The sequence below is a fragment of the Bolinopsis microptera genome, chromosome 10 (assembly GCF_026151205.1).
Source record: "Bolinopsis microptera isolate Bmic1 chromosome 10, MBARI_Bmic_1.0, whole genome shotgun sequence".
NCBI classification, from domain to species: domain Eukaryota; kingdom Metazoa; phylum Ctenophora; class Tentaculata; order Lobata; family Bolinopsidae; genus Bolinopsis; species Bolinopsis microptera.
In genome coordinates this window covers 17947488-17998140 of record NC_087081.1, presented here as the reverse complement: position 1 = coordinate 17998140, position 50653 = coordinate 17947488, and the positions used below count along the sequence as shown (strand labels likewise).

The following is a 50653-nucleotide window of genomic DNA, read 5'->3' as shown; positions in this document are numbered from 1 at the left end:
GATGTTATCGACACCTGTGAAGATTGCTGCATCCTCCCGGACACATGACAACCAGTTTTTCCTAGGTCTACCTCTTGACCTTTTACCATGCTTTGGGATCCAGTGCAGAAGATAGTTTGGTATTCTTTCTTCTGGCATCCTCACCACATGGCCAAACCATCGGAGTCTAGCTGCTCGTACGAAAGTATCAACAGGGGCGATGTTAGCCCGCTTAAGTACATCAGCATTAGATACATGATAAAACCATTTGATTTTCAGGATTCTCCTCAGACATCTATGATGGAACACCTCAAATCTTTTCATCTGTGTCTGTGTGGTATTCCATACCTCACTTCCATAGAGCAGTATAGTGAGAACAGCTGCTTTGTAAATCCTGATTTTTGTTGGAGTCTTGATGCTGCGACTGTACCATATACTGCTAAGCTGATAGAATGCCCCAGAGGCCTTTTGAATTCGAGCTGATAGTTCTTTGTCAATTGTTCCATTTGCACTGATGATTGCACCCAAGTAAGTGAAATTGCTGACCTGCTGTATTGGGAGACCTTCCACATTGATGTCCATAGTGTCGTCTTTAGAATACGGCCTCTGCGATGCACTTTTGCTGACAACCATGCTCTGTGTTTTTCCAGCATTAATCTTCAGACCCGCATAGGCACTGTATTTGCAGAGAAGGTCAGTGGTTTCCTGCAGCCCCTCTTTTGAGTTATCTAACATGGCCATGTCATCAGCGTAATCAGTGTCCAAGAGATGTTTCTCTTCTACCCCGGGGGCTGGCAGCTGTAATAAAGCCCCCTTGCTAATGACCTTGTTTAGTTCCATAAGGTATGCCGAAAAATTCAAACAAAAGTTGAATACTGGTGGTCCCTGTATATCACCTTGCCCAGTACCCGAGTTGACATCAAACCAACCTGTAACCTCTCCATTGACCCTAACAGCACTAACTGTGTGAGTGAAGAACGCCTTCATAATTCTAATGTACTTGTCAGGTAAGCCGTAGTGCTGCATACTTCTCCAAATGAACTGCCTGTCAATCGAATCAAAAGCTGCTTTGAAATCAACAAAATTAATATACAGAGGGATATTATACTCAATGCATTGGTGTATAATACAGCAGAGTGAATAATCCTGGTCAATACATGAGCGATTCTGTCTAAAACCACTTTGATTCTCCCGGAGGAATTTTTCCATGCCATTGCTAAGTCTCCGCAGGAGTATCATTTGCAGGAGCTTCGAGGCTGTGGATCTTAATGTAATGCCTCTGTTGTTAGCGCAATGAGAGGTGTCACCTTTCTTTCCAACGATGATGATAACACCTTTGGACCAATCCTCAGGAATCTTCTCATCTTCCCACACTTTCTTGAACAACACAACTAGTTGATCGACCAACCCATCCTGTCCATACTTAAGTTGCTCGTTGGTGATACCATCCACTCCTGGACTTTTGTGATTCTTGAGTTTTTTTAGGGCATCAACAATCTCGTTTCTTGTAGGAGCTTCATCCGAATCGGAAAGGTCGTCAAAACTGGGTTGCGGAGGGATGTTGTCTAGGTCAGAAATATTGGCCTCTTGCGGGGGAGGGTTCAATAGCCTAGAGAAATGCTCTTTCCACCTTTCTTTCTGGGCATGTGGGTCGGCAATCAACTGGCCAGATACGTCTCTAACTGCAGTTGACTGCTTCTTCTTCTTTCCAGATATGACATTGATCTTCTGCCATACCTCACGTTGCTGACCTTTTCTCGCAGCTTCTTCCAAGTCATTGGCCATTCTACGTGCCCAGTTGTTATCGTCCACCTTGCTACTTTTTTAAAAGAGCTTATTCAATCTAGAATACTCTGACCTGTTAGCGTTCGAATTAGGGTCTTTACGCTTAAATTCCTTACGGTTCTTCAATAATTCTTTTGTCTTCTGAGATTGGTGCCTGTCCTTCTTTTTTCGAGGTCTTTGCCCAAGGATTTCCATGGAAACTTGTTGGACAGTTGTCTTGAAGTTGTCCCACATTGATTCCAGGTCAACCTCAGGTTCCAAACAGTCAAATTTGTTTCTCAGAACAATATTGTATTCGGAAACAAGTGAATGATCACGCAGATGCTCAATAGCAGGAATCTCAAGCTTACGTTCCTGCTTCTTTTTCACTGACATAAGCTTCATTCTCAGTCGTGCTCTTACCAAATAGTGATCAGACCCAATGTCAGCCCCCCTACAAACTTTTACATTTAGCAAAGAGCCTCCAAACTTCTTACTGATACAGATGTGGTCTATTTGGTTTACAGTACGACCATTAGACGATCTCCACGTACCTTTATGTATATCCTTTTGCTGAAACATAGTGCCACCGATGGTAAGTTGGTGGGCAATGCAAAAGTCCAACAATCGGGTACCATTGTCATTTGATGAGCTGTGAAGCGAGTGTCCACCAATGACACCTGACATAGAACTGCAGTCCGATGTGACCTTAGCATTAAGATCACCGAGCAGTAATTTTAAATCATGTCGGGGTAGCTCATCGAATGCACTTGACAACTGCTGGTAGAATTCATCCTTATCATTATCTGAAGCCCCCTCAGTTGGCGCATATGCCACAACAACAGAGATGTTCAGGTGTTGACTATGCAGCCTTGCACTCAACAAACGGTCAGATATTGGTAGATAGGAAATTAATGAATTTTTAGTCCTCTTTGAAAGGGTAAGACCGACACCTCGCCTTCTTATACCGTCCGTCCTCCCTGAATAAATAAGTAAGGAGCCATTATCCAGTAGCTCTGATCCTGTACCAGGCATATGGGTCTCAGTTATACCCAGCAAGTCCAACTTACCTTAGTTCCCAAAAATTTGTGTGCCATTATATTGAGCACAATTTATTTGAGCCCGAAAAATTTGGGCAGAAAATTTGAACTCATTTGGGCGACCGAAAATTTGGGCACAAATTCTTCGAAAAATGAATGATTTTCCACTAAAATTTCAGTTAGATATTTGCCTTAGTTCGTTATTATTCCTTATTATTCCAGTCATTTTGCTTTCAATTTTAAGCATGTAGGTGGTAGTCTGAGTTGTTTCACATTATGAAATTTACGATCTGCCCAGTAACTACTAAAAAATACAGTGATGATGGCACAGTGAAAAATGATAGATATACAATAGTGATATTTAGTCTCTCAATCAGATAGTTTAGTCTACTTACACTCAGCATATCTTATCATACCCCTTTCACATACAATTATCATTATGACGCCTCACCAGATGGTCGAAAGGTTTGACCAGTGTCCAGTTCTTTGAGAAAATCCTTCTTCCCCACATAGAATCAGTTCGAGCCTCCATCAACAACCCTGAGCAGAAAGCACTAATGATATCAGATGTGTTTCGGGCCCAACACACACAGACACTAAAAGATCTGATGACAGCCAACAACTGCATCCTACAGAAAGTTCCAGCTAATATGACCCATCATCTACGACTACAGCCCCTGGACATATCTATCAATGGACTAGCTAAGAAATTCATGCGCAATAAGTACGAAGATTGGTACGCGAAAAACATAGTGTGTCAGCTCAATGGAGGAGTTTCATCAGACAATGTGAAAATCGATACCCGCTTGACAGTGATCCGTGAAGTACACGCTCGTTGGATCAACGAACTTTTTGTATATTTAAAAGGGAGGCCAGATGACATAAGGAAAGGCTTTGAGAATTCGGGTATAACTGATGCTTGCAGATCAGACTTTACGGTGGATGATAATCTATTTGCAGATCTTGTTTAAATCTCTAGCTATCCGTACCTCTAGCCATTTGTTTTATTAGTAGCTGTTAGCTATTCCAGTTATTTCTATTCATTTAAAATGTAAGCCTTTTTACTTGGTCAAGCCATGAATGACAGATTAGAAAACTAAAATTTAAAATATTATTTCACTTGGATATGAAGAAAAAGCCATCTTTCTATAGATTTCAGGGCCACAGGCCAAATGCCAAAAGTTTGGTTAGCAAAAAATTTAGCAGACGGAAAAGATTTATGCAATTAATTTGGTCTGCAAAAAATTTGGGCGAGAGGCCCGCTCAAATTTTTTGTCGCCCAAATTTTTGGGAATTAAGGTACCTTAATTCCCAAAAATTTGGGCGACAAAAAATTTGAGCGGGCCTCTCGCCCAAATTTTTTGCAGACCAAATTAATTGCATAAATCTTTTCCGTCTGCTAAATTTTTTGCTAACCAAACTTTTGGCATTTGGCCTGTGGCCCTGAAATCTATAGAAAGATGGCTTTTTCTTCATATAATCCAAGTGAAATAATATTTGAAATTTTAGTTTTCTAATCTGTCATTCATGGCTTGACCAAGTAAAAAGGCTTATATTTTAAATGAATAGAAATAACTGGAATTAGACTTCAAGACCTTTGGTCCGGGTTTACAGTAGTTCGCTACACACAATTATGTACACCTTTGTTTCCCCCAAAGCTAAGCGTATGTGCCGCTTAGTTTGATAGATCATGATGTAAACCTTCTAATTTTCTTCCAAACCTTTCGACCATTTGGTGAGGCGTCATAATAATAATTGTATGTGAAAGGGGTATGATAAGATATGCTGAGTGTAAGTAGACTAAACTATCTGATTGAGAGACTAAATATCACTATTGTATATCTATCATTTTGTACTGTGCCATCATCACTGTATTTTTTAGTAGTTACTGGGCACTGGGCAGATCGTAAATTTCATAATGTGAAACAACTCAGACTACCACCTACATGCTTAAAATTGAAAGCAAAATGACTGGAATAATAAGGAATAATAATGAACTAAGGCAAATATCTAACTGAAATTTTAGTGGAAAATCGTTCATTTTTCGAAGAATTTGTGCCCAAATTTTCGGTCGCCCAAATGAGTTCAAATTTTCTGCCCAAATTTTTCGGGCTCAAATAAATTGTGCTCAATATAATGGCACACAAATTTTTGGGAACTAAGGTATACTCAGAGATATTCTCTGATAGCTGGAACAACTGACTTGAACTACTTGTCAGAGATAATACATTCCATGTCCCAAATGTAAGACCTGTTTTAGAATAATTCGCTGGCTGTTTCTTATTAGAGTCAGAGTCCACATGGGTGATCTGTGGAGAAATAAATCTGCTACAATGACGTGTTCTCCCAACACTCATCTGGCCACGGGGGTCCCTTAGGCTTTGCCCCGCCACCTTCATACTGGTATCATCCGTCCTTGCAGAGGGAGCCACACACCGTTTCTTGTTGTTACTTTGTGATATTTCTGCAGCAAATGTTTAGAGAGGAGAAGTTGCCAGCATCTCGCACCCGGTTTTTTATCGACCTTTGCCTGTCTAGATCCATAGTGTTTTGTTGCACGTCATCTGTTTAAACTGGAGTCACCCAGGACAGATTACAATGCTTAATAGTAGCACCTCGAAAAGGATGTGATTCTTCATCACGCACTATGGTCATTGAAATAGGAGAGGTTATCATGGTTACACGATCACTATTCCCTGAGATTAATAATAATCTCTTGCCAACATCTCTTTGGTCAAATGTATCAATACATTTTTTAAATTTACATATAAATAAAAAATGTTGTTCATTTCTCGGTCCCATTTTCAGTTTTTGAAGATGAAATTTATCGGACCGAAATTTCACTGTTTCGACTGAATTTGTTTCCAGCAACCAATTAGTCCGTGAGCTATGCCTATAGATGACATATGAAACAATTGAGGTGCTGGAAGTTTGATTCTAGTCAGAGGAAGGATGAAAGAGAAATTTTTTTAAATTTCATATTTTTTAACTACTGTCCCATTTTCGAAGATGATATTTCAATTTGCTGAACAGAAATTGATGGAATAGTTAGCCAGTGCAGTGACCAATAAGTAAATAAGTTGTGATAACCAAATAAAATTAATCTGAAAAACTATTGGTACATATTATTAAATACAATATTATATACAAATACTGAATAAATATATTGTCATGTATTTATTATTAAGTAAAATATCGTAAGTTTATAAATAATGAATATAACCTGCCGACCTGAAAGATTTACCATGAAGAAATTCACGATTAATCAGACACAGAACAATTTTAAGGTTTAAACATTTTATTTTTATTTTGCAGATACGGTAAATGAGGGAGGAAACAAGTTGCCCAAAAATCCACGTTACAGCTATAAGGCGTGTTATCCTGAGGTATTATATTTACCTTGTACAACGTTGGGTCCATTACTAGATAAAATTGTTAAAATGAAAAACTTCAATTAAGAATTGGTTCATTTCAACGTTTTCAAATGTGTATCTTACAAAACATTTCGTGGGGTTTGAGTCAGCCTACAGCCTACAGTACCCCTCACCCCAGACCCCAGTACATACTTTTAGTCTAAAAGTAAAACATTTGTGTTGTTGTGTCCTTCCGCAGTTGTGCAATATTTAGAGAGTTGATACGTGCTGCGTAGACAGGGTATCCGAGTGGTAACCAGGTAACCAGGTAACCAGGTAACCAGGAAACCAGGTAACCAGGTAACCAGGTAACCAGGTAACCAGGTAACCAGGTAACCAGGTAACCATGTAACCAGGTAACCAGGTAACCAGGTAACCAGGTATTTACAGAGTTGATACGTGCTGCAGTCCGGAGGAGTAGACAGGGTATCCGAGTGGTAACCAGGTAACCAGGTAACCAGGTAACCAGGTAACCAGGTAACCAGGTAACCAGGTAACCAGGTAACCAGGTAACCAGGTAACCTGGTAACCAGGTAACCAGGTAACCAGGTAACCAGGTAACCAGGTTACCTGGTATTTACAGAGTTGATACGTGCTGCAGTCCGGAAGAGTAAACAGGGTATCCGAGTGGTAACCAGGTAACCAGGTAACCAGGAAACCAGGTAACCAGGTAACCAGGAAACCAGGTAACCAGGTAACCAGGTAACCAGGTAACCAGGTAACCAGGAAACCAGGTAACCAGGTAACCAGGTAACCAGGTAACCAGGTAACCAGGTAACCAGGTAACCAGGTAACCAGGTAACCAGGAAACCAGGTAACCAGGTAACCAGGTAACCAGGTAACCAGGTAACCAGGTAACCAGGTAACCAGGTAACCAGGTAACCAGGTAACCAGGTAACCAGGTAACCAGGTAACCAGGTAACCAGGTTACCTGGTATTTACAGAGTTGATACGTGCTGCAGTCCGGAAGAGTAAACAGGGTATCCGAGTGGTAGGTCAGCAGATTGAGTGACAATGTTTCTTAGGATATTGGGGTGGGCCTGAATACTGTACCTTTCCTCGTCATCATTGGTCAAGTACAGCAGTTCTAACGAGAGAGCACTCCAGATAGATCTTACATTTTCCGAATTCAGCTGCCCCGTCAACATTGGCAGTTTAGTAAGACTGAGAGTCCGACTGGCATATACCCCTTCCTTGTTGAACCCCAAGGTAAAGACAAATTGTTTGCTTTCTTCTAAACTTTTCTGCCATGCTGGATCAGTTTCCAGCCCGATATACCAGTCTCTCTCCAGTGCCAACATACTGTCAAAATATTCCTCTAAAGTCTCGTTATCGCCAAATACGGTTTCATCAATAGAGAGTTTCACAGCGAATCTGAAAAGATAAACGAAATCAAACTTGGGGGGGGGGGGGGGGGGGGGGGGGGGGGGGAGGGGGGAGGTGGGGTCAGGACGGTTTTGGAAATTTCAGCGGATGCCTCGTCAATAAAATTATAAGGGTTAAGCGACCGCTGTAATCCTGAACCTGGCAAAAGTCCCGCTCACATTGGGATTTGGGACGTCTGCTAAGTTTCTCAATGTAATCCGACTTATATGGTCCTAAGTAACACAATTTCTCGGAATCACGCCCTTTTTGACCACACCCATATCGCGACCCCCAGTGTAAATTATTTCGGATTCAGCCATGAACAAAGACCTCAAGCCATGAACCAAAATGAATTTTTATATTAGTGCTATGAAAATACTTAAGGCCTAAGACTAAGAGACTTAGGCCTTAGTTAGGGAGGACAAAGAATAAAAGAGGTGAAGGAGGATAAGGAAGAGGGTTGTGAGGAGGAAGAATAAAAGAGGTGGTGGAGGACAAGGAAGAGAGTAGGGAGGAGGAAGAATAAAAGAGGTGGGGGAGGATAAGGAAGAGAGTAGGGAGGAGGAAGAATAAAAGAGGTGGGGGAGGATAGGGAAGAGAGTAGGGAGGAGGAAGAATAAAAGAGGTGGTGGAGGACAAGGAAGAGAGTAGGGAGGAGGAAGAATAAAAGAGGTGGGGGAGGACAAGGAAGAGAGTAGGGAGGAGGAAGAATAAAAGAGGTGGGGGAGGATAAGGAAGAGAGTAGGGAGGAGGAAGAATAAAAGAGGTGGGGGAGGATAAGGAAGAGAGTAGGTAAGAGGAAGAATAAAAGAGGTGGGGGAGGATAAGGAAGAGAGTAGGGAGGAGGAAGAATAAAAGAGGTGGGGGAGGATAAGGAATAGAGTAGGGAGGAGAAAGAATAAAAGAGGTGGTGGAGGACAAGGAAGAGAGTAGGGAGGAGGAAGAATAAAAGAGCTGGGGGAGGATAAGGAAGAGAGTAGGGAGGATGAAGAATAAAAGAGCTGGGGGAGGATAAGGAAGCGAGTAGGGAGGAGGAAGAATAAAAGAGGTGGGGGAGGATAAGGAAGAGAGTAGGGAGGAGGAAGAATAAAAGAGGTGGGGGATGATAAGTAAGAGAGTAGGGAGGAGGAAGAATAAAAGAGGTGGGGGAGGATAAGGAAGAGAGTAGGAAGAATAAAAGAGGTGGGGGAGGATAAGGAAGCGATTAGGGAGGAGGAAGAATAAAAGAGGTGGGGGAGGACAAGGAAGAGAGTAGTGAGGATGAAGAATAAAAGAGGTGGGGGAGGATAAGGAAGAGAGTAGGGAGGAGGAAGAATAAAAAAGGCGGGGGAGGATAAGGAAGAGAGTAGGGAGGAGGAAGAATAAAAGAGGTGGGGGAGGATAAGGAAGAGAGTAGGGAGGATGAAGAATAAAAGAGGTGGGGGAGGATAAGGAAGAGAGTAGGGAGGATGAAGAATAAAAGAGGTAGGGGAGGATAAGGAAGAGAGTAGGGAGGAGGAAGAATAAAAGAGGTGGGGGAGGATAAGTAAGAGAGTAGGGAGGAGGAAGAATAAAAGACGTGGGGGAGGATAAGGAAGAGAGTAGGAAGAATAAAAGAGGTGGGAGAGGATAAGGAAGCGATTAGGGAGGAGGAAGAATAAAAGAGGTGGGGGAGGACAAGGAAGAGAGTAGTGAGGAGGAAGAATAAAAGAGGTGGTAAAGGACAAGGAAGAGAGTAGGGAGGAGGAAAAATAAAAAAGGTGGGGGAGGATAAGGAAGAGAGTAGGGAGGAGGAAGAATAAAAGAGGTGGGGGAGGACAAGGAAGAGAGTAGGGAGGAGGAAGAATAAAAGAGGTGGGGGAGGATAAGGAAGAGAGTAGGGAGGAGGAAGAATAAAAGAGGTGGGGGAGGATAAGGAAGAGAGTAGGGAGGAGGAAGAATAAAAGAGGTGGGGGAGAATAAGGAAGAGAGTACGGAGGAGGAAGAATAAAAGAGGTGGGGGAGGATAAGGAAGAGAGTAGGGAGGAGGAAGAATAAAAGAGGTGGGGGAGGATAAGGAAGAGAGTAGGGAGGAGGAAGAATAAAAGAGGTGGGGGAGGATAATGAAGAGAGTAGGGAGGAGGAAGAATAAAAGAGGTGGGGGAGGACAAGGAAGAGAGTAGGGAGGAGGAAGAATAAAAGAGGTGGGGGAGGATAAGGAAGAGAGTAGGGAGGAGGAATAATAAAAGAGGTGGGGGAGGATAAGGAAGAGAGTAGGGAGGAGGAAGAATAAAAGAGGTGGGGGAGGATAAGGAAGAAAGTAGGGAGGAGGAAGAATAAAAGAGGTGGGGGAGGATAAGTAAGAGAGTAGGGAGGAGGAAGAATAAAAGAGGTGGGGGAGGATAAGGAAGAGAGTAGGGAGGAGGAAGAATAAAAGAGGTGGGGGAGGATAAGGAAGCGATTAGGGAGGAGGAAGAATAAAAGAGGTGGGGGAGGACAAGGTAGAGAGTAGGGAGGAGGAAGAATAAAAGAGGTGGTAAAGGACAAGGAAGAGAGTAGGGAGGAGGAAGAATAAAAAAGGTGGGGGAGGATAAGGAAGAGAGTAGGGAGGAGGAAGAATAAAACAGGTGGGGGAGGATAAGGAAGAGAGTAGGGAGGAGGAAGAATAAAAGAGGTGAAGGAGGATAAGGAAGAGAGTAGGGAGGAGGAAGAATAAAAGACGTGGGGGAGGATAAGGAAAAGAGTAGGGAGGAGGAAGAATAAAAGAAGTGGGGGAGGATAAGGAAGAGAGTAGGGAGGAGGAAGAATAAAAGAGGTGGGGGAGAATAAGGAAGAGAGTAGGGAGGAGGAAGAATAAAAGAGGTGGGGGAGGATAAGGAAGAGAGTAGGGAGGAGGAAGAATAAAAGAGGTGGGGGACGATAAGGAAGAGAGTAGGGAGGAAGAAGAATAAAAGAGGTGGGGGAGGATAAGGAAGAGAGTAGGGAGGAGGAAGAATAAAAGAGGTGGTGGAGGACAAGGAAGAGAGTAGGGAGGAGGAAGAATAAAAGAGGTGGTGGAGGACAAGGAAGAGAGTAGGGAGGAGGAAGAATAAAAGAAGTGGGGGAGGATAAGGAAGAGAGTAGGGAGGAGGAAGAATAAAAGAGGTGGGGGAGAATAAGGAAGAGAGTAGGGAGGAGGAAGAATAAAAGAGGTGGGGGAGGATAAGGAAGAGAGTAGGGAGGAGGAAGAATAAAAGAGGTGGGGGACGATAAGGAAGAGAGTAGGGAGGAAGAAGAATAAAAGAGGTGGGGGAGGATAAGGAAGAGAGTAGGGAGGAGGAAGAATAAAAGAGGTGGTGGAGGACAAGGAAGAGAGTAGGGAGGAGGAAGAATAAAAGAGGTGGTGGAGGACAAGGAAGAGAGTAGGGAGGAGGAAGAATAAAAGAGGTGGGGGAGGATAAGGAAGAGAGTAGGGAGGAGGAAGAATAAAAGAGGTGGGGGAGGATAGGGAAGAGAGTAGGGAGGAGGAAGAATAAAAGAGGTGGTGGAGGACAAGGAAGAGAGTAGGGAGGAGGAAGAATAAAAGAGGTGGGGGAGGACAAGGAAGAGAGTAGGAAGGAGGAAGAATAAAAGAGGTGGGGGAGGATAAGGAAGAGAGTAGGGAGGAGGAAGAATAAAAGAAGTGGGGGAGGATAAGGAAGAGAGTAGGTAAGAGGAAGAATAAAAGAGGTGGGGGAGGATAAGGAAGAGAGTAGGGAGGAGGAAGAATAAAAGAGGTGGGGGAGGATAAGGAATAGAGTAGGGAGGAGAAAGAATAAAAGAGGTGGTGGAGGACAAGGAAGAGAGTAGGGAGGAGGAAGAATAAAAGAGCTGGGGGAGGATAAGGAAGAGAGTAGGGAGGATGAAGAATAAAAGAGGTGGGGGAGGATAAGGAAGCGAGTAGGGAGGAGGAAGAATAAAAGAGGTGGGGGAGGATAAGGAAGAGAGTAGGGAGGAGGAAGAATAAAAGAGGTGGGGGATGATAAGTAAGAGAGTAGGGAGGAGGAAGAATAAAAGAGGTGGGGGAGGATAAGGAAGAGAGTAGGAAGAATAAAAGAGGTGGGGGAGGATAAGGAAGCGATTAGGGAGGAGGAAGAATAAAAGAGGTGGGGGAGGACAAGGAAGAGAGTAGTGAGGAGGAAGAATAAAAGAGGTGGTAAAGGAGAACCTCTAAGAAATAGAGAACCTTGGAGGAAGTGTGTGTCCCTAGGCTCTAAGCTATGTAGTAAAGAAGACATACAGCATCGTATAATCCTTGGAAATGTTGCATTCGAAAAATACAAGAAAGTTTGGATGCAAGGATCTAAGATTAATCTGAAGACCAAGATTAAGATATACGAAGCATACGTTACATCTGTTATGCTCTATAACTGCAATAGCTGGGCTACCCCTCAGAACCTATTTGACAAACTTGATGCATGTCATAGAAGACACCTGCGTCAAATATTGAAGATGACTTATCCCATTATTATCAGTAATAAAGCACTCTATGAACGCTGTGGTGTAACACCGTTGTCAGAGCGAGTGACATATGCTCGCTGGAAAATGCTTGGACATGTCCTTCGCAGTGACTGCTCATCACCAGCTCAGAGAGCTCTTCAATTTGCTGTTAATGCGTTATTTACCATGAAAGGACGTGTTGGTCGACACCAAAGTAATCTTTTAAAGTTTATTATACATGATTTGAATAAAAGAAACCTACCATTACGTGATATTAATGATCTTTATGATCTTAGGGCTACTGCCTCTAACAGAGTTTTGTGGAGAAAATTATTTACCTCATAATTAACCTTTCTTTTTCAGAGAACTGTTATGTTTTTTTGGGCACTTATCAGTCTCTTAAGATGTTTCTTTACTATTTCGAGATTGTTTTAAAAGTTAGATAATAATAATAATAAAGGACAAGGAAGAGAGTAGGGAGGAGGAAGAATAAAAGAGGTGGGGGAGGATAAGGAAGAGAGTAGGGAGGAGGAAGAATAAAAGAGGTGGGGGAGGATAAGGAAGAGAGTAGGGAGGAGGAAGAATAAAAGAGGTGGTGGAGGACAAGGAAGAGAGTAGGGAGGAGGAAGAATAAAAGAGGTGGGGGAGGATAAGGAAGAGAGTAGGGAGGAGGAAGAATAAAAGAGGTGGTGGAGGACAAGGAAGAGTGTAGGGAGGAGAAAGAATAAAAGAGGTGAGGGAGGATAAATAAGAGAGTAGGGAGGAGGAAGAATAAAAGAGGTGGGAGAGGATAAGGAAGAGAGTAGGGAGGAGGAAGAATAAAAAAGGTGGGGGAGGATAAGGAAGAGAGTAGGGAGGAGGACGAATAAAAGAGGTGGTGGAGGACAAGGAAGAGAGTTGGGAGGAGGAAGAATAAAAGAGGTGGGGGAGGATAAGGAAGAGAGTAGGGAGGAGGAAGAATAAAAGAGGTGGGGGAGGATAAGGAAGAGAGTAGGGAGGAGGAAGAATAAAAGAGGTGGTGGAGGACAAGGAAGAGAGTAGGGAGGAGGAAGAATAAAAGAGGTGGGGGAGGATAAGGAAGAGAGTAGGGAGGAGGAAGAATAAAAGAGGTGGGGGAGGATAAGGAAGAGAGTAGGGAGGAGGAAGAATAAAAGAGGTGGTGGAGGACAAGGAAGAGAGTAGGGAGGAGGAAGAATAAAAGAGATGGGGGAGGATAAGGAAGAGAGTAGGGAGGAGGAAGAATAAAAGAGGTGGGGGAGGATAAGGAAGAGAGTAGGGAGGACAAAGAATAAAAGAGGTGGTGGAAGACAAGGAAGAGAGTAGGGAGGAGGAAGAATAAAAGAGGTGGGGGAGGATAAGGAAGAGAGTAGGGAGGAGGAAGAATAAAAGAGGTGGGGGAGGATAAGGAAGAGAGTAGGTAAGAGGAAGAATAAAAAAGGTGGGGGAGGATAAGGAAGAGAGTAGGGAGGAGGAAGAATAAACGAGGTTTGGGAGGATAAGGAAGAGAGTAGGGAGGAGGAAGAATAAAAGAGGTGAAGGAGGATAAGGAAGAGAGTAGGGAGGAGGTAGAATAAAACAGGTGGGGGAGGATAAGGAAGAGAGTAGGGAGGAGGAAGAATAAAAGAGGTGGGGGAGGATAAGGAAGAGGGTAGGGAGGAGGAAGAATAAAAGAGGTGGTGGAGGACAAGGAAGAGAGTAGGGAGGAGGAAGAAAAGAAGAGGTGGGGGAGGATAAGGAAGAGAGTAGGGAGGAGGAAGAATAAAAGAGGTGGGGGAGGATAATGAAGAGAGTAGGTAAGAGGAAGAATAAAAAAGGTGGGGGAGGATAAGGAAGAGAGTAGGGAGGAGGAAGAATAAAAGAGGTGGGGGAGGATAAGGAAGAGAGTAGGGAGGAGGAAGAATAAAAAAGGTGGGGGAGGATAAGGAAGAGAGTAGGGAGGAGGAAGAATAAAAGAGGTGGGGGAGGATAAGGAAGAGAGTAGGGAGGAGGAAGAATAAAAGAGGTGGGGGAGGATAAGGAAGAGAGTAGGGAGGAGGAAGAATAAAAGAGGTGGGGGAGGATAAGGAGAGGGGTGACAAAAAGATTAACAACCTGTATGAAGTTATAAGTAGTCTTTTAAGTTCGCTGTTCTCTTCGATCCACTGTTTACATTTGCCGAAGTAAACGTTGCCACTGTAGGTTTTTACTACTTGATTGGCAGATTTGTTCACACCTGGAGTAATAATATTAAAATTTAACCGTATTTCCAAATTACACAAACAAAATCAGAATTGCAATTTTGAAGCGGCCTTAACATAACTGTCGCCAACATTGACTAATGTTGGCTAAAAGTTGGTCCCGCAGTTTAGAATGGTTAACCATAAATATAATAATTCAGTGGCGTTTAGGCGTCACCAGTAATCTACGCAATAATTGTTTTATTTGAAAACTGAGTCTCAAATTCATTTCTAAACGTTTTCATTATACACGGTCAGATTGATTTTGATTTGCAAAACATTTTAATTAAGATACGTTTTAATCTATAAACCAGTAGTAGCCAAAAGTTCAATCATGAATTTGGCCAGCGATGGTCAAGGAAGTGCATTCCATGGGAATAGGACACAAGGCGGTAGTTTCTTAAAAAGGTGGAAACTAGGGCCTGATCTGATGACACTCATTCAACACTCAATCACGGTTTCCTAATCATTCGGCTGATTTGACCGAGGATAAATGAAAAGAGTATGTATTGACGGGATATTGGCGAAAACTGTCTCGATCACGTGACATGACCGTATAAGGAAGTTAGTCCAATTTCTCGTCAGGGTTAGGGTTTCAGCATATGCTTTTGTTAAGGATAGGGTTAGGGTTAGGGTTGGGATCAGATTAGAGGGTTAGAGTTTCGAATAGTCGTTCAGGGCCAGCTAGAGAACGAGTTGAAAAAGTCACGTGACAGTCGAGTGTAGAGTGATTAATCATCATCCATGCATGATGCAGTTCACCGCAGACTTCGCACTATTTTGATTATAATATAAAGTACCCAGGAGTCATATCCAACAAAAACTTGAATAAACGCTGCAATGATGAACCATTGTCAGAAAAAATGGCCCGTAGTCGGTGCAGAGAATGTTAAAACATGTTTTGCGGGGTCCTATTGACGGACCAGTGTTTTCTTCCCTCATTTTTGCCATCAATACACTGAACTTACCAGTGAGAAGAGGAAGACCCCAAATCAATCTATTCTCGCTGATTGTGCATGATTTATGTAAAAGAAATCTTTATATTTCTTGATGTATTGATCTGTATTATCTCCGTAGTTTAGACGCCAAAGATTAGACTTGGGCGTTGTTTTTAACTATCCCTGGCCTTGTTTGATAGAATGATTTAATAATAATAACGAGCAGACTTTTGTCATCAATATAGCGCCGTCGGGCCACTTCATGTATCTAAACCTGATCATTTATTCCCTATTATATGATATTTTTTGCTGTCGGCAATTGTATAGTAGACATTTTTTCCCGATAATTGTTCAATGTTTGTTTCCAGAGCTACAAATATCATAACAACTTGCCGCACGGCGCGAAGACCGCGCGCGTTACACTCAGTGCTAGCTAATTTAGTTTTTACTTTTTTAAATGTTTTGTCGTTCGCGCTCTTGTTAGCCTTTTTAATATTTTACCACATAACAAGATTCGCCAGAAAACCATGCTCAATTTACTGTAAATAGCGCAGATTTTCTTCAAATTTCACAATTGGTTGAAGCTCAACGAGATGGAAAATTTTGAGAAATAGGGTGTTTTAGACGATATTTGGCATTAAAGAAATTTGTTGGATAGCAATAAACTGGGACTGAAAAAAATCAAGTACTCGCGTCAATTGCCTGCCGTTTAAACAGTACAGACTGCAGACATAAACACAGCCCAGTTACCAGGCGACCAGGGGACTAGGGGGCTGCAGCCCCCCTGGCTACGTGCCTGACACTACAAATCTATTACATCTATAGATCTATATGTATCTATACATCTATAAAATATGTATAGATACATTTATTGAGAATTATGAAACGTGATGGAAAATAAAAATTAAACGGGTCATACCCAGGATGTATAACATGAAGAATTTGTTGCAACTTTGTATGAAAAGCATTAATATGTAACAATAAAAAACTTGGCGAAAAAACGTCAGAAAAATCACAATCAAAACACCATTTCCGAAAAATGTATACTAACAAAATACCGGCACATACCTGAGCTACTGTTCTGTAAAGCAAGATAAGCACTGCTCACAAGTCCGGATACTGTCTCCAGACCGGCTGAAACAGACCGAGATATTAGAAATAAAGTTTACTTTTTAATTAAGTAACACGGAGTAATACATGACAATATATCACACTACGCCAGCATTCACTACGACAGAATATTGAGCACGGGAAAACCTAAGTTAACACGTTTTAACTCGTTTTAATTATTCATGCTGTACTGATGAAACTATAGAAATTAAATACTCTACAAAATTAACTGTGACACGTATAGTTTACTCCATCGTCTGATCAAATTCTGCTTTTCGGGCCAGATTTGGCTCCAAAGAACGTGTGATAAAATATTAATGATTATTCACATGCATTCTCAAATCTCATGCAATATCAACATTTTCAAAACTCGGGTTTGAAAATTTTGATATAAACTTTCGCTATAACTCGGCAAGCCTAGTGGGCGAAAGTTTTGATATCGCATGAGAAGGAATGTGATAAATGTATAATATTGGCTCAAATCGCTGGCCTGAGTCTCTCACATTGACTCGACACAGGTTTCACGATGTAATGCGAAACATTTCCACGATTTGAAAACTGTCGTTCCAATTTGATGATAGTTCCTAAGTTAATGATATAATTCCGGATCATCAACCTGTGGGCCATTGACAAGCATGTTAGTGCTTGGATTGATATAGTTATGATCGTATTTTTTAACGAAGATTGATAAATAATAATATTTCTTTTGTGCCCTTACCATGAACAGAAGACTTGCTGCGGAAGAGATCGAGGGGGAAATTTTCACACTCCTTCTCTACCTCCTCTCTACAGAAGGGTACTTTTAACCAATTTCCAGGAACACCACACTCTTCTCCTCCCTCTCCTCCCCCATTCTTCACCTCTAAAACTATTCTCTCTTCTTCGTCAATAAAGTTATTCGAGTCACTGTCTAGCTCATTACAGTTCTCTGCACGAATAGACTTAGGTTTGATTTCGTTATCTTCTGATTTTACCGAGGAGTGTGTGGTTTCATCGCCACGAATAGACTTAGGTTTGATTTCGTTATCTTCTGATTTTACCGGGGAGTGTGTGGTTTTATTGACCAACACCTGCTCGAACCAACTCTCTGAAGGGTTATCTGGTATAGAGTTAGAAATGCAACTAGGAGTGCAACATTACATTTTTAGGTGCTTGATAGTACAAAATATCATTGATTTTAAAACAAACGTGCATCTATCTTATGAGGGAAGTACAGTAAAACCTTGATTGATACCAGTTCCTTTTCACCCCCGAATTTGTATCTATATACATTGCTTGTCAACCATATCATTTAAGGGCCCATGTAAAATTCAAAACATTGAGTGCCCACCAATTTCTCAACGGATTATCGAAGGTATATTAATAACCATTAATAACTTTTTAAGTGTTAACATTGCTTCTAAACTTTAAAAACGATCAGTTTCCCATGGTTTAGAGCTTGGCCACCGACTTTCTTCACCACTCATTTACTAGACTCGCTGAACAATAGACAAATATCTTGTTGCTTATAGATTTTAGTAAATTTTCCGATATGGTGGATCACAGCATCATGTTACCGAACTCGTAACAGTAGATAGAACTGACTTAGAAACAAAGCCACTTAGATATGGAGTCCCACGAGATTTTCGTTATTTATATTTGAATGAACAGAGGCACATATAGGTGCACCTGACCGGGAAACTCACGTGATGCACGGTTTATCTTATTAGTACACTACACTTTTTTACACTATTTTACACTACACTTTTGCCTTTTTTTGTGTATGGTGTAGTAAAAAGTGTAATAAATAAGGTACCATTTTTTACACTATTTTACACTATTTTACACTATTTTACACTATTTTACACTATTTTACACTATTTTACACTAGTTTACACTTTTAATAACACTTAACAAAATTATCTTCTAAAAATCTTCTTCTTTCCTATTATTTTCCGATCAGTCTTCAGTCTTCACATAGTACATTTCCAAAGGTAAAACATACCTTAGGTGAGAAAAAAATGTCACTTTTTTACACTTTTAATAAGGCTTTTTAGGCCACCCAGCAATTTAATTGCAAACACTCACAGAAATCCTGGACCAAGACATCAGCTTGGAAGAACTGCTAGATTGCACTCGATCGCTCAAGAAAGGGGAGGCAGTGTCATAAGACCTAATCCCGAACAAATTTCTTTAAACTCTCTGGAAAGAAAATGCAGTGCGCCTTACTGTTTTGTAGACTATGCCAAGGCATTCGATACAGTCATACAGTTTGCCGGGAGGCACTCTTCTATAAACTCTGGAAGCTAGGCATCAATGGAAGATTCTTTGGTTGCATGGAGTTCATGCACACTAACTCCAAAGATCACGTCAACCTCACGTTAAATTCTAAAACATTACGTTTTTGCGTGACATCCCAAAAAATAACTGTGTCAAGTTTCATCTCTTGGTTGTGGCCAAGGATCGACCGGGACCGCTTTTTTGGCCGGTCCCAGGACTGGAAAAAAATGCCGTGACCGGGAAAAGGCCGGGTTCAGGAATAATATCGGGAATACGACCGGGACCGAGATTAAGCCGGGATTGGGACCGGGATCATAGCTAAGAAAAAACGATATGTTATGTCAGCAAGTTGGTTGATCAGTGTATTGGATTCCTAAAATATTCTACATTTGATTTTAGCGTTAAACATACTACTGGTATTTATACATACAATACAAGGCAATCTCAATCCGCCAAAGAGTTCCTGACCTTAAAGTCTAAGAGAGAGGTGGGCTTCCGACAAAGAAAGAGTACAAGAATCAGTGCGGACAGTGATATTGAGAAGGGAAGAAACAGTGATACTGACAACTCAGTCAGAGAGATTGACGATGATGCAGCGACTTGGAACCAACTGACCAACTCCTACGCAGTACTTCAGACGGGCCCAGATCTCCGAACAACTTGGTATGAAACAAGGTTACCAGATACTTGAAGGTCAAACTGGAGCCCCAGAGACGTAATCACCTGGAGTTCTGGCGGAAAAATCACATTCTGTAGAGTGTTATAGTTGAACCATCCCATCTGAACCAGCTTGTCTGGATCAATATAGCAATATGTGTCCACCTCCTTTCTCAGTCGCACGTGAAAGGTCTTTCAAGTTGGCGAAAAACATTTTAGGGGATAACAGACTGATATGAGCCTCCGGCCGGATTCCGGAATACTTAGAAATCAACTTAATTATCAAATACAACTGAAGAGCCATAAACTACGAAATATATCAGCTCAAGTTCCCACCTGATGGTTATTGGTTATCAATCTTAACGAGGAATTAGAATTAGAATTAGAACGACTCGGACGACGAGAGTATGGCTACGGATTCTAATGAAGAGGCAGTTAGATTTACTGACGAATCAGATGATGAGGACATTGCGTAGGATAGGATGCGTTAATTTACTTACTCTGACACTACAACCTTGGTATCCGCTACTGATTACAAGCACAGCTTACACAACAAACTAGCAATCAACTCTGACACTTACAGGCACAGCTCACACAACAAACTAGCAATCAACTCTGACACTTACAGGCACAGCTCACACAACAAACTAGCAATCAACTCTGACACTTACAGGCACAGCTCACACAACAAACTAGCAATCAACTCTGACACTTACAGGCACAGCTCACACAACAAACTGGCAATCAACTCTGACACTTACAGGCACAGCTCACACAACAAACTAGCAATCAACTCTGACACTTACAGGCACAGCTCACACAACTAACTAGCAATCAACTCTGACACTTACAGGCACAGCTCACACAACTAACTAGCAATCAACTCTGACACTTACAGGCACAGCTCACACAACAAACTAGCAATCAACTCTGACACTTACAGGCACAGCTCACACAACAAACTAGCAATCAACTCTGACACTTGCAGGCACAGCTCACAAACTAGCAATCAACTCTAACTAAGTGTTTTGTTGATTAATTGCTAAAGAATTTTGCTGTTAGCTAGCCACTGAGAACAAACCTTCTGAACAATTAAAAGATAAATTATCCAAAAAATCTTCTGATCGATTGTTGGAGACAAGAGTGGCTGTACTGGTCGCATCCTCTAGCACATCACCAACTCCTGAAATAATTAAAATGTATTAAACTATCGTTTCAGCACATTAATAATTTAGATATAATATATATATAATCATCAGTACCTCAAGTTGTGATAAAGTGTGACAAAGTTGACGAAATATTGCCTTATAACCGCTCGATCCGTGCCCTGTTAATTGGTTGGCATACGATTCATTTCATGTTATTGAAAAAAACACTGAGGACTGGTATTTTTTTTTCTATTACTATACCATGAAACGGTTCGTTTGCCCGCCAACTTGATCGTATCAATTGTTCGAAATATAATGCTCCTGATTGTTTGCTGTTAAGTACTCTTTTTGGGAAACCAAGCAACAACTAATTATTATTTTATATAATATGTGTATCTAAATAATTAAGTAAGTATAAAGTATACGTAATTGAGAGTTACATGAAGTCATCTGGTTTAAATACCATGTTCCATATCCGTTTATACCAGAAGTATGGGAACTTCACACAGATCTTCACATTGAATTAGGCCCTCTAGTTCCATATCCGTTTATACCAGAAGTATGGGAACTTCACACAGATCTTCACATTGAATTAGGCCCTCTAGTTCCATATCCGTTTATACCAGAAGTATGGGAACTTCACACAGATCTTCACATTGAATTAGGCCCTCTAGTTCCATATCCGTTTATACCAGAAGTATGGGAACTTCACACAGATCTTCACATTGAATTAGGCCCTCTAGTTCCATATCCGTTTATACCAGAAGTATGGGAACTTCACACAGATCTTCACATTGAATTAGGCCCTCTAGTGCTCTACTCGCAATTCTCAAGGTCATAAAACTGGACAACATTTTCAATTTAAAATATTAAATTATTTTTGGAGGTAGGTAGTGAGCTGTGTTGCAGTTAATTGGTTCGTTTTTAGTTACACGGATAGCCACAATAATGTTTAAATATGTTTGCATATGTTTTTACCAGTTGCAGCTTTATTATGTAACCCAGAGAAATCAAAGCCGCCCCCTCTTGAAGTGCTGGGTGCAGCTCCTTTAGCAGTACTGGTTGAAGTTGTTGTCGCCTGATTGCTCACTAAAACTGTTCCCTCGTACTGTATACTTTCTCCACATTTCGGGTATTGCGTACACAGAAAATATGTCAAGCATTTTCTAAAGTTTCCTGCTAGTCGTTCTAGACAAGTTGGCGAATCTGAAAAAATGTTATCAAGCTACAGCTTAAACTATGATATATATATAATATATAATTGTGGGTGGCGTCGTCTGCTGACAGTGCTCAATCGACAAGCCGAGAGCTAGATACAAATTGAAACGACCGGTTGAGTCAGACAAATGTTTCGATCATGATACAAAACCATGATATCATCAGTGACAACTGAGGTAGGAACTAAAATTAAAATTACAAAGCTAAAAATGTACGTAAAACTTCACTCGTGAAACAATATAATTACTAGGGTAGGTACTATGCACATAGCTATTGTATAAACCCACCTCCCCCCTTGACTGATTAGTGATTACGTAATAATATGTGAACGACCCCTAGGGAATCAGCGTTCAAAAAATGTATGTATTTAAGTTAGTTTCAACTGTCGGAGACCCTTTTAGAAAAGTCTTGAAGTTCGAGTGTAGAGTGATTAAGCACGCTTGGTCACTATTTGAAATAAACAAATGAGGTGTCGCTATTAATTACCTAGAACTCCAGTTAATGAGGTGTCGCTATTAATTACTTAGAACTCCTAATTAATTAATTACCTAGAACTCCAGTTAATGAGGTGTCGCTATTAATTACCTAGAACTCCTAATTAATTAATTACCTAGAACTCCAGTTAACACATTCTTGGCATCAGAGTAAGTCAGTACGTTTGTTTTAGACAATGGTTGGAGCATGTGCATAAAGAAGTCATTATAACCTGTGAGGTCAGTATTAGATGAAATTATACACAAAGATTAATCTGACTTGATACTTATTATTATTACTTGATAGCATTATTACAATACAATATACCAATGAAGCTGTTACAGCTTAATTATGTACTTACATTTTGTACCTTCAAACGTTCTGTCAAAAATGTCTTTCACAACATTTACCTCTTCTGTGTGACAACTTGTTTCCTGTAGCTCCAGACCTTCAAAATGTAAGGTTTCTAGTCTCAATATGTTAACAGTCTAGTTTCTAGTCTCAATATGTTAACAGACTGGTTTCTAGTCTCAATATGTTAACAGTCTGGTTTCTAGTCTCAATATGTTAACAGACTGGTTTCTAGTCTCAATATGTTAACAGACTGGTTTCTAGTCTCAATATGTTAACAGACTGGTTTCTAGTCTCAATATGTTAACAGACTGGTTTCTAGTCTCAATATGTTAACAGACTGGTTTCTAGTCTCAATATGTTAACAGACTGGTTTCTAGTCTCAATATGTTAACAGTCTGGTTTCTAGTCTCAATATGTTAACAGACTGGTTTCTAGTCTCAATATGTTAACAGACTGGTTCTGAAAATTTGTTCAGGTGAAAAGTATAAACTGTATATATCTATGAAGAATCGCATAAATGAAAGGCATACGTATATTATGAAAGTGTTTAATAATTGTCAATATTTTTACGTCTATCCGAATGAATAGAAAAATCGACCCGATAAAACTTTTAAAAATCTTCACCTTTCATTAGCAGAGAAGCGTACCCAAATCCGGACTCTAAAACGTGAGAAAAGATGAGCAGATTTTCTACTCTGGAGACGAAGAAAGAGCCGCAGGCGAGGTTATGCTTCACATCACTAGCCAGTGCCGACAAATAGTGAGGGGTAACTTGTTTATAGAAAGCAGAATCTCTGGAACAACTGTGTGATGTTGAGGCGTCAGGCCAGAATTTTGTGGGACGGGGAAATGAAATACAGAAAACTGGTAACCTGTGAAAGTTTAATTTTAATCATCAAATATGAGGGAATTTTCTAAATTACAATTATAAAAAATGCAATGTAACAACTCTTTCCTGTCTATGTTCTATTTTATGTGCAAAGTGACCATAGTAACGCTACTAGTTACCATAGTTACACTACAAAGTGACCTAATCCTCAGAAGAATATAGAGGTGAGACATATTTTGTAGACACGTGACAGTAATTAACCAATCATAAATCAAGAGGCTTGCATATAATGAACATATTATCATACCACACAAACACTGCCACACAAATATGCCTCAAAAATATACCTCATCTTCCTACCAGAATCCAAATTTAAAAGGTATCTCTACTATAATTCAAAGAATTATTTTTGTATGTCTGTACGACCGCCCACGTGCAAATAGATGAGAAATATGAAGTTGCAAAGTAACCATGGTAACGAGGGTTTTTACGTGCACGTGCAATGATTGTTTTAACGTCATTTTGATCGGTTTTTTTGATATCACGCTGTGTTTAGTACGAGCTACATTTTAATTGGCTGTATCTTCGGTTGTGACGGATATTTGTTGATGCTATGAAAACTGACTACCAAAGAATACTATTAGCGTCCTCCCTGTGACCACGGGCTTTCTAGTACACTTATAAAACTTGAATTAATTGAATTAAAAAAATTAAAATTGAAAACTTGAATTACGAAAATTCTTTTAATTTAAATGCTTGCTGAATTTGCAAAAAAAACGATATAAAACTTTCTCCAATTTAGGGATCTACCTTATTAAGACAAGTAAGTAATGTAAAATTCGGATTAGAATATTATTTATGAGTCGCATGGTTGCAACTTGCAATGCATTCTTGGGTAAATTTCTATTGATTCCGTTTGATGCGACAAGGAATTACTCAACGTTTTAATGTGACTACATCGTATTCATGATCTAAAAATGTTTGTTATATAGTAGTGTAAAAATATTTCTATCAAAAATTCGAAAACGTATTTAAAACATAAATCTGAGGCAAAATTACTGTACAGTAATAGTATACAATATAGCACTGTATACAATAATCATTTACTTTGAATTTAATCAGCTTTATCCAAAAATACGATACAAAAAGTCATAATAAAAATTCATAACAAAAATTAGTTCATACGACAAAAAACTTTTAAAGCAAATGGCGTACAATCCTAAAACTACTAAACGACTAAATATACTACACATGATTACATAAGTGTGGAATGCTACAACGGTGAACAGGTGAATGATGTGAAGTGTGTAGGTATGTATCTAGTGTGGAGCAAAATGGAGGGAATGGCATTGACCAATGAGAACTGAGAAGTGCGAAAAGTGGGAGCCAAATATGGTTTGATTGGGGTTAAGGGTTAGTGTGTTAAATGCGAGGCGGAAGTGTGCGTGTGTGAGAGGTGGTCCCTGTACTGAGAAAGTAAAAAAAACCTATAAATATCACTGAATATCACTACATGACGTGTAGACGATCCCCTGTCTGCAAAGTATAAATTATATTACACTCTGTTATTATGTACTTGTAACTAAAACTCTTTTGATGGTTTCAAACTCATCTCTCTTGTTAATGCTAGTTTGAATTTCAAAATAATCGTTGCCCTGCAATCTTTCTTCTAGTTGTGTTGCTTTCCGTTTTAAAATTAAAGGTAAATAATTATACACTAATTTTTCCTCAGATTTATGTTTTATATGTTTTTGAATTTTTATAGAAATATTTTTAGATCATGAATACGATGTTAAGTTGTCACATTGAAACGTTGAGTAATTCCTTTCTTGATAAGAGCTTTTCCTTGTCGCATCAAACGGTGAGCATTGTGGCCCATGTCGGTGAGTGTTTGTTGTTGCATTGTGGCCCATGTCGGTGAGTGATTGTTGTTGCATTGTGACACATGTCGGTGAGTGATTGTTGTTGCATTGTAGCCCATGTCGGTGAGTGATTGTTGTTGCATTGTGACACATGTCGGTGAGTGATTGTTGTTGCATTGTGGCCCATGTCGATGAGTGATTGTTGTTGCATTGTATTTGTGGCCCATGTCAGTGAGTGATTGTTGTTGCATTGTGACACATGTCGGTGAGTGATTGTTGTTGCATTGTGACCCATGTCGGTGAGTGATTGTTGTTGCATTGTGGCCCATGTCGATGAGTGATTGTTGTTGCATTGTATTTGTGGCCCATGTCAGTGAGTGATTGTTGTTGCATTGTGACCCATGTCGGTGAGTGATTGTTGTTGCATTGTGGCCCATGTCGATGAGTGATTGTTGTTGCATTGTGGCCCATGTCGGTGAGTGATTGTTTAGTTTATCATTGGTTCGTATAGAAATACAAGGAATACGAATTTTAAATTTAAGCTACAATAGCAACTTAACAGTCAAGATAAAGAATCATATCATAACGCGATATTTCACCCCACTCCAAAATAATTTCAAATGCTCCACAGGCAGTTTTCTCGCCTGTGGAGTAGCAGCATATTTGATAAGGACCTCATCGCCAAAGACGAAGCAAAAGAAAGCTTAAACTCAAAGAATGGTATTAGGAGTAGAAATATGGTGGTACGCAGGTGTAAATACGACATTCAAGAATGATAAAGCCATTTAATACTTTTTGGAAATTAATATGCCTCTAAAACTAAGATTGCTTTGAAAAATAAAGGTCAAAACACTATAAATATTATATTGCTTAAGGTCAGCGCACCAATATGATGGAAATAATTCAAATTTTGTATACGTAAAGAGAGGTAGGAGGGGTATGTTGAGTCCAGCAGTAACCATGGCGACGCAAATAACAACTGGTAGGAAGATTACATTCGCTGCTGTTATGAGGTGGCTTTCCTTCCGCCGCTGTTTTTTTAGGGCAACAAAATCGAACTGCAGTTTAAAACACACGTGTAGTCTTCTCAGTCCCTGGTAGTGGTAAAGTCAGTCAAACAGTGTTACAAACAGAAATCAAGTTGTCTTAACCCTAAATAAAAATAAGTTAACTTTTCTAATTTTTCTAATTTTTCTAATTTTTTCTCTAACAGAGAAGTCTTCTTAATTTCTAAAGTAGCAAATTTTAGCGATAACTCTATTTTAGCGATAACTCTATTTTAGCGATAACTCTATTTTAGCGATAACTCTATTTTAGCGATAACTCTATTTTAGCGATAACTCTATTTTAGCGATAACTCTATTTTAGCGATAACTCTATTTTAGCGATAACTCTATTTTAGCGATAACTCTATTTTAGCGATAACTCTATTTTAGCGATAACTCTATTTTAGCGATAACTCTATTTTAGCGATAACTCTATTTTAGCGATAACTCTATTTTAGCGATAACTCTATTTTAGCGATAACTCTATTTTAGCGATAACTCTATTTTAGCGATAACTCTATTGGCGACCGAGAAAAATGCTTAATTGTAACAGTTTGTCCTGGTATGGTACTCACAATTCAAATATGAATAGAAATTCATATCAATGGACGATAAGTTTGCTAATATTAATTAACAATTAATGTCCAGCTATTGCTGACCTTCTTCAGGAAGTAGACGAAAACACTGCACAGCCACAGCGAAGTGATAGGATCAGTATTAGTTAACTGAACAGAATCAGAGGAAAGTCGTATTATTACAAATAAGGACGTAGCGGCCTGACAGTGCTGATTATTCTGCCAAATTTCCCTGCAATTGTAATAAATCATTATTTCTTTGATTCAAATTTATGATTGTTTCTGAATAGACTCAGTGAAGACAGATTCTAATGGAAATAAATATCTGAATAACGTATGGACATTTCTACGTCATACTCATCTTCTCAAATTATTTGTTAACATATAACAATTATGAGTATGACGTAGAAATGTCGATTACGGGCAATTTGGTAATCTAGCTAGGCACACTTGGGGCACACTTGGGGCACACTTGGGGCACAAAATTGTATTTCCCTGGGGCACACTTTATGCCCCAACTGTGCCCCAGGAAATACAATTTTGTGCCCCAAGTGTGCCCCAAGTGTGCATAGCTAGAGCTAGACTACCAAATTGCCTCGATTACGTTATTCAGATATTTATTTCCATTAGAATCTGTCTTCACTGAGTCTATTCAGAAACAATCAAAAATTTGAATCAAAGAACTATCGAATGAGACTCAATAACACCACACGAATACACCAAATCATTATTTATTAATTAACTCCTGAACTTTTTCCGGTTTTGTAAGGGCGGCATTAAGGGCGGCATTAAGGGCGACATTAAGGGTGATATTAAGGGTGATATTAAGGGCGGCATTAAGGGCGGCATTAAGGGTGGAATTAAGGGCGGCATTAAGGGCGACATTAAGGGTGATATTAAGGGTGATATTAAGGGCGGCATTAAGGGTGGAATTAAGGGCGGCATTAAGGGCGGCATTAAGGGCGGTATTAAGGGCGGTATTAAGGGCGGCATTAAGGGCGGCATTAAGGGTGGAATTAAGGGCGGTATTAAGGGCGGCATTAAGGGCTCCATTAAGGGCGGCATTAAGGGCGCCATTAAGGGGGCAGGGAGGGTCTTTTTAGGGGGGGGGGGGGGGGGGGGGTCTTTTGAGAAAAGTTTTTATTCGATTTTGAAAATCTTGGACCTGAAAAAATCGTCAAAAAACGAGGTCCAAGATTTTCAAAATCGAATAAAAACTTTTCTAAGGCCTATTTTAAAATTCTGATAGACCAGAAGTTTTTAAATGTTCCTTAAAACATATCCTGAAAGTTTCAAGGTGATTGCTCAAAAAATGTAGGAGAAGATAGATTTTTAGACTCGATTTTCAGGGCGCGCGATTGAAAATCGCTCGCGCAATACAATTACACATGAGCGCTGACCTTTGATCGGCAATAATTTCGGCTAGGAACAAAATTTGTCCATGGGACCAAAAGCATCTGGTAGATATTACTCCCCTCTATCAGAAACAACTATAAAATTAATTTCGAGAGGAATTTCATAAAGACCCCCCCCCTGCCCCCTTAAGGGCGGCATTAAGGGTGAAATTAAGGGCGGCATTAAGGGCGGCATTAAGAGTGGTATTAAGGGCGGCATTAAGGGCGCCATTAGGGGCGGCATTAAGGGTGGAATTAAGGGTGGAATTAAGGGCGGCATTAAGAGTGGTATTAAGGGCGGCATTAAGGGCGCCATTAAGGGCGGCATTAAGGGCGGCATTAAGGGTGGAATTAAGGGTGGCATTAAGGGCGGCAATTTGAGAGGCCTTTAAAAACTTTAAAAAGTCTAAAGACGACACTATGGACATCAATGTGGAAGGTCTCCCAATACAGCAGGTCAGCAATTTCACTTACTTGGGTGCAATCATCAGTGCGAATGGAACAATTGACAAAGAACTATCAGCTCGAATTCAAAAGGCCTCTGGGGCATTCTATCAGCTTAGCAGTATATGGTACAGTCGCAGCATTAAGACTCCAACTAAAATCAGGATTTACAAAGCGGCTGTGCTCACTATACTGCTTTATGGAAGTGAGGTATGGAATACCACACAGACGCAGATGAAAAGATTTGAGGTGTTCCATCATAGATGTCTGAGGAGAATCCTGAAAATCAAATGGTTTTATCATGTCTCTAATGCTGATGTACTTAAGCGGGCTAACATCGCCCCTGTTGATACTTTCGTACGAGCAGCTAGACTCCGATGGTTTGGCCATGTGGTGAGGATGCCAGAAGAAAGAATACCCAATTATCTTCTGCACTGGATCCCAAAGCATGGTAAAAGGTCAAGAGGTAGACCTCGGAAAAACTGGTTGTCATGTGTCCGGGAGGATGCAGCAATCTTCACAGGTGTCGATAACATCACGATAGAAGATGCAGAACAACAAGCTATAGACAGGGTTCACTGGAGAGGTCTAATACACCGGAGAAAGGAGTTACTATGTGGTGCAGGCCACTCCAACGACTAGGAGGAGACCTTTTTTTTTTTTTTTTTTTTTTTTTTTTTTTTTTTTTTTTTTTTTTTTGAAGAGAGGCTGGGCATAGAAAGCCCACTAGAGGATAGCATTAAGATGCTTTGCCTACCTCTGGGATGAGGGGGGGTTTATCGGAGACAACAGTGTGAATTGTGGAGGACGGTGGTGGTAATGATCTGAATGGGAATACCGCGCTTTGGTACCAGATGAGTTTATAAATCAGTTAGGCAAGGCTGCATATGTAATGTGTTAATGCGCTAAGTTACGCCAGTCTGATCCAGTTCTTCTGGTACTATTAAGCGTTTGGTGCGGTTTGTGAAGTTGACGATTGTGGTAATGTGGTGGTTGTCGAATATGTCGTTGACCGAGAGGTAGTAGTCCCGAAAGTATTGACCTCTTATTTGGGCAATAGCTGGGCACTGTCCAAGAAAGTGTGAGACAGTTTCCTCTCCGTCACCGCACATAGGACAAGCACTGGTGCTTGATTTGCGGATGGTGTGGAGGTGTTTGTTTAAGCCACAGTGGCCCGTGATTAGGTGGACTGCGGTTCTATAGTCTTGTCTATTGTTGATGAGTGACGTGTTTATATTATTGATTATTTTGGTGTGCTTTTGGCCAAGTGTTAGTTTGGTGTGTCTAGGACCATCCGTTAACCAGATATCCTGATTCAGTCTGTGGACTTTGTTGTTGATTTGTCGTTTGATGTAAGATTGAGGGATTGGGCATTTCAAAACGTGTTCGCTGGTCGTGCCAAGCTTGGCCAGCTCATCCGCTTTTTCATTTCCCCACAACCCAATATGGGCTGCGATCCATCGGATCTCTAGAGTGTTGTTCGATCCGAGTGCGTTAAGGGTGTCATAACAGTCTCTAGTAGTTCTGCTCCTCGTTGAAAGCGAGGAAATAGCTTGTATGGAGGAGAGACTATCAGACCATATAATGATGTGTGAATTGGTGTAGGATGAGAGATACTTGCAGGCTTCAATGATTGCAGTGAGTTCTGTCTGGTAGACAGTACAATAATCAGGGAGCTTGAATGATCTCTCTTCCAGGGTGGTGTTGTTGTTGTCAGTCGTGATGATGTACCCAGCCCCACTTCCGGAGTCTGATAGAGACCCGTCTGTGTAGCAGGTGATCGTTTCACTGGTAATGTTGTCGATGGTGTGTTGGAGTGCGGTTCTGTATTCAGTGTTGTTAGTTCCAGGAGTGGTGACGGTGAGGAGGAGACCTTTTCAAGTAAGTAAATTGAAAACTTTTTGTTCGATTTTGAAAATATTGGACCTCGTTTTTTGACGATTTTTGTGCCCCAAGTGTGCCTAGCTAGAGCTAGACTACCAAATTGCCTCGATTACGTTATTCAGATATTTATTTCCATTAGAATCTGTCTTCACGGAGTCTATTCAGAAACAATCAAAAATTTGAATCAAAGAACTATCGAATGAGACTCAATAACACCACACGAATACACCAAATCATTATTTATTAATTAACTCCTGAACTTTTTCCGGTTTTGTAAGGGCGGCATTAAGGGCGGCATTAAGGGCGACATTAAGGGTGATATTAAGGGTGATATTAAGGGCGGCATTAAGGGCGGCATTAAGGGTGGAATTAAGTGCGGCATTAAGGGTGGCATTAAGGGCGGTATTAAGGGCGGTATTAAGGGTGGCATTAAGGGCGGCATTAAGGGCGGCATTAAGGGCGACATTAAGGGTGATATTAAGGGTGATATTAAGGGCGGCATCAAGGGCGGCATTAAGGGTGGAATTAAGGGTGGTATTAAGGGCGGCATTAAGGGCGGCATTAAGGGCGCCATTAAGGGCGGCATTAAGGGCGCCATTAAGGGGGCAGGGAGGGTCTTTTTAGGGGGGGGGGGGGGTCTTTTGAGAAAAGTTTTTATTCGATTTTGAAAATCTTGGACCTGAAAAAATCGTCAAAAAACGAGGTCCAAGATTTTCAAAATCGAATAAAAACTTTTCTAAGGCCTATTTTAAAATTCTGATAGACCAGAAGTTTTTAAATGGTCCTTAAAACATATCCTGAAAGTTTCAAGGTGATTGCTCAAAAAATGTAGGAGAAGATAGATTTTTAGACTCGATTTTCAGGGCGCGCGATTGAAAATCGCTCGCGCAATTCAATTACACATGAGCGCTAACCTTTGATCGGCAATAATTTCGGCTAGGAACAAAATTTGTCCATGGGACCAAAAGCATCTGGTAGATATTACTCCCCTCTATCAGAAACAACTATAAAATTAATTTCGAGAGGTATTTCATAAAGACCCCCCCTGCCCCCTTAAGGGCGGCATTAAGGGTGGAATTAAGGGCGGCATTAAGAGTGGTATTAAGGGGGCGCCATTAGGGGCGGCATTAAGGGTGGAATTAAGGGTGGAATTAAGGGCGGCATTAAGGGCGGCATTAAGGGCGGCATTAAGGGTGGAATTAAGGGTGGCATTAAGGGCGGCAATTTGAGAGGCCTTTAAAAACTTTTTGTTCGATTTTGAAAATCTTGGACCTCGTTTTTTGACGATTTTTTGAGGTCCAAGATTTTCAATTCGAATAAAATTTCGGCTCGAGTCAAATCTTCTAAATGATCCCTAGAACATATCCTAAAAGTTTGAGGGTGATTGCTGAAAAAAATGTAGGAGAAGATAAATTTTTATTAAGGGTGGTATTATTAAGGGCGGCATTAAGGGCGCCATTAAGGGGGCAGGGGGGGGTCTTTTTAGGGGGGGGGGGGGGGGTCTTTTGAGAAAAGTTTTTATTCGATTTTGAAAATCTTGGACCTGAAAAAATCGTCAAAAAACGAGGTCCAAGATTTTCAAAATCGAATAAAAACTTTTCTAAGGCCTATTTTAAAATTCTGATAGACCAGAAGTTTTTAAATGGTCCTTAAAACATATCCTGAAAGTTTCAAGGTGATTGCTCAAAAAATGTAGGAGAAGATAGATTTTTAGACTCGATTTTCAGGGCGCGCGATTGAAAATCGCTCGCGCAATTCAATTACACATGAGCGCTGACCTTTGATCGGCAATAATTTCGGCTAGGAACAAAATTTGTCCATGGGACCAAAAGCATCTGGTAGATATTACTCCCCTCTATCAGAAACAACTATAAAATTAATTTCGAGAGGTATTTCATAAAGACCCCCCCTGCCCCCTTAAGGGCGGCATTAAGGGTGGAATTAAGGGCGGCATTAAGAGTGGTATTAAGGGGGCGCCATTAGGGGCGGCATTAAGGGTGGAATTAAGGGTGGAATTAAGGGCGGCATTAAGGGCGGCATTAAGGGCGGCATTAAGGGTGGAATTAAGGGTGGCATTAAGGGCGGCAATTTGAGAGGCCTTTAAAAACTTTTTGTTCGATTTTGAAAATCTTGGACCTCGTTTTTTGACGATTTTTTGAGGTCCAAGATTTTCAATTCGAATAAAATTTCGGCTCGAGTCAAATCTTCTAAATGATCCCTAGAACATATCCTAAAAGTTTGAGGGTGATTGCTGAAAAAAATGTAGGAGAAGATAAATTTTTATTAAGGGTGGTATTATTAAGGGCGGCCACTGCACGAGCCTCAGTGATAATCTCGAGCCTTATCAGGGAATGTAGTTTTTAAGATGAATTATCTAATATACAAAGAAAGTTACCTGAATGCTCTGCCCAGAAGGACGGTTTGGAACCAAGTGTAACTATGATAGCTTTTAAATAAATGGTTGTAATAAAGGGATAACACAACAGGGCACACTGAAAACTTTGTCATATTCAACAGCCTGAAATACGTTAACTGTTAAGTATGTCATTACACGATATCATCGTATATATTATATATCATACTGATAATGGTGCTCTGATAATCACACCTCCAGAGACCGCTATTTGTTAGTATTTATTTGCTTACTTGAGTACGTAAACATATTCTCCTTGAAACTTACTTGAATCCCCATTTTATTGATTTTGATGCATCAATCGCACAAAACAAAGGATTCCTGATCAGGTTGAAACAGTATACATTTTGAATCATAATGAGTAGAGAGGACATTGCCACAACAATCAGACAAGTGTATTCTAACTTTTCAGTCTGAAAAAAAAAACTGTCAGACAAATGCATGAAAATTAATGATGGAACTAACATATCTCATGTACCTAGCGTAAATGAGTGCATTTATAGATTTATATATTTAAATTTTTGTTGTTGTTGTTGTTGTATATTTAAATATGGGAATATTAAGATGGTTGTGGAAGTTTGGGGACCAGTTTTTGGTACACCGGCCAATGTTTACAAAATCATATATGATACATAACCACATAATTTTATTTAATATACGTGAATATGAGAATTGAAAATTATGATGTACGTAACCTTCTACGTTTATTCATTAAAAAAAACCAAAACTTAAAAAATTAAAAACTTGATTTATTAACATAGTGACAAATAATTGGATTTGATACGACAGATGATCACACGGACTGTTTTATAAGCTACTTGTGTCGGATTAACGATTAGTGGGCAGTGCAGAGTCGATAGTATAGTGCTCTGTATCAGTATAGTCCTCTTGTCTGAAGTTTTAAAAAATAAATAAATAAATAAAATAAAATAAAATAAAATAACTGAGCCCATGTCTTATCAGCACCTGCTAGCGTTATCAATATGACAGTGAATGGGCAGTGAAAAATGTGGCATATGGTTGATAGTGACTAGTGTGTTAATCGTATAGTTTTACGTATTCCTTAGGTAATTCTCGGTAGTTGATTTGTTGAGTGCCTGAATACTCAGATGGTTGTGATTTTGCCGACGAAGACATTGAGAAACTTATAAAACATTCTTTTCTGCAGCGAAGGAAGTTCTAACGGACTGGAACCTTCAACTGAATGAAAGCAAAACAGAGTTCAGTACTGTGGCGAACAAATTGGACATGGACAAAAATGGTCAGCCATTAGCTAATAATGACCCATGGTTCCAAATCCCTGGGGTCTCTTCATTGCACCGAGAAAGACATTCAAAGGAGAAGAATATTAGCTGACCTAGCCTTTAAAAAGTTTAAGAAAGTGTGGCTATCCGGGTATAAGATATCCTTTGAAAGAAAACTGAGGCTCTACAAGTGTGTAGTCAGTGTAGCTAACTGAGGCTCTATAATATGACGCCCCAAGTGGTATCCTTGCTACTATTATACAACTCGAACATTTGAAGTCCTAAAAAAGCCACCATGGACAAAATCGATACACTTCACCGGTGACACCTAAAGACAATCTTGAACATCAAGTGGCCAAAAGGGATGATCAGGAACGATACGGTATACAAAATATGTAATGTTGAAATGCTGTCTGAGCAGCGGCCCCCCCCTGTGTCTGTGCAGTGCCGCCCCCTGTGTCTGTGCAGTGCCGCCAAGTTACCCCCTGTGTCTGAGCAGTGCCGCAACGTTACCCCCTGTGTCTGAGCAGTGCCGCAACGTTACCCCCTGTGTCTGAGCAGTGCCGCAACGTTACCCCCCTGTGTCTGAGCAGTGCCGCAACGTTACCCCCCTGTGTCTGAGCAGTGCCGCAACGTTACCCCCCTGTGTCTGAGCAGTGCCGCAAAGTTACCCCCTGTGTCTGAGCAGTGCCGCAACGTTACCCCCCTGTGTCTGAGCAGTGCCGCAACGTTACCCCCTGTGTCTGAGCAGTGCCGCAACGTTACCCCCCTGTGTCTGAGCAGTGCCGCAACGTTACCCCCCTGTGTCTGAGCAGTGCCGCAAAGTTACCCCCTGTGTCTGAGCAGTGCCGCAACGTTACCCCCTGTGTCTGAGCAGTGCCGCAACGTTACCCCCTGTGTCTGAGCAGTGCCGCAACGTTACCCCCTGTGTCTGAGCAGTGCCGCAACGTTACCCCCCTGTGTCTGAGCAGTGCCGCAACGTTACCCCCTGTGTCTGAGCAGTGCCGCAACGTTACCCCCTGTGTCTGAGCAGTGCCGCAACGTTACCCCCCTGTGTCTGAGCAGTGCCGCAACGTTACCCCCTGTGTCTGAGCAGTGCCGCAACGTTACCCCCCTGTGTCTGAGCAGTGCCGCAACGTTACCCCCTGTGTCTGAGCAGTGCCGCAACGTTACCCCCTGTGTCTGAGCAGTGCCGCAACGTTACCCCCCTGTGTCTGAGCAGTGCCGCAACGTTACCCCCCTGTGTCTGAGCAGTGCCGCAACGTTACCCCCCTGTGTCTGAGCAGTGCCGCAACGTTACCCCCTGTGTCTGAGCAGTGCCGCAACGTTACCCCCCTGTGTCTGAGCAGTGCCGCAACGTTACCCCCCTGTGTCTGAGCAGTGCCGCAACGTTACCCCCCTGTGTCTGAGCAGTGCCGCAACGTTACCCCCCTGTGTCTGAGCAGTGCCGCAACGTTACCCCCCTGTGTCTGTGCAGTGCCGCAACGTTACCCCCCTGTGTCTGAGCAGTGCCGCAACGTTACCCCCTGTGTCTGAGCAGTGCCGCAACGTTACCCCCTGTGTCTGAGCAGTGCCGCAACGTTACCCCCCCTGTGTCTGAGCAGTGCCGCAACGTTACCCCCTGTGTCTGAGCAGTGCCGCAACGTTACCCCCTGTGTCTGAGCAGTGCCGCAACGTTACCCCCCTGTGTCTGAGCAGTGCCGCAAAGTTACCCCCTGTGTCTGAGCAGTGCCGCAAAGTTACCCCCTGTGTCTGAGCAGTGCCGCAAAGTTACCCCCTGTGTCTGAGCAGTGCCGCAACGTTACCCCCCTGTGTCTGTGCAGTGCCGCAACGTTACCCCCTGTGTCTGAGCAGTGCCGCAACGTTACCCCCCTGTGTCTGAGCAGTGCCGCAACGTTACCCCCCTGTGTCTGAGCAGTGCCGCAACGTTACCCCCTGTGTCTGAGCAGTGCCGCAACGTTACCCCCCCCTGTGTCTGAGCAGTGCCGCAACGTTACCCCCTGTGTCTGAGCAGTGCCGCAAAGTTACCCCCTGTGTCTGAGCAGTGCCGCAACGTTACCCCCTGTGTCTGAGCAGTGCCGCAACGTTACCCCCCTGTGTCTGAGCAGTGCCGCAACGATACCCCCCTGTGTCTGAGCAGTGCCGCAACGTTACCCCCTGTGTCTGAGCAGTGCCGCAACGTTACCCCCTGTGTCTGAGCAGTGCCGCAAAGTTACCCCCTGTGTCTGAGCAGTGCCGCAACGTTACCCCCTGTGTCTGAGCAGTGCCGCAACGTTACCCCCTGTGTCTGAGCAGTGCCGCAAAGTTACCCCCTGTGTCTGAGCAGTGCCGCAACGTTACCCCCCTGTGTCTGAGCAGTGCCGCAACGTTACCCCCCTGTGTCTGAGCAGTGCCGCAACGTTACCCCCCTGTGTCTGAGCAGTGCCGCAACGTTACCCCCTGTGTCTGAGCAGTGCCGCAACGTTACCCCCCTGTGTCTGAGCAGTGCCGCAACGTTACCCCCCTGTGTCTGAGCAGTGCCGCAACGTTACCCCCTGTGTCTGAGCAGTGCCGCAAAGTTACCCCCTGTGTCTGAGCAGTGCCGCAACGTTACCCCCCTGTGTCTGAGCAGTGCCGCAACGTTACCCCCCTGTGTCTGAGCAGTGCCGCAACGTTACCCCCCTGTGTCTGAGCAGTGCCGCAACGTTACCCCCCTGTGTCTGAGCAGTGCCGCAACGTTACCCCCCTGTGTCTGAGCAGTGCCGCAACGTTACCCCCCTGTGTCTGAGCAGTGCCGCAACGTTACCCCCCTGTGTCTGAGCAGTGCCGCAACGTTACCCCCCTGTGTCTGAGCAGTGCCGCAACGTTACCCCCCTGTGTCTGAGCAGTGCCGCAAAGTTACCCCCCTGTGTCTGAGCAGTGCCGCAACGTTACCCCCCTGTGTCTGAGCAGTGCCGCAACGTTACCCCCTGTGTCTGAGCAGTGCCGCAAAGTTACCCCCTGTGTCTGAGCAGTGCCGCAACGTTACCCCCCTGTGTCTGAGCAGTGCCGCAACGTTACCCCCCTGTGTCTGAGCAGTGCCGCAACGTTACCCCCCTGTGTCTGAGCAGTGCCGCAACGTTACCCCCCTGTGTCTGAGCAGTGCCGCAACGTTACCCCCCTGTGTCTGAGCAGTGCCGCAACGTTACCCCCCTGTGTCTGAGCAGTGCCGCAACGTTACCCCCCTGTGTCTGAGCAGTGCCGCAACGTTACCCCCTGTGTCTGAGCAGTGCCGCAAAGTTACCCCCTGTGTCTGAGCAGTGCCGCAACGTTACCCCCCTGTGTCTGAGCAGTGCCGCAACGTTACCCCCCTGTGTCTGAGCAGTGCCGCAACGTTACCCCCCTGTGTCTGAGCAGTGCCGCAACGTTACCCCCCTGTGTCTGAGCAGTGCCGCAACGTTACCCCCCTGTGTCTGAGCAGTGCCGCAACGTTACCCCCCTGTGTCTGAGCATATTGATTATTGAGTATCGGCGTTGGAAGATGTTCGGCCATATTCTCAGGAGCCAGTAAAACAGTTCAAGTGGCACTGCTCAGCAGGGGGGTGCATTCGCCATTCAATCTGACAATCTGTTTGCTGGTAGATTAGGCAGACCGAGGATGAACTTGTTATCTGTTCTAAGAAGTGATTTAGCCTTTAGGTGTAAGAAATACGATTATTAATAGCTTTAATGAACTTAAGGAGGTGAAAGATGCTTGCAATAAATGTTGGGACAACTTGTATTATGGGCACAGATTACCATTATTCAATCTTTTAAAAATTTAAAAAATATATATCTCATTTTAAATATATCTTTCAGTATTTAATCTTTTAAATAATTTTTGTTGGTATGATCCTGTTGAATAATTTGTAACTTGAATTTAAATATTATTATTATTCCTATTAGTAGTCTCCACTCAGTAATAACACAGTGTCAATACTGAGTGGAGACTCTCACTTCGTCACCAACTATCAAACTATATGATCGACCCACTACACTCATAAGAGCGAAGAAAGATTACCAATAGGAATAATAATAATATTTAAATTCAAGTCACGCAGTAGTTATACAGTTATATATCGAAACATGATTTAATAAAGAGATAAAGGTAAACACACCTGTATATCCATTAAAGGAGATGTGATAGATATTGTCAAACTGATGAAGGTACTGAACGCTAAGCTCATCCAAAACTTTAGACTTTTATAAACCCCTGATGAATAATTGGAACTTAAAAACCTGTTACGTATAATCCTTGGTATTGTTGGGGCAAGTTAGAAGGCCACCTGATACAACTGTACACTCTACAGGCTCTCCTGCTGATAATAAATATAATATTAAACATAAAAGGGCAATTTGGTAATCTAGCTAGGCACAACTGTGCCCCAGTTGGGGCACAAAATTGTATTCCCTGGGGCACAGTTGGGGCACAGTTGGGGCATAAAGTTACTTGGGGCACACTTGGGGCAGATGCAGTTGGGGCACAGCTGGGGCACACTTGGGGCACAGTTGAGACAAAAAATGACCTGAAGCACAGTTTTAGTATATACTAAATAATATGTTATAATACACTGTCTAACTTTCTGGGTCAATGATGAATGAAATTCTCATCAGTGGTAAATACCTACTCTCATTTGGCGATTCCTTGAAACCCCTGCCTGCCTAGTGCCTAGTATCTTCTCCTTTCAACCCATAATTCCGTAAACTTAAAGCATTCTATTGGATAAAGACAGATTCCAACGCAAACTATCCTTTTTCTTAGTTTTATAGTGTATGGTATGAGGACAATGGACATTTACCGATCGAATCGGAAAATTTGACAAAGAATGGCACAAGTTCATACCGAAATAGTCCAATTATTATACAGCTTTATTCGAATAAAAAATGACCAATTCTGTCATTCGATTGAAATATCATTTCATTATAGAAGTTGCATAAGTGTAGTTAATAATGTTTCATAATTTATGCATAAAACAGTTCGCTATGTTATCAGGATTCAGGGGGACAAGCTTGACTATAGCTGGAGGGTAGCACCCAGCATAGCCGAACTGTGTTTATTTGTTATGTTCTGAGAAAACTTAAAATATTGTCTTTGTTTGGACTTAGGAAACATATTATTATTAACGGTATTTTATACATCAGATTTGAATTTTAGTACTGATGATTTATATCACCATGCCATGCAGTATTAATTTGAATCCTGTAAAATATCCTTGTAAAATATTGAGTCCGAAAGGAAGTTCCAACTAACCTCTCTGTAACGCAAGAACATTGCAACTGAGCAGAGCAGAAACTGTAGCAACAAGCCATGTCAAATTGTGGTGTGGTACATTATGTATCACAGCTGTCAGAGTTACTGTTACTACCAACTGCACCAATGTTCTGAAGTGAAAAGAAGTTAGATAGATGCAACAAAATTAATTGCTAGTGTTCATAGATTTGTTAAAAATCAAAAGAAAATGATGCTCATAGAAAAATTCTTACATGTATTATATCTATTTGATTATTTCAACATGCATATCTATTTGTCACTGAATGTCAATCGAGTCATTAAAAAAATAGGGAAAAGGGAAGTGTTACGGTAAATAAGGGAACATTAAATTGAGGTTTTACCCATAACTTTTTTGGGTACTTCTGTTTCTAAATAAGGGAACATTAATTTGGGTTTTTTTCCCCTTCTTTTGTATTTTCCCCCGGGGGAAATTAAGGGCTTTGGGACAATACTTTATCCCCTTTTGTCGTATCGCCCCCACTGGTTTAACGGCTGGAGCCGCAAAATTTATATGCGAATGGCTTTCCGCGCTAGTTGTCGCTACGCCTTTCCAGGTGGATAACCCTGGCCAGGCAAAAAAAATATATGCGAAAATTGTTGCTTTTCCAGGCTTTGTTTGCCATCCGCCTATTGCGCCCCAGGGGCTGGCGCTATTTTAGTTGTTGGGGGGGCTATAATTCCACCCGGTTGTTTGCCACCAGCGCAATTGGCCCCCCAGCGGCGTTTCGAAAACAGCGCTGGGTTGCGCCTGCGCGGCCAGCGCTAGTTGCCCCCTTTTGGGGGCTTTTGGGGCCCAACTTTTGGCCCCGCGGAAAAAAACATTTTAAACCCCAAAATTTTTTGGGATTTTTTCCCCGAAAAAAAACCTAAGGGCGGTTTTTTTGGGGCCCCCTTTTTTTATTTAATTTTCCGCCTTTTTTTGGAAAATAAGGGAACATTAAAATTTGGGGTTTTTCCCCCTAACTTTTAGAACTTTCTGTGTTACGGTAAATAAGGGAAAAATTAAATTGAGGTTTTTTACCCAAAACTTTTAGTTATTTTCTTCCCTTTTTAGGGGAAATAAGGGAACATTAAATTTGGGTTTTCCCCAAAAATTTTAGATTTTTTTTTAAAGTGTTCGGTAAATAGGGAACATTAAATTGGGTTTTCCCAAAAACTTTTTAGTATTTTTCTTGCCTTTTTTACGGTAAAAAAAGGGAACTTAAAATTTAGGTTTTACCCATAACTTTTAATATTTCAAAAAGTGTTTACGGTAAAAAAAAGGGAACTTAAATTGAGGTTTTACCCATAACTTTTAGTACTTTCTTGCCTTGTTACGGAAATGGGGGAACATTAATTGGGGTTTTTTTACCCAAAACCCAAATTTGGGGGGGGGGAAAAATACTTTCCCCCTTTTGCCTAGTTTAAAAAACGGTAAAAATAAGGAAATTTTTTAAATTGGTTTACCCCCAAATCCCCAAAAATTTTTTTTCGAAAAATTTTTTTTCCCCGCCTTTTTTTACCGGTAAGGGCCTAGGGGCCCCCTTTTTTTTAAATTGAGGTTTTTATACCCCAAATAAAAAACTTTTGGGGGATCCCCTCCCTTCCCCCTTTTGTTTTACGGAAAAAAGGGGGACATTAAATTGAGGTTTTACCCAAAAACTTTAGTTTTTCTTGCCTTGTTTCGGAAAAATAAGGGAACTTAAAATTTGGGTTTTTTACCCAACTTTTAGTTTTTTTTCAAAAGTTGGTAAATAAGGGAAAACTTAAATTGGGTTTTACCCATAACTTTTGATACTTTCTTGCCTTGTTCGGTAAAAAAGGGAAAATTAAAATTTGGGTTTTTCCCCATAACTTTAGAAACTTTCAAAAGTGTTACGGAAATGGGGGAACATTAAATTGAGGTTTTTCCCCTAACTTTTAGATTTTTTTCTGCCTTGTCAAAAAAGACAGTTATTTTTTTGCTATATAAACAAACCCCCAAAAAGGGGAAGTGCTGGCAGATTTTTACCATTGAATAGGGACAAGCCTGTTTCTGGTAGCCGAGAAGGGCAATTTAGGGGGGCCAACAACCCTGAAAAATTAAAGAAAAAGTTGTTTTGGGGGCGGTAACAAGTAGCAAACCCTGCGCTGGTAACAGCCCTGAATAAATTTGGCCCCTTTTGAGCCGTGCAATATTTCAATGACAAAATTTATTACTATTTTAAAATTTTTTTTATATCTTAAAATTAAAAAAAGTAATACATTTAAAAAAAATTATATCAAGCGCGGTTGAGAACCTAATCTTCTTTTATTGTAAATTTTTCATGTGATTGGGGGGAGGCCCTGCTGAAAAAAAAACATTGGGGGAGCACAAAAAAAGCTCCTGCTGAAAAAATATTGGTAGGAGACGAATAGCAAAAAATTTTAAATTTTATTTTTGCGCTCCACGGACCATTTTTTTTCAACTGATTATTTGGATTTTCACCTACCTGAAAGTTTTTTCTTTTAAAAACTGTATAATAAAATGTTAGAACCTTTATTTTTAAAAAAACTTTATTCAAATCAAAAAATAGACATAAAGAACATTTGATGATGAAAAGTCCCGAAAAAAAATAACACGAAAATAAAATAATCATGTTTAAAACCTTCTCCATGCTTTTCTATCTGTTGCAAAATTTTAAAATGGTATAAATCGTCTGTATTACAAGTCAAAATTTTTTCGTCACTTAAATCGTTAAAAAATAGTTTTTAACCCAAGTTTGTGGGTCGCCCGACTCTACCTCTCTCAAACTTGACTCTTAGCAAAATGTAAGGAAGCTGGGCAGGTGATTTATTTCACTGCGGAGGATGTGACCGGCATTCTCCCCGGCAGGGAAAAAACACGCTCACTCAGTGGAACAATTCGCAGCGTTGTATAGAGTCACTTTTTTGAAAGGACTTGGGAGGTCCTGCCGATGATAAAACCTTATTAAATGTAAAAAATTAAAAATTTTTTCAAACAGTTTTACGAAATCGCAGTGCGGCAAGCAGGCCGTCGCCCTTTTCCCCCTTTTTACGACCCCTTTTTTTTCATTTGATTATATTGAAGTGGGCCAGAGATTTTTTATTTAGTTCAAAAGGTTTTTAAAATCTTCTTGGCCCCTAAAATTTCCCAAAATTATGTAAAAAAGTTAATCACTTTATTTTGTATCCCATAGAACCTTTTAAAATATGTTTTAAAATAACCCCCCCCGGTCCCCCTACATTTTATTTGGGTTTGAAATTTAGTTTTTTTTTCAGGTAAAACCCAGGAAAATAATTTTTATCTAAAATTTTTCTTCTCCACTTTGCAACAAGCCCACTTTCGACCATTTTTCGAATCCCCCGCTTGCGTTCTCGACGAAGCAACCCCCGCCAAATTAGTTATTAGTATATACTAATTAGCCGGCCCATACCCCGGGGAAAATCCTCCCAAAAAAAGGAAAAGCGGAGAAGGAAAAAACTCAGAGGGAAAGGGTATAAATCGCCCCCGTGTACGTGTACCTTGTTTACCGGTTTTAAAACCGTTGATTACCGTGTCCCGGTGTGTACCGGTTGTACCGTGTACCGTGTCCCCGTGTTCCGTTTTTTACCGTGTCTTTAAAAAGGGATTTTTTTACAGGTTTTCACGAGCCGGGGCTCCCAACTTGGAAACATCTTCATGAGGTTTTTGCGCCCACTGGCAAATTTCGTACCGGGAGAAAGCAAAAACCCCCGGGGAAAAAACGGGGTTTTGATTTAGGGTCCAAAAATGGTTTTTAAAATGGGTGGTAAAGCCCCAAATTTTAAATGTGATTTTTTTTGTAATGAAACCCTATTATGGGTTAGCAATCTAAAAATAATAAACTTATTTTGAAATTTTTTTTAAACTAAAATTTCTTGCGTTTTTTGGCCCCTCTAATTTTAAACTGTGAAGGGGGACGGGGGGGTCGTATCTTCACTTTCCTACTATTTACAAATAGTTTATTTAAAATAAGGATCAATAAGTTCCAATCAGGGTATCCCCCCCCCAAATAATTCTTAGTGACTTAAGGGGCTTCCTCCTTTTCATTAAACCAGATTACGAAAAACAGTTGCAAAACTTAAAAAATTTTTTTTTTTAACCAAAAAAATTTTTTTTTACTTCGGGCCCCACCAACACCAATTTTTCAAACGTTTAAACCAGCCAATTACAGGAAGCCGAAGGATTCAATTACACATTAGGCCAGTGACGGTTAAGGTAGTGTGTACCATACTTTCTTCGCCCGAGACTTTGCTGCAATGGGCAGCTCCTCATTTAACCCTCACACCCGATTTCTCGAGTATTTGGCTGAGTGGACCGGGGGGCTGCATAGACCACTCAGGATCCTTAGCTGACGTCGACGACGCTCACCCCACGGCTAGTGACAGAGTCGGGAATCGAACCTGGTACCTCAAGCAATACCAGGCGGATTAACCAACTGAGCCACTAAGCCGTTAAAGAAGAAATAATTAGACCTGGACAAATATGTCTTTAGGGTACAGAAAACTCAAATTGTCTTAAAATTCGGACCAAACTGTCGAAAAAAGGATAAAAAAGGATCTAAATTGTTGGGAAAAAAACATATAAATCGGGGCGCGGTAAATCGGAGTTTTACTGTATCTGAATCAATGATAATCTAGAAACACCTGTACCTTCAATTATTAAGTTACTCTCAGTCTCCCAGGCTGCACTTAACCCTCCGTTATTTTGTTTTACACATAGCTATTGTGTATACAAAATTACACTAGCTTAATCATTTACAAACCTCTCCCCCTTTAGTAGTAACGTAATACGTGACCCTGACTAGCATAACGACATCTGTCTTGTAAATAATATTAGCTTCCTCCCTATAATATTATGATAATGACCACAGCTATTCTAGTTTCCACTTTCCTATAAACCGCTCTCTAAAGAATAAAACAAACAGAGTCAAAGTTATCACATTGAAAAGCAATGCCGAGGATCGAAAATAAAGTGATATAAAAAACAAATTATCATGAATGTTGATTGATAACATTATTAATAAGGAAATTCAGAATAAAAATGTGCAATTCCATACATACCCATAATTATTTTCATAATAGTAAGTACTTACACAATAAGCAGAAGAAAAATAGTCCCGGATAACCCCAGCAGATAGCAGGGTCGGTAGAGATGATCTGTACCAGCTGTGTCATGGCCTTTGTAAGTAGCGACTTCAGCCGGAACGTTTGATATCAGTGGATATAATCCGACCAGGTAAGAGAACCACATAAAAATAAAAAGAGGTATATAAGCCTCATCTTGAAGTTGAAGGATAGATCTCATGTATGATATTCGCGACACTTCACATCCAAGGGTAAATGTCAGTGCGTAGCAAAATGGGTCAATAATTCTGAACAGATAATGCCCGTGTCTCGGGAATAGGAAAGTCAAGTTTTCCCAGGTCAGAAAATTATTGGAAATAACGCTTTCCTCCTCTAAAGAAAATCTATAGGTCGGGAGGTCTTGGGAAATTTTATTAGTCTTCGGTAGTGGAAGTGTTTTCAAGACTGTCAGCGCAAGGAAGAGAACAATGCCAAATGTTCCATTTATCAACAAGAATGGTTGGGGGGAATCTGAGGAATCTGAGGAAAAATTGTGTAATTAAGGTATCAAGTTAAATGATTAGATTTGAAAAAAATTCACTTTTTCTTATCGTAATTAGCACAATTTAGAGACTATTAAAATATGCCAGGGGTTGAAACAGGAGGGGGGGGGGGGGGGGGGGGGGTCCCCCGAAACAAAGCATTTTCCATATTATAGAGCCTACAATCATCTTCGGAAAGATTTAAAAATAACGTATATTTTGATCTATTCAACCCTCCTCTTCCCTAAGCCACTTATATACAGATTAGCAGATTATACACATAGCTTTTGTGTGGTCCCTTCATGACATCCGAAGCTCTTGCTTTGTTTAAAGAGCCCCTTTCCAGTTCGAACAAAATAATATGTACTGGGGCTGGGTGGCCTAGTGGTTAGAGCTTCCGCCTTCTGTACAGAAGGTTAAGGGTTCGAATCCCAGTGTCACTCAGTCTAGGGAGTAGCTAAGGATTCATTGGATCTATGCGATCTTGATTGAGGGTTAAATTGAGGGTTAAATGAGGAGGGGTGCCTTTGCCAAAAGATCAAGAATCTTAGGATACTCCTTCAGAACATCTACAATGTAGTGTACTGTAAAACAAGGGCGGTCGAACTATTCGATGACCCTGTAGAGGAATCTACGAACTTTACAAATTACAAAATTATTACTTACAATAATTCGCAAATACCATAGTTACACTACTAGCTACCATAGTTACACTACTAGTTACCATAGTTACACTACATGTTACCATAGTTACACTACTAGTTACCATAGTTACTTACAATAATTCGCAAATGTTGATATAGCGGCTAGAATGATGGGCAGTAAAAATAGGAGAAGTTGACCGATGATAGCTGACACTGCAACACTTCTTAACCTGAAATAGGATAAATTACTTTTACTAACCTAAACAATTGCTGAATGCCATAATTATCTTTGTTTACTCCGCATGCATTTTTTTTACTCTGCAGAAATACAAGTGTTCTGCATACGGTGTACCTAGATAAAAGTAGAACCTCTGTCAAGACCAGACAGTAGGAGAGACCGACCGAATCATTTAAAAAATCTAACATTTATTTTACTTCGGATATTCCAATATTGTTACACGAATGCACCTTAAGGCCAATCAATTTGGTTACAAATTTATAGTCTACAATAATTTTAGTCACAATTTTCAACTTTTCGAGACCATTTTCTATTCCATTTATTTGATTTTTCCGGTAAGTTTTTTGAAAAACTTCGAAAATTTTTCATTTACGTACATTTTTTTTCAAGACTTTTTCGAAATTTTCGAAATTGTTTTTCGCCAAAAGTTATCAAATAGCATGAAACGTATATTACTATTGTGATTGAATACAGCTCGATAAGTACTTACATCACCCACTGAATCACATTTCTTCCACAACTCGGTCTGATTATTGAGGAAAAGAAGAGGTAGATGGTAATCCAGGTAGGTCGGTTCAGATTAGCACAATTGACAGTACAGACTCGAAGAGGTTTTATTTATTACATATTATGGGATTATCTTAACCCCACTGATTCATCATTGAAATCAATAAAGTGATAGTACTAGTAATAGTACAGCAGGCTATCGGTTCGATCTTAAATGTGCCTTTGGTGCAGTTTCTGTGAAAATCGATCGAATTAATTATAAAACTCTAATATCCTGTGGTTAACGTTTTTCAGTTTCAGCCCTTTCGACTTAGTAATTCCTGATTACTAAAATCTGCCGACATTAACTCAACTCCAACTACAAATATCTTAGGGCCAACAAATTTGGGTCACAATAAATTTGGTTACTATAATTTTGGTTACCATAATTTTTGGCACAAATTTCTCAAATTTTTAGTCTACAACAATTTTAGTCGAATTTTTTGACTTTTCGAGCCAACATTACATACATTAGTTACATATCATAGCATAAAATTTCTTATTACACCAGTAGGGACCTGTGTACAGTTAGCAATATTTAACTATTTATCATAAACATATGATAAAGAAAGTAAGCTCAATAAAAATTAATTCATATATGCTCTACTAAAATTTCGGTCTACTTCAAAATTAGTCACCGAAAAATTTAGTCACATGAAATTTGCGAAGTTTTTCTAGAAACTACTTTTCTCCGTGTTTTAAGCTATTCCAATCATTTTGAGCCAATACAAAAATTTTGAATTTTTGCTAAGTAGCTAATTGATAATTATCCAATTAACTGATTATCTGACGTAAAAATTGTCTGTACGAAAGTTTTTATTCCTGATAATATGAACACCCTCGATTAATATGCAACCTTTTATGATGTTCACAACTTAAGATATTCGACAAACAAGAAAGGTGGTAAAAAGTGGTAAAGTGGCAAAAAGTGACCCTAAGACAAGTGGAAAAGTTTGGAAAAGTTGGTCAGCCATAAAGGGCACTTAATGGGACTCAAAGAAGTCAAAAATCCTTTGTAAGCTTTGTGTGTAGGCAGATCGATTTTTTCAGACGGATCTGTCTGTACTACATGGTTAACCACAGTCCTTGTGTTGTTGGTTAATCATATGCGCGTAATAGAAATACTGCATTTGATTTCATTGAAGTATTTCCTTATAAAGATAATAATGACACTTTCAGTTTAGCAGCACACCTTATATTATCCCCAATAGACCAATTCCTCTAAAACCCCCTTTTTTTGAATGAATTGTGTTGAAAACATTTTTAAATATTAGGTGCCCTAAAGATTTAGTTTATGGAGAGGATCCTTAGCTATAGAGTTTCTCATTTAAATGCTGAAATTTTCACCCTAATTACAAAATAACTGATTATTGATTACCTGAGTCCTCCAAGGACAGACTGAGGGAAACGAGACCAAAGTAACTTTTGCTTGTAATCATTTAGTAGCGGGCAGGACTCTACAGCCCCTAAATTCATATCTGTTCTCTGTTTAATATAACGTCTGTTCAATATCTATTATAAAATGTACAACGCAGTGGCGTAACGTTGCCTGTTGGGGCCCCTCCCCTTTTGGCGCCCTCCCTAAAATTGAACAAATTAGATGATTTTATAGGATAGTTATACTGTAGTTATGTTTTTCGAAATTGTCCCACATTAAAATGACAATTTGGCACCCCCTATGATAGCACCCCTGCACAGCGGGGTTGGCGGGGCCCTTCGTTACGCCACTGGTACAACGCAATTACAAAGCATGCCAATTCTGCATGAACCATAATACTGGAAGCAAAGTTTGAAAGTCTTGAAGGTTTTGTTATAGCCGTCATTAAGGGGGCAGGGGGTCTTTATAAAATTTCTCTAGAAATTGATTTTGTAGTTGTTTCTGATAGAGGGGAGTGATATCTATCAGCTGCTTTTGATGCCATGGAAAAATACTTTTCGTAGCCAAAGTTATCGCCGGTCAAAAGTCAGCTCTCATGTGTAATTGTATTGCACAAGTGATTTTCAATTCTGTGCCCTGAAAATCTTCTCAACATTTTTAAAGCAATCACCTTGAAACTTTCAGGACATGTTCTAAGGACCATTTAGAAAATTCTCGTTTATCAGAACTATAAGATAGGCTTTAAAAATTTTTGTATCCGATTTTGAAAATCTTGGACCTCGTTTTTTGACAATTTTCCAGGTCCAAGATTTTCAAAATCGGATAAAAACTTTTCTAAAAATCATGATAAACCAGAATCTTCTAAATGGTGCTTAGAACATATCCCGAAAGTTTCAAGGTGATTGCTCAAAAAATGTAGGGGAAGATTTTTAGACTCGATTTTCAGGGCGTGCGATTGAAAATCATTTGCGCAATACAATTACACATGAGCGCTGACCTTTGACCGGCGGCTAACTTCGGCTAAGAACAATATTTTTCCATCATGGCAACAAAAGCAGCTGATAGATATCACTCCCCTCTATCAGAAGTCTGTATCAGAACCTCTAACAACTGTGAAATCAATTTTGAGAGAAATTTCATAATGACCCCTCCTGCCCCCTTAAGCAGCAGAGGTTCAATTTTGCAACTTACCAATGCTATAATTACTATGTTGATTCCTTTGTTGTGATTTAGGAGATAATTGTATCTGCACAAATTTCAGCACACTCTGGATGGTTGACATAGAGCCTTTCTTTTCAGATGTATCAACCGTGCTTTATTTTTAATTCCTTAGTGTCATTCCTAAATCACTTGGGGTTATTTTCTTCAACAGAAGAAAAAGTGAATGCGCCTTGGCCCAAGCAACACAGACTGGGCCTTAGCAACACAGAATTTGCAAGCTTTTTGCCATCTATAAAAGCAGAGAGAACTTTCATTTATGGTCAGGGGTAACAATGGATGACTGTGTACTGTGTAGTATCCTATCAGCTAAAACGTGTGCTATTAACTAATCAACATAACCACGCCCTGCTCGATTGGACCGTAAAAGATTTTGACTGCATAAATGTTGTTTTCCAAAAATTATAACTGGTTGGTCACAGTTCACACACATCTCAACTAAATTATATAAAATTATTCAAACAATATACACATAATTGTCACAATGACCCTATATAAAAACAACCCTTCAAAAAATCAATAATTTAAGAATTCGCAGAGCAACGATCTCGATGGGTTGACATCGTCAATCAAACTATTGCAAGCGCTTAGCGCAATGGTTAAACACTAAAGAAATTAATATTTCATGGATACAGTTTACGTAATAATAAAATGAAATATCTTCATTTTTGTTGGACATTTAAAATATAATTTGAAACATTACAGTAATGTTATTCAAATCTCAAAAAGAGACAGTATATTTCAAAGCTTTGTTGTTTGTGTTTTATCATAAAGTACAGCTACAATAAAGTAAAGTAAAGTAAAATGTATGACATCACATCATGCCTACAAAATATCATCGCACTATGTAAAAATATAAGTAAAACAAATTAAAAAAAAAGAGTAAAACAAAATTTAAATTTTATTGCCACATTACAATGAATAATAATATCATAATAAACATAGTTAAACTTAAACTTTAGAATGGGAATATGCTGATGATGTGGACTTTGCTGATGAAGATGAGGATTCTTTACACCAGCTCCTTCCAATTTGCAAGGAAATTCTCTCAGAATGGAATTTGTTTGTAAATGAATCTAAAACCGAGTTTGTAAAGTGTTATCTGGCTGGAAGTAGTGAGAAGGACGAAAAAGGAGAACCTCTAAGAAATAGAGAACCTTGGAGGAAGTGTGTGTCCCTAGGCTCTAAGCTATGTAGTAAAGAAGACATACAGCATCGTATAATCCTTGGAAATGTTGCATTCGAAAAATACAAGAAAGTTTGGATGCAAGGATCTAAGATTAATCTGAAGACCAAGATTAAGATATACGAAGCATACGTTACATCTGTTATGCTCTATAACTGCAATAGCTGGGCTACCCCTCAGAACCTATTTGACAAACTTGATGCATGTCATAGAAGACACCTGCGTCAAATATTGAAAATGACTTATCCCATTATTATCAGTAATAAAGCACTATATATGAACGCTGTGGTGTAACACCGTTGTCAGAGCGAGTGACATATGCTCGCTGGAAAATGCTGGGACATGTCCTTCGCAGTGACTGCTCAGAGAGCTCTTCAATTTGCTGTTAATGCGTTATTTACCATGAAAGGACGTGTTGGTCGACACCAAAGTAATCTTTTAAAGTTTATTATAAATGATTTGAATAAAAGAAACCTACCATTACGTGATATTAATGATCTTTATGATCTTAGGGCTACTGCCTCTAACAGAGTTTTGTGGAGAA

General features: G+C 40.5%; 1 protein-coding gene and 1 long non-coding RNA gene across 2 annotated transcripts; both read right to left on the bottom strand.

Moving 5' to 3' along the window:
* Window positions 1-5920: 5920 nt before the first annotated feature.
* LOC134821717 (pecanex-like protein 4) lies at window positions 5921-39416 on the bottom strand. Its single transcript, XM_063832450.1, has 15 exons — window positions 39291-39416; window positions 38158-38252; window positions 33066-33211; window positions 32781-32903; window positions 26748-26895; window positions 25961-26136; window positions 22976-23223; window positions 22359-22445; window positions 22134-22229; window positions 21284-21511; window positions 20239-20340; window positions 16960-17328; window positions 16200-16265; window positions 14069-14189; window positions 5921-7570 (listed from the first exon to the last, which is right to left on the bottom strand). The coding sequence occupies exons 2-15, from the start codon at window positions 38224-38226 to the stop codon at window positions 7135-7137; spliced, it is 2415 nt and encodes an 804-aa protein (XP_063688520.1). The 5' UTR covers window positions 38227-38252; window positions 39291-39416; the 3' UTR covers window positions 5921-7134.
* Window positions 39417-44389: 4973 nt separating this feature from the next.
* On the bottom strand, window positions 44390-49045 carry LOC134821718 (uncharacterized). Its single transcript, XR_010161037.1, has 4 exons — window positions 48897-49045; window positions 47706-47812; window positions 45679-45773; window positions 44390-44897 (listed from the first exon to the last, which is right to left on the bottom strand). It is a non-coding gene; the product is annotated as an uncharacterized LOC134821718 (long non-coding RNA).
* Window positions 49046-50653: the final 1608 nt, after the last annotated feature.

Coding starts and splice junctions, on each gene's coding strand:
- LOC134821717 (XM_063832450.1), bottom strand. CDS start 38,226: ATGAGCTTAGCGTTCAGTACCTTCATCAGTTTGACAATATCTATCACA. Junction 22,446..22,975: donor CGCTTCTCTGCTAATGAAAG/GTGAAGATTTTT, acceptor TACATTTTGAAG/GTCTGGAGCTACAGGAAACA. Junction 7,571..14,068: donor CTACTTATAACTTCATACAG/GTTGTTAATCTT, acceptor TTATCTTTTCAG/ATTCGCTGTGAAACTCTCTA.